The 70,546-nt window shown below is 47.8% G+C and overlaps 1 protein-coding gene across 2 annotated transcripts; it reads right to left on the bottom strand.

Annotated features, from left to right (window-relative positions):
- Positions 1–17,388: 17,388 nt before the first annotated feature.
- LOC142488070 (tyrosinase-like) lies at positions 17,389–63,141 on the bottom strand. 2 transcript variants are annotated; one of them, XM_075588443.1, is made up of 6 exons: positions 62,882–63,141; positions 58,964–59,149; positions 32,097–32,924; positions 19,758–19,971; positions 19,265–19,406; positions 17,389–18,314 (listed from the first exon to the last, which is right to left on the bottom strand). In XM_075588443.1, the coding sequence occupies exons 3-6, from the start codon at positions 32,898–32,900 to the stop codon at positions 18,134–18,136; spliced, it is 1,341 nt and encodes a 446-aa protein (XP_075444558.1). In that variant the 5' UTR covers positions 32,901–32,924; positions 58,964–59,149; positions 62,882–63,141; the 3' UTR covers positions 17,389–18,133. The 2 variants fall into 2 exon arrangements, with proteins under 2 accessions (XP_075444558.1, XP_075444559.1); XM_075588444.1 differs by lacking the exons at positions 58,964–59,149; positions 62,882–63,141 and adding an exon at positions 33,771–33,864.
- Between the last annotated feature and the right edge of the window lie 7,405 nt (positions 63,142–70,546).

Genomic DNA, 70,546 nt, shown 5'->3' with positions numbered 1-70,546 from the left:
GCAGTGGCTACCCTTCCTGTCCTGTGGCCTGCCGCTATTCTCCTGTAGTGGCCTATCCTGGACGCCTGTGCTGAAGCATTGATGCCAGCACTGGTAACTGCTGCATTCCCTCCTAGCAGTGGCTACCCTTCCTGTCCTGCGGCCTGCTGCTATTCTCCTGCAGTGGCCTATCCTGGACGCCTGTGCTGAAGCGTTGATGCCAGCACTGGTAACTGCTGCATTCCCTCCTAGCAGTGGCTACCCTTCCTTTCCTGCGGCCTGCTGCGATCCTCTTGCAGTGGCCTGCCTTGGACTTCTGCGCTGAAGCGTTGGTTCTTCCCGACGCTGCCGTGCGGTGAACTTCGGCCAGCCTGCTGTCTCCTCCTGCTGAGATCGGCGTCATGGGCCGAGGTCGCTCCTCGCGCAGAAGCCACCCCCGCGCTCACGCTCCTAAGCTGAAGCGGGGCACTCCTGACTTCCTGTTGCCGAACTCCTGCTTCATTAACGACGATGCTGCCTACTCCAATCCTGACCCTGCGATGTACGACTACGAACTTCGCACTCCGGATCAGTCTGCGTGGACTCAGGTCGGTGATTATATAACCCCACCTCAGCCCCGCGGTCCGGTCCCGGTTTGTGGCGAGCATCAGCTTAACAGGGGTATATATCATATAGTGGTTATCCTCAATACGTTTAACACACTTATTATTGTCACATTATTTTATATTTTATTATTATTTATATTTCACTTGTTGTATATACTAATTCACTATACACACAATTCACAATAGGTTGAGCGCTTGGTTGTAGTTTAGTTTCTCTTTTCACTGCAGTATATATATTTTGTATATTTATTTTTATATTACAACAGTATATATATTTTGTATATTAGAATTTATATTACAACAGTATATATATTTTGTATATTTATATTACAACAGTATATATATTTTGTATATTTATATTTATATTACAACAGTATATATATTTTGTATATTCATATTATGGATAATGAAAAAAGGATTGCAATAGAAAGTAAGGTCAACCCTAAAAAGTTCTTTAAGTACCTTAATAACAAAAAAATGAGAAAAGAAAATATAGGACCCTTTCAGTGTGAGATGTGTAGGCAGATTATTGGAGATAAGGAAAAAGCAGAGGTATTAAACAAATTCTTTGCCTCTGTGTTTACCAGGGAAGAATCAGGTTCAATAGTAGTGCCACAGGAGGAAGCCACAACCTCCATATTAATGACCAATTGGTTAACTGAGGAAGAAGTTCATAAGCGACTTGAAAATATTAAAGTAAATAAGGCACCTGGCCCCGATGGCATACATCCAAGAGTTCTCAAGGAGTTAAGCTCAGTAATAGCAAAACCATTATATTTAATATTCAAGGACTCCATTTCCACAGTCTCAGTACCACAAGATTGGCGTAAAGCAGATGTGGTGCCTATATTTAAAAAGGGAGCTAGATCACACCCAGGGAATTACAGACCTGTAAGCCTGACTTCAATAGTAGGGAAACTACTTAAAGGTTTAATACGGGATAATATTCAGGAATACCTAATGGCAAACAAAATTATTAGTAATAGTCAGCATGGATTTATGAAGGATAGATCTTGCCAAACTAACCTTATTTGTTTCTTTGAGGAGGTAAGTAGGAATTTAGACCAGGGTAATGCAGTTGATGTGGTCTACTTAGATTTTGCAAAGGCTTTTGATACGGTTTCACACAAGAGGTTGGTGTACAAAATAAAGAAAATTGGACTCAGTAATAATATATGCACCTGGATTGAAAACTGGTTAAAGGACAGACAACAGAGGGTTGTCATAAATGGAACTTTTTCATGTTGGGCTAAAGTCGTGAGTGGAGTACCTCAAGGATCGGTACTGGGACCCCTGCTTTTTAACTTGTTTATTAATGACCTTGAGGTTGGGATCGAGAGCAAAGTCTCCATCTTTGCTGATGATACTAAATTGTGTAAGGTAATAGAATAAGAGCAGGATGAAATTTCTCTTCAGAAGGAATTGGAGAGACTGGAAACATGGGCAGGTAAAGGGCAAATGAGGTTTAATACAGATAAATGTAAGGTTATGCATTTGGGATGCAAGAATTAAAAGGCGACTTACAAATTAAATGGAGATTTATTGGGGGAATCCTTGATGGAGAAGTATTTAGGAGTGCTTGTAGACAGCAGGCTTAGCAATAGTGCCCAATGTCATGCAGTAGCTGCAAAGGCAAACAAGATCTTATCTTGCATCAAACGGGCAATGGATGGAAGGGAAGTAGACATAATTATGCCCCTTGACAAAGCATTAGTAAGACCACACCTTGAATATGGAGTACAATTTTGGGCACCAATCCTAAGAAAAGACATTATGGAACTAGAGAGAGTGCAGAGAAGAGCCACCAAATTAATAAAGGGGATGGACATTCTAACTTATGAGGAGAGGCTAGCTATATTGGATTTATTTACATTAGAAAAGAGGCGTCAAAGAGGGGATATGATAACTATATACAAATATATTCAGGGACAATACAAGGAGCTTTCAAAAGAACTATTCATCCCACGGGCAGTACAAAGGACTCGGGGCCATCCCTTAAGGTTGGAGGAAAGGAAATTTCACCAGCAACAAAGGAAAGGGTTCTTTACAGTAAGGGCAGTTAAAATGTGGAATTCATTACCCATGGAGACTGTGATGGCAGATACAATAGATTTGTTCAAAAAAAGGTTGGACATCTTTTTAGATGGGAAAGGAATACAGGGATATACCAAATAAGTATACATGGGAAGGATGTTGATCCAGGGATTAATCCGATTGCCAATTCTTGGAGTCAGGAAGGAATTAATTTTTCCCCTTAATGGGGTTTTTTGTTTGCCTTCCTCTGGATCAATAAGTAAGTATAGATATAGAATAAAGTATCTGTTGTCTGAATTTAGCATAGGTTGAACTTGATGGACGTACGTCTTTTTTCAACCTCATCTACTATGTAACTATGTAACTATATTACAACAATATATATATTTTGTATAATCATATTTATATTACAACAATATATATATTTTGTATATTTATATTACAATAGTATATATATTTTGTATATTTATATTTATATTACAACAGTATATATATTTTGTATATTTATATTTATATTACAACAGTATATATATTTTGTATATTTATATTTATATTACAACAGTATATATATTTTGTATATTTATATTTATATTACAACAGCATATATATTTTGTATATTTATATTTATATTACAACAGTATATATATTTTGTATACGTAGTTTGTTTGTGAATGGTGCTCTAAAAGTGCTAAGACTGTGTATAATGGAAGGGAGCATAAACTGGGTATAATAATATAAACAGTACTAAACCTTAGGTGGGCATAGGATACCCGGAAGGTTGGGGTTGGTTGTCCAAAGACACCCCCCCTTCCTCATTGGGTTAGCCCCAGGTAATGTACTCACGTATTGTCCTTCCCAGGGTCTCCCTTCCAAAGCGTGCAGCTGTATGGTAAAACGTTCCAAAGGCCAGGGTGTGCAGCGCACAGCAAAGATGAAAGAGCAGGTCTTGCAATAAAAATCCTTTAATATTCAAACATCTGGTTGTGGGACAGCAGCAAACTTCAACGCGTTTCGTTCAAAGAACTTTTTCAAGAAGTGCTGTATACAGTAAAATAGTCAGTTTAAATGCAGCTGTTCGCCCCGTTTTCGCGCCAAAAATGACGTCATAATGCGTCATCCGACCAATAGGAATCCATCAGGCCGCGCATGCGCCGCGCGCCAGAGTGTCCCTGGATCCCCTACGAGCCTCAGCCGAGCTCAATCAGGATCGGCACGCCTCTCAGGGCGGCCTCTGCTGAGAGCACGCCTCTGACAGCCGCATAGGATCCTCCCTCACTCCCCACTTTCGGCGCATGCGCAGATGAAGCCTCTGAATCCCCTAGCTTTGAAACCTGGATGACGGTCCACAGCTAGCCAGGGGAAAATATATGAAAATAATTCAAGCTATGTGGAGGGCATCTATACCATTAGGCCACTAAAATACTGGGCGGGCAGCTTGCAACACCAACACACATAAACACAATAGTGTAACTATACATAAATTGAAGATAATATACAAAGAGTTTATAAATGATGAAATAATGTTTACCAACTAATACATTAAAAAAATCAACTAAGGGAAAAATTTACACATATATATTTACAAGGCTGAAAACATTATTTCATCATTTATAAACTCTTTGTATATTATCTTCAATTTATGTATAGTTACACTATTGTGTTTATGTATGTTGGTGTTGCAAGCTGCCCGCCCAGTATTTTAGTGGCCTAATGGTATAGATGCCCTCCACATAGCTTGAATTATTTTCATATATTTTCCCCTGGCTAGCTGTGGACCGTCATCCAAGTTTCAAAGCTAGGGGATTCAGAGGCTTCATCTGCGCATGCGCCGAAAGCGGGGAGTGAGGGAGGATCCTATGCGGCTGTCAGAGGCGTGCTCTCAGCAGAGGCCGCCCTGAGAGGCGTGCCGATCCTGATTGAGCTCGGCTGAGGCTCGTAGGGGATCCAGGGACACTCTGGCGCGCGGCGCATGCGCGGCCTGATGGATTCCTATTGGTCGGATGACGCATTATGACGTCATTTTTGGCGCGAAAACGGGGCGAACAGCTGCATTTAAACTGACTATTTTACTGTATACAGCACTTCTTGAAAAAGTTCTTTGAACGAAACGCGTTGAAGTTTGCTGCTGTCCCACAACCAGATGTTTGAATATTAAAGGATTTTTATTGCAAGACCTGCTCTTTCATCTTTGCTGTGCGCTGCACACCCTGGCCTTTATATATTTTGTATATTTATATTTATATTCATATTTATATTACAACAGTATATATATTTTGTATATTTATATTACAACAGTACAGGTAAACCCCGTTATAATGCGGTCCTCGGGGTCCACCCCGAGACCACCGCGTTAATAACGAAGTCGCGCTAATTTTAAAAAAAAATGGCCACCGCGCGCCTGTTCGGGAGGGGGTGAGGAGGGAAGGAAGGAAGAGGTGTCCGGAAGCCCTACATGCGGGCCACATGCCTCCTCCCTCTCCCTCCCAGCCCCCTCCCTCTCCCTCCCAGCCCCTTCCCGCGAGAGGGAGGCCCGGGGAACAGAAGAAAAAAAAACTGCCGGAAGTCATCAGCTCAAGCGTGAGAGGGAGGCCCGGGGAACAGGTGATCAGCCTCCTGGACCCCCGCAGCACCAATCCCCCCAGCACCGTCACCACCCTCCCCCTCGCAGGACCGGGCCCCCTCGCCCCGCCGTAGCGCAGGGTCGTCCTGCCACTCCACCGCAGCGCAGGGCCCTGCCACCCCCCCACCCCCAATGACGTCCCACCCCCCGCCCCGGGCCGTACCGCCAACCTACCCCCACCTACCTGCCCCCCCGCGCTGCACCGGGCCATCCCACCAGCCCCCGCATCATCGGGGGCCCCCGCAGCCATCACCCCCCTCCACCGCAGCACCACCCCCAGCGGCACGCAGCGCCCCCCCCCCTGCAGCCACATGCCTCACCAATCATCCCCAAGGTAAGGCTGATTTATGTGTGTGTGTGTGTGTGTGTGTGTGTGTGTGTGTGTGTGTGTGTGTGTGTGTGTGTGTGTGTGTGTGTGTGTGTGTGTGTGTGTGCGGTGTGAGCAATGAGCAGTGTGTCAGTGTGTGCAATGAGCAGTGTGTGTCAGTGAGCAGTGTGTGTGCAGTGTGCAGTGTGTGCAGTGTGAGCAATGAGCAGTGTTTCAGTGTGTGCAATGAGCAGTGTGTGTCAGTGTGAGCAGTGTGTGTGCAGTGTGTGCAGTGTGTGCAGTGTGAGCAATGAGCAGTGTGTGTGCAGTGTGCAGTCTGTGTCAGTGTGAGCAATGAGCAGTGTGTGTGCAGTGTGCAGTGTGCAGTGTGCAGTGTGTGTCAGTGTGAGCAATGAGCAGTGAGTGTGCAGTGTGTGTCAGTGTAAGCAATGAGCAGTGTGTGTGCAGTGTGCAGTGTGCAGTGTGTGTCAGTGTGAGCAATGAGCAGTGTATGTCAGTGTGAGCAATGAGCAGTGTGTGTGCAGTGTGTGTCAGTGTGAGCAATGAGCAGTGTGTGTGCAGTGTGCAGTGTGTGTCAGTGTGAGCAATGAGCAGTGTGTGTGGAGTGTGTGTCAGTGTGTGCAGTGTCAGTGTGTGCAGTGTGTCAGTGTGAGCAGTGTGTGTGCAGTGTGTGCAGTGAGTGTGTGCAGTGTGCAGTGTGCAGTGTGTGTCAGTGTGAGCAATGAGCAGTGAGTGTGCAGTGTGTGTCAGTGTGAGCAATGAGCAGTGTGTGTGCAGTGTGTGTCAGTGTGAGCAATGAGCAGTGTGTGTGCAGTGTGCAGTGTGTGTCAGTGTGAGCAATCAGCAGTGTGTGTGCAGTGTGCAGTGTGTGTCAGTGTGTGCAATGAGCAGTGTGTGTGCAGTGTGCAGTGTGCAGTGTGTGTCAGTGTGAGCAATGAGCAGTGAGTGTGCAGTGTGTGTCAGTGTAAGCAATGAGCAGTGTGTGTGCAGTGTGCAGTGTGCAGTGTGCAGTGTGTGTCAGTGTGAGCAATGAGCAGTGTATGTCAGTGTGAGCAATGAGCAGTGTGTGTGCAGTGTGTGTCAGTGTGAGCAATGAGCAGTGTGTGTGCAGTGTGCAGTGTGTGTCAGTGTGAGCAATGAGCAGTGTGTGTGCAGTGTGCAGTGTGTGTCAGTGTGTGCAGTGTCAGCGTGTGCAGTGTGTCAGTGTGAGCAGTGTGTGTGCAGTGAGCAGTGTGTGTGCAGTGTGTGCAGTGAGTGTGTGCAGTGTGTGTCAGTGTAAGCAATGAGCAGTGAGTGTGCAGTGTGTGTCAGTGTGAGCAATGAGCAGTATGTGTGCATTGTGCAGTGTGTGTCAGTGTGAGCAATGAGCAGTGTGTGTGCAGTGTGCAGTGTTTGTCAGTGTGAGCAATGAGCAGTGTGTGTGCAGTGTGTGTCAGTGTGAGCAAAGTGTAGTGTGTGTGCAGTGTGCAGTGTGTGTCAGTGTGTGCAGTGTCAGTGTGTGCAGTGTTTCAGTGTGAGCAATGAGCAGTGTGTGTGCAGTGAGCAGTGTGTGTGCAGTGTGTGCAGTGAGTGTGTGCAGTGTACAAAAAAAAATTTAATTACATTTTTTTTTTTTTAAACGGGAGCCACGGGAAAACTGCGTTATAACCGAATCGCGGTATAACGAGGCGCGTTATAACGGGGTTTACCTGTATATATATTTTCTATATTTATATTATTTCAACAGTTTTATATAGCTGCATATTAATAGAACAATATATTGTATCCTGTTGATCTACTGTCTCTAATATTTTTACATACCGGAATGTTTTTCTTTACATTGTAGGGAGACAACTCTTCTGGTGGACAAAATAAGTGAGGAGAATGATGAGAAGAGTGCATTAAGGGTCAAATACACTCTGCAGGAAAATCACAATCTCACTGTATCCGAGACCAGCATAAAGAAGATGAGACACAGCATTGGATGGAAATATGGACGTGTGAGGTTAGTACTGGACAGTGGAGGTAAAAGTGTTGTTTAGGAAACTGTTCTGTACCGCTAAAATTAATTATTCCTTGTCATTACAGAGCGTACCCCATGATAAGGGACGCAAACAAAATCAAAAGAGTGGTCCAGGCCCAGGCATGGATCGACAGTGGGGAAACTTTCCAGTATTGCATCTTCACTGATGAGTCTACTGTGTCGTTGGAGAGATTTGCAAGCTTTGCATTCTACAAAACAGGCATATCTTTGAAGCCGCGGCCAAAACACCACGTGAAGCTGTATGTGTGGGGTGCCATCTCTAGGCGTGGACCAGGATGCATTGTCATCTTTGAAGGTAAAATATATCAAATATAATGTAGCCTTATGCACTATAATTTACTAGTGTAGCCTTACTGTATGCACTGTACTATTGTGCAGTTTTTTGAGCACTTTTCTTTTCTTGCTATAGGAATCATGAATAAAGCTTTCTTCCAAGACAACATTGTCCCTGAGATAGTGCAATACATCACACGCGAGTTCCCGAATGGTCACAGCTTCTACCAGGACAACGATCCGAAGCACACCGCGTCAACAGCGCATATCCTTGAGCGTGGTATCAACTGGGTGAAGACGCCAGCGGAGTAAGTGCGGTAACCGTGTCTCATTTTTCCCCCACTGTTTTTACTGTGTACTGTACTGTATCTCTTAAACTAATTGTCCTTTTTTTCCAATGACAGATCGCCAGACTTCAATCCGATCGAAATGGTCTGGCATCAGCTGAAGGACCATATCCGGAAAGTGGCGAAACACTCCAAAAAGGACAAGTTTTTGAAAGGCATAATGAGTTTTTGGAACGATGTACTCACCGTGGAATGCTGCAATAAATATATAGACCATAATGCCAATGTGTTGCTCATTGTGATCGCGCGTAATGGGCAAGCATCAGGAATGTAGTACTGTGCTGTAGTATTGTAAGTACAGTATAATACAGGTAAGTATGGCACATATTTTTTCTTTCCCAATAGTCAGAGTATACAGTAGTTACAGTTCTTTCTTTACAGAGAGAGCAGCACCAGGTTACAGTAAATAGTATTTTACAGTAGTCAGAGTATACAGTAGTTCCAGTATAGACTAGTTTGACAGCACTACAGTAACTGCCTACTAACTGCTCAATTTTTTTCTTTCCAGAGAAAGCAGCACCAGCCATGTACAGTAGTACTACACATCACAATGTCATAATACAGTACGCACATAACTGCACTAATTTTTTGTTTTCTTGTCGTTTCAGGAAAAAGGGTGGCCTGGGGGAAGGTGGGGTGTTGTGTCCAGTCTAATCTGTTTTTACGGTAAAATGTACAGTATATAAACAGCAGTAATGATTTACACAAAACCTCTCCTCTCTCAATGAACTACTGTACTGTACAAAGAATGAGGAACAAGATAAAGACGGATAAAATAATATTAATATATATATATATATATATATATTATACGTTACAGTATATATTATTAAATAATATTCTTATAAATGTGCATTATTCATGTTTCCCCATGTTTTACAAATGTTTTCTAAATGTTTATCCAATTTCAATCTGCCAAAAGAACTTAATAAAAACTGCATTATGTATTATTCATGATTATTTTTATATTTGTGTTTTTTGGTTCCTGATAAAATAAAATAAATATTTATTCACATTCCTGCTAATCATAATCATTGACAACAACCACAACCCCTCCCCCCCACCCCTACAGTACACCAATGAATAAGAATGAATGACAAAACAACATGAATCAGTTAATGGTTTTTTTAACTCTCAATTCTCACAATGCTGTGTAAATCGGATTTACATTTCAAAATAGAGAAGGGATTTTCCAAAGCGTTACCATAAACAAAGCCTCAAAGTGTTGGGGGGGTGGGGTGATTATACGCAGGCGCACTGAGGCTTTGTAGCTCGGCTATGGATGGATTAAGAACAAAACGGCAATATTCAGAAAATTAACGACTCTGTTGAGAGAGGGGGTTGAGTGACTCATGCGCAGTAAGCAGCAAGCTCCCATCTCTAAAAGGATTAGAGTACACGCAGGCGCAGTGAGGCGATTGACGCTCAGCTAGGGATGGATTAAAAACACAATGACTAACTTCAGAAAATTAATGACTCTGTGGAGGTGTCTGTCGATAAGAGTTTGTGTGTGCGTGGGGGAGGGATGAAGGATTAGTTGTGCAGCAGTTCAAAGAAATAACATACGGTACTGTAGAGTACAGTAATTTCAAAAGGCAGTTCATCATAATACTGTAATTTGATCCCTACACCCCCCAAATACAGTACATAAAAAGCACACACATCAACCATGTGCAGGCAAACGCACAGATTTAATATCGTAATATCAAGATTGTTTTTGCAGGCTTGTGGATAAAATAACAGTTAAAAAATCATAATTAATTTTTTTTGGGGGGGGCACTCAAGCAAGCAGTGGTGGGTGAAGTTACAGGTGCATGAGCAGGAATAAACTAGCTCCCATCCGAAAGAGTATTACACACAGGCGCATAGAGAGGTGATGCTCTGTGCAAATCAAATTCGAGATGAGATTTTCCAAAGCGTTGCCGTAAACAAAGCCTCAAAATTCCCATCTCAAAGAGAATTACACGCAGGTGCAGTGAGGCTTTGTAGCTCGGCTATGGACGGATTCAAAACACAATGGCAAGATTCAGTAAATTAACGACTCTGTGGAGAGGGGGGGTTGGGTGACTCATGCACAGTAAGCAGCTCCCCTCTCAAAAAGGATTACACGCAGGCACACTGAGGCTTTGTAGCTCGGCTATGGACGGATTAATAACACAATGGCAAGATTCAGTAAATTAATGACTCTGTGGAGAGGGGGGGTTGAGTGACTCATGCGCAGTAAGCAGCTCCCATCTCAAAAAGGATTACAGGCAGGCGCAGTGAGGCTTTGTAGCTCGGCTATGGACAGATTAAGAGAACAATGGCAAGATTCAGAAAATTAATGACTCCGTGGAATTTCAAATCCTTGAGCTAGCGTTCGTGGGGGAGGGGGCTACAGGGTACAGCTGCATGAAGTTCAAATCTAAAGACATACTTTAATTTCAAAAGGCAGTTCATCATAATAATACACCCCCAAATACAGTACATAAAAAGCACACAATCAACCATGTGCAGTCAAATGCACAGGGTCGCAGTCAAAAGCTACAGCACAGATTGAATATCGTAATACAGTAAGATGGTTTTTGCAGGCTTGTGGAGAAAAAAAAATTACAATAAAAAAAAAATTTAATTTTTTTTTGGTCACTCACTCAGGCAAGCAAGCAGTGGTGGGCGAAGTTACAGGTGCATGCACAGTAAATTCCTGCTGTCAAGCAGGAATGTGATTGAAACCAGACACACGTTCAAAGGAATGGTGTGGGAGAGATGTACTGCATTGCACAGAAGATAAGAAGTTGAAATATCCTGCAGTGCAGTTAGTTATCCTGAGCGAGGGGAGAGTGCTGTATATGCAGAAATGTGACACTGTTACAGTACTGTACACGCCTATGCGTTTCAACAATTTTCCAATGAGACATACTGTACAGCAGCACAGCACTGCAAATGCATGTATACTTTAAATATGCAAATTTACAATTACTGCGCGCGCACACACAGACTGTGTACTGACGTAGGTTGAACTGCGAAGGTATTAGACTTCCAAGACAACAGCTCGCAAACGCCCCCCTGAGTTTTTACATAGCATTGCAGTATTGCAGACAGCGAGAATAAAATGCTAATATCACGAGCGTGAAAATAACGCAGTTCACTCCGGGCGAAAACGACAAAAAATCGCATCTAACCGGGATATTCTGAGAGCCGTAGATCTAGCCGATTTAGACTCAGATCGGCCGCCACTGTACATGTTTCTGGGTAACCCGCAACCTGGCCCCCTTCTACCCAAACACACCCTGACAACATTTTACCATAAAATCACCCCTGAAACTCACGCCCTGCATATCTCCACTGGTTGGCACTCCTGGACCAGCAAGAATACACATACATGTTTGTTATACATGCAGTTACATGCCATGATTGGGTTGAAGAGCTGACACTTGCAATTCCCCAATATGACTTGGGGGCACCCAGCCAGACCAAATACCTTTATTAATGGCCTTGGTACCCCTTCACCATCACAGGTGGTAGCTAAGAGTGACTGTTGCGGGCAGGACCTGCCATGTACTGTGCTGCACAGAGGAAGACAATAAACCGTGCCTGTTATTATACCTCCTGCCTGGCGTGTGATCTTACTGGGGGGAGAGGAAACCGGTTCTACCGTGGGAGATCATCTTCACTTCCCTGGAGCCTACGGCAGATGGAGGCGCTGCACTGCTAAGGAGATATGTGGGGTATGAACCCCAGAAGCCTAGTCCTGTGTCCCCACAACCATTGGCAGACAACTCAGCCCACCTGTTACCAGCAGGACTCATGCACCACACGATCAGTAATGGCCAAATCATCCACGGGGTGGGGGAAACATCGTTACTCAGGGATAAGTCCCTGTTACAGTGGTGCTATTGTGGGGACGGGGGTATAGTGTGTATGTGTGTATTGTGGGCAAAGAGGGTATTGGATGTGCATGTGTGTGTGTGTTTGTGTGTGTATTGTGGGGCAGGGGGTTATTGTGTGTGTATATTGTGGGGGAGGGGGCATTGTGTGTGTATGTATGTATTGTGAGGAAGTAGGGGTATTGTGTCTGTGTGTGTGTGTTTGTTGTGGGATGGGGGGTATTGTGTGTGTTTGTGTGTGTATTGTGGGGCAGGGGGTTATTGTGTGTGTGTATTGTGGGGGACGGGGGAATTGTGTGTGTATGTATGTATTGTGAGGAAGTAGGGGTATTGTGTGTGTGTGTGTGTGTGTGTGTGTGTGTGTGTGTGTGTGTGTGTGTGTGTGTGTGTGTGTGTGTGTGTGTCTGATTGTTGTGGGATGGGGGGTATTGTGTGCTAACATGGATATACCAAATAAGTAAACATGGGAAGGATGTTGATCCAGGGAGTAATCTGATTTCCAATTATTGGAGTCAGGAAGGAATGTATTTTTCCCCTTATGAGATATCATTGGATGATATTTCATTGGATTTTTTTGTTTGCCTTCCCTGGATTAATATACTGTAAGTACGTATATAGGATACAGTATCTATCGTCTAAATATAATATAGGTTGAACTTGATGGACAAAAGACAAAAGCGCAAACGCACATAGTGAAGTTTGTAAAAATGGGTGGATATAATTTTAGGGTATAATATCTGCATACATCAAGTTAGTGGGTATAAAGCATTTCATGTACAATACATGAGTTTACCAACGCTGCACTGCCGCCTCCAGACTTAAGGAATTCTCTCTCACAGCATCCAGGACACGCTGTCTCGGTTATAGTAGGAAACCTCCTCTGTGGTGTTGTGTCTCGGTCAGTCTCCTTCCCCGATCGCTGCCGTTATAGCTGCTCTTTCTCGGGTCTTTTTCCAGCTACCACTGCGTCCCAGCTCACTTCGGCAGTAGGTCACGTGTCCCGCGGGGTTTTCGACCGGCCGCAAAGGGAGGTGATGCCGTAAAGCACGATCTTAGCTTTACTACAGTTTGCCGAATGCAGTTTTTTTGTGAGAAATCAGTCCAATGCAGGAAAAATCACACAGAGTGTGGGGATACAGTCCTAGGACTTATTAAAATCTTTATCCAACGCGTTTCGAAGCATAAGCTTCTTCTTCAGGGATAAATTGAACTGAATTAAGAGCATATTTATACCTATAGTCCGCTACTGATTGGTCACAATCAGAGGTGTCTACACCAATCTGATCCTCACTTTGCACCATCCCACAAGTGTGGGTATTTGAAGTAATGACTTCTTAAAATGCTCTGGAGGGTTGACCTGTTCAGTGCTGGTCTAGGTGTATAATAAAATCACATTACATTTATTCATTTATTAATACATATTAGCAACTTAAAAAACACTTAAATAAAATGCCAGTGATTAAGAGTATTTCAAAGGCTCTGAAATAAAACAAACAAGTGTTAATTACACGTATAAAAAATGATATTACTTATTATTTGCTATGAATGGGTATCACCGATGTTGTTCAAATTATATATATAAATAATTATTCCTGAAAAATATAGTGATATGGCGTCGCTATATAGATGACATTCTCTGTGTGTGGGAGGGTGACGAAGAATCAGTAGATGGATTTATGAACTACATCAATCACAATGACCATAACCTGGTATTCACCCATGTAACACACGCAGAGAATGTCAGCTATCTAGATCTGGATTTAACAGCCTCAGTGGCAGAAGGGGTAACAACCAAAACCTTCTTTAAAAAGATAGACACGAATAATCTCTTACTGGCCTCCAGCAACCATAAAAAAACTTGGATTAGCAACATACCTGGAGGTCAGTTCATGAGAATAAAGAGAAACTGCAGCAATGAGGCAGATTTTGAATTACAGGCCCAACTTTTGTTCTTAAGATTTTTAGAAAGAGGATATAATTATAAACAACTCAGACTTGAATTAGATAAGGTTAGAAAATAGATCGAAATAAACTGTTAATACAAAAAAAGAAAAACTCTTTAGTTGCGGATGAGGACCGAATAGAAGTTCCATTCATTACAAACTATAACTCTATGCATAGAGAAATAGAAGGAGTCATAAAAAAACACTGGGGTATTATCTCTACAGACCCCATCCTAAGTGGACACATAAACACATCTCCCAAGTTTATATACAGGAAGGCTCGCAGTTTAAAAGACACATTAGTGCCGAGTGATATTGGGAAAACTGTAACAAATAGAGGTGCCCAATCCTGGTTGAGTAACAATTTAGTAGGGAACTTTCCCTGTGGAAGATGCTGTATATGTAAACTCTTACATACTGAACGCAAAACATTTAGATCAAATATAGATAATAAAGTATACAACATTACTGAATTTATCAATTGCAATACAAGATTCTTAGTGTACTTACTAGAATGCCCCTGCGGCCTGCAATATGTAGGCCGCACAAAACGATGTCTGAAAACACGTATACAAGAGCACGTGAGAAATATCAAACATGCACTACAGACTCATAGTGTAAGCCGTCACTTCGCAACCCATCATAATAAAGACCCCACAACCCTGACTTTCAAAGGGATTAAAACCATCCCCCAAAACAGACGTGGTGGAGACAGAATAAAAGATATATCAATCCAAGAAATTTACTGGATCCACCAATTGAAGTCTTTAGGTCCTAAAGGTCTAAACGAAAATATAGACCTTTGGTGTCTTTACTGAATAATAGGTACAAACAAGCCCCGTACAGGTATATATGTCTCAGAGTAACTGAGTGCTTGGTTTTATTTATATATATAATTTGAACAACATCGGTGATACCCATTCATAGCAAATAATAAGTAATATCATTTTTTATACGTGTAATTAACACTTGTTTGTTTTATTTCAGAGCCTTTGAAATACTCTTAATCACTGGCATTTTATTTAAGTGTTTTTTAAGTTGCTAATATGTATTAATAAATGAATAAATGTAATGTGATTTTATTATACACCTAGACCAGCACTGAACAGGTCAACCCTCCAGAGCATTTTAAGAAGTCATTACTTCAAATACCCACACTTGTGGGATGGTGCAAAGTGAGGATCAGATTGGTGTAGACACCTCTGATTGTGACCAATCAGTAGCGGACTATGGGTATAAATATGCTCTTAATTCAGTTCAATTTATCCCTGAAGAAGAAGCTTATGCTTCGAAACGCGTTGGATAAAGATTTTAATAAGTCCTAGGACTGTATCCCCACACTCTGTGTGATTTTTCCTGCATTGGACTGATTTCTCACAAAAAAACTGCATTCGGCAAACTGTAGTAAAGCTAAGATCGTGCTTTACGGCATCACCTCCCTTTGCGGCCGGTCGAAAACCCCGCGGGGCACGTGACCTACTGCCGAAGTGAGCTGGGACGCAGTGGTAGCTGGAAAAAGACCCGAGAAAGAGCAGCTATAACGGCAGCGATCGGGGAAGGAGACTGACCGAGACACAGCACCACAGAGGAGGTTTCCTACTATAACCGAGACAGCGTGTCCTGGATGCTGTGAGAGAGAATTCCTTAAGTCTGGAGGCGGCAGTGCGGCGTTGGTAAACTCATGTATTGTACATGAAATGCTTTATACCCACTAACTTGATGTATGCAGATATTATACCCTAAAAATATATCCACCCATTTTTACAAACTTCACTATGTGCGTTTGCGCTTTTGTCTTTTGTGTTTCAGTTGCCTAGGGGTTTACCCCTGATCATATAGCTGCAGATCACCTATCGAAATAGAGGTTGTATTTTGTTTTATTTAACACACGGTGGTTAAGGGTTTACTCAATAGAATTATTAATTTGCGCACTTTATCTGTCTTTTGTTGAACTTGATGGACGCATGTCTTTTTTCCACCTTATCTACAATACAACTATATAACCTGTGTTCATTAGCAATTCCTGTGCACAGGATTCTCATATTTAGGGGATCATCAATTAAAATTGGGGTTTGCTCCAGATGGACCCAGATCTTAGGGGGAACCTGCTGGATAAACCCCAAGTGATCTTTAGGAAAACCCATACCCTTAAGAATATGTAGTCCCCTAGTGCCCGTAAAATGTCTAGAACCCAAAATCAGCTGATTGGATTTCTTTCAAGACCAGTGGGGAATTGTACATGTGGGATTGCGCCATGTGTAAATATATGGCGCATGATAAGGTAGTGACAGCACCCACCACAGGTAAAGATTACAACATTTCTAGTGTCATTAATTGCAGATCTAGCTATGTCGTTTATGTTATTAACTGCCCATGCGGGTTACAATATATTGAAAACGTCACGGGCTAGTACAACACGTTGTTATAAACATGATGGGATTCCTGATCGTTTATGCTTTAGGGGTCTGGAATTGGTGTCTGAAGTCCCTAGAGGTGGTAATCGTGACCTTAAATTATAACAAAGGGAATAATTTGGGATTTTTACTTATCAGAGTAAAGCGCCTTTGGGTTTAAATGAAATGGTCAAGCTAGGTCTCTTTCTTAAATAATATGTGCTCTATTTTTATTCAGTATTTTGGTTTTATGTTTTTCACTTTTCATACTGTTGTATGCTTTGCATGTTTTTTTTATATTTTTTTGTTTTGAGGGTTGTTGTTTATAATTAATAGTTGTTTTTAATTATGTGTTTCTTTATTATATGTTTGATGTATTTATATGTCATTGCTTGATTGTTATTAGTTTGGTTGCCTTTATCTGGCTGCCTGATGGGTTTTATGAACTTCCCTCTGACAAAGCGTATGATGCGAAACGCGTAGAGGCCGTTTCACCCTCCCACTGCTACGTCACCACTGTTGCCTTCATTCGGCTGCCGATCGGCTGCCCTGCTAGGAGCCGGCGTCTGCGGGACTTTCCTGGTTAGGAGGTTGGAAGATTACCTGCCAGGCACTGCGTTTTGTTATGATGTTAAAGCGGCTGTGCCGATGTACCTTATACTTGATGTGAGTTTTATATATTTTGCTAGTTCGCTATATAAATGACGTATATACTTACCCGTCCCTTCATTGTGCTACTTCTTGTTTTCATTTTCCAAGTATTGCCCCGTTGATCGCGGGAGGATTTGGAGCAGCAGGAGGGACCCTCACTAAAGTTATCTATCGTATGCCTGGACGCAGCGCGTGTGATTCTATGTGCGCTTGTAAATAAGTCCCAGAACGTTTTACTGAAAACACATCTCATGTCCTTGTTTGTGTACCATTAAACATTCAGGAGATATATATATATTTAGTCACAAATGCAGACATAACATAAGTCAGAGTGAGATAATTTATTGTTCTGAGCGTCCAGAAAGACAATTCTATAGAAAACCGATATGAAAAGGAATATTTGCAGCTTTATTAAATGCAGAGCGGGATCAAAGCTTTTTGTAGGGTAAATGTCCTGCTAACGCCTCCCCTCTTTAGGACAATGCATGTTTAGCAGCACTGTCAGTCACCGCTGAGAAGAACAAAGTCGCACCCAGAATGCATAGCCTGCCGAGACCGGAGCCTGCGTGTCGCTGCTATCTTCCCAGCACAGGATTAAGTGGGAACAGGAGGCAGGTGAGAACCAAAAGTTAAAGGAGATAGAAGTAAATGAAACGTCGCTACAGGTTGGGGCAATAGCTGTAATCTCCATGGCAGACCAATTTTTATGCTTTAAACTCTACTATCCCTGCTGTACTTCCTCTGGCTGCTGTACTTCCTCTGGCTGCTGTACTTCCTCTGGCTGCTGTACTTCCTCTGGCTGCTGTACTTCCTCTGGCTGCTGTACTTTCTCTGGCTGCTGTACTTCCTCTGGCTGCTGTACTTTCTCTGGCTGCTGTACTTCCTCTGGCTGCTGTACTTTCTCTGGCTGCTGTACTTCCTCTGGCTGCTGTACTTTCTCTGGCTGCTGTACTTCCTCTGGCTGCTGTACTTCCTCTGGCTGCTGTACTTTCTCTGGCTGCTGTACTTCCTCTGGCTGCTGTACTTCCTCTGCCTGCTGTACTTCCTCTGGCTGCTGAACTTGTCGCTCTTTTAACTTCCCTGATATGTTGAATATTTGTATCCAAGATCTGTTGACTTTCGTAGGAGATCTTTGTTCCAATAACATGGGAAGTACGGGGTGCAGCACTCTTCGGGGCCTTGTCCCGGCTCATCGTTTTCAGGATATGAATTAGGATTTCCATCATATTTGGTTATCCATAACTCAAAGATCCTGTAACAGAAAGGCAAAGATAACAGATCTGTCTTGCTATATGTGCCAAATAAATACAATATTCTCTACTAACCAACTCTCCACCAACCCTCTCTCCATCAACCTATTCTCCACAAACCTATCAACCATTATCCCACGTTCCATCTCCCTGCTCTCCACCAATTTACCCTCCAATAACCCGCTCTTTACCAGTCTGTTTTCTACCAACTCTCTCTCCACTTACCGTCTCTACCAACCTGCTCTCCAACCAACACTCTATACTTTAACCAGACACATGCCCTCTCTTACTCTACTCTTTTACCTAATGTAAACTCTTGAAACTTCAAATAACCGGCTGTCCACTCGAACTGTCTCTATTCTCATCTAAACCTCTGTTTGCAATCTACAATCTTCCTGCCTTTCATCCTCACTTGCTCCTAATCCTGACCTTCACTCATACAGCTACACAAACATAGAATTCGACAGCAGAATAGAACCATGTGACCCACCTAATTTGCCCATTTTCCTGCCTGGTATAAAACCTCAGACCTCCGTCCTTTGTCTTCCTTTCATACTTAGAATATCTTTATATCTATCCCAATACGTTTATCAGTCCCTGGCTGAATTTGCCTCAACCTCCTCTGTTAGAAGGTTATTCCACATATCCACCGCCCTTTCTGTACCTCATCACATTTCCCCTAACTCTGTCACCCTCCCGCTTCAGCGCAGTGACCTCTTGTTCTGGCAGTTCTCTTTATGAAACATACTTTCCTCCAATACTTTGTTAAACCCCTTTCTCTTCTCCTCATCTCTCCTCCTCTCTAATATTTACCCTGTTCCTGCCCTCATGGCAGAAATTGTACCTCCCACAGGCAAATCTGGCTGAGGAACATTTCTATACGTGCAGCTACAGCCGGGGAAAGTATCTACAAAGGGTTTAAACAGCAGAGTTGATTTGTGCAGAAACTTACTTGTCAATGTAGCAATGGTGCAGGACAAACATTGGGTCATTGCTGGATATTGGGACTTGGCCCATGGTCCCTCCCATGTACACGTGGACTTGATTATGCATGGTTGTGTCTAATGTCATCCCATCTGATGGCATAATGAACCCTGAGCAAAGAGAGAACACAGGCACATCAAGAGCCAGTTTATATCATGTCCCTCTCTTACTGATCCCATCCCCGTCACTGGATCCCAGCTCTCCCTATTACTGTCAGTAGGTTTATAAAAGAAGGTAATATAGGGACAGGATTACAACGGATAAACTGATTGATCAATATACAGTACGAACTTGTAGAAACATTAGAAGAAAAAATCCATGACACATCCAGACATTTTTAGCATTAATTGAAATTGGTTAGTTTCCACATATTCCAAAATGTTCAAGAGAAAATATCTGCATAATTTACATAAACATCGTTTAATCCTAACACATAAAAAGATTCAAAATCAGTTTTTCACCTTCCAGGGCATTACGGAAGCTTTGTGTTGCTCTGCTGTTATATGGGGATCTGTCAAAGTCTCTCAAATTGAGTGTGTCCTCCACATCTTGGAACGAGGGCAGTCTGTCATACTGAGGGTCGGTACCAGGTTGCCTCTGCAGCTTTTCCATCTGAGATTCATCATCAACCACCGGACAGTAAGCTTCCACCCTGTGAAACCCGCTGCAGATGGACTGAGGAACAGGAGAAGACACAGAGATGATAATTCTCCCATTGCCTATTTGCTTTTGCTATAATTCTGAATACTGCAGACCATGGCCCTTCCTATTCCACAGGGCCAGCATAGGAAGAAGTCACAGGGCCAGCATAGGAAGAAGTCACAGGGCCAGCATAGGAAGAAGTCACAGGGCCAGCATAGGAAGAAGTCACAGGACCAACATAGGAAGAAGTCACAGGGCCAGCATAAGAAGAAGTCACAGGGCCAGCATAGGAAGAAGTCACAGGGCCAGCATAGGAAGAAGTCACAGGGTCAGCATAGGAAGAAGTCACAGGGCCAGCATAGGAAGAAGTCACAGGGCCAGCATAGGAAGAAGTCACAGGGACAGCATAGGAAGAAGTCACAGGGCCAGCATGGGAAGAAGTCACAGGGCAAACATAGGAAGAAGTCACAGGGCCAGCATAGGAAGAAGTCACAGGGCCAACATAGGAAGAAGTCACAGGGCCAGCATGGGAAGAAGTCACAGGGCCAGCATAGGAAGAAGTCACAGGGCCAGCATAGGAAGAAGTCACAGGGCCAGCATAGGAAGAAGTCACAGGGCCAGCATACTGTAGGAAGAAGTCACAAGGCCAGCATAGGAAGAAGTCACAGGGCCAGCATAGGAAGAAGTCACAGGGCCAGCATAGGAAGTAGTCACAGGGCCAGCATAGGAAGAAGTCACAGGGCAAGCATAGGAAGAAGTCAGAGGGCCAGCATAGGAAGAAGTCACAGGGCCAACATAGGAAGAAGTCACAGGGCCAGCAAAGGAAGAAGTCACAGGGCCAGCATAGGAAGTAGTCACAGGGCCAGCATAGGAAGAAGTCACAGGGCCAGCATAGGAAGAAGTCACAGGGCCAGCATAGGAAGAAGTCACAGGGCCAGCATAGGAAAAAGTCACAGGGACAGAATAGGAAGAAGTCACAGGGCCAGCATAGGAAGAAGTTACAGGGCCAGCATAGGAAGTAGTCACAGGGCCAGCACAGGAAGAAGTCACAGGGACAGCATAGGAAGCAGTCACAGGGACAGCATAGGAAGTAGTCACAGGGCCAGCATAGGAAGTAGTCACAGGGCCAGCACAGGAAGAAGTCACAGGGACAGCATAGGAAGCAGTCACAGGGACAGCATAGGAAGTGGTCACAGGGACAGCATAGGAAGATGTTACAGGGCCAGCATAGGAAGAAGTCACAGGGCCAGCATAGGAAGTAGTCACAGGGCCAGCACAGGAAGAAGTCACAGGGACAGCATAGGAAGCAGTCACAGGGACAGCATAGGAAGTAGTCACAGGGCCAGCATAGGAAGAAGTCACAGGGCCAGCATAGGAAGGAGTCACATGGCCAGCATAGGAAGAAGTCAAAGGGCAGCATAGGAAGAAGTTACAGGGCCAGCATAGGAAGACGTCACAGGGCCAACATAGGAAGAAGTCACATCGCCAGCATAGGAAGAAGTCACAGGGCCAGCATAGGAAGAAGTCACAAGCCAGCATAGGAAGAAGTCACAGGGCCAGCATAGGAAGTAGTCACAGGGCCAGCATAGGAAGAAGTCACAGGGCCAGCATAGGAAGAAGTCACAGGGCCAGCATAGGAAGAAGTCACAGGGCCAGCATAGAAAGAAGTCAGAGGGCCAGCATAGGAAGAAGTCACAGGGCTAGCATAGGAAGAAGTCACAGGGCCAGCATAGGAAGAAGTCACAGGGCCAGCATAGGAAGAAGTCACAGGGCCAGCATAGGAAAAAGTCACAGGGCCAGCATAGAAAGAAGTCAGAGGGCCAGCATAGGAAGAAGTCACAAGGCTAGCATAGGAAGAAGTCACAGGGCCAGCATAGGAAGAAGTCACAGGGCCAGCACAGGAAGTAGTCACAGGGCCAGCATAGGAAGTAGTCACAGGGCCAGCATAGGAAGTAGTCACAGGGCCAGCATAGGAAGAAGTCACAGGGCCAGCATAGGAAGAAATCACAGGGCCAGCATAGGAAGAAATCACAGGGCCAGCATAGGAAGAAATCACAGGGCCAGCATAGGAAGAAATCACAGGGCCAGCATAGGAAGAAATCACAGGGCCAGCACAGGAAGAAGTCACAGGGCCAGCATAGGAAGAAGTCACAGGGCCAGCATAGGAAGAAGTCACAGGGCCAGCATAGGAAGAAGTCACAGGGCCAGCATAGGAAGAAGTCACAGGGCCAGCATAGGAAGAAGTCACAGGGCCAGCATAGGAAGAAGTCACAGGGCCAGCATAGGAAGAAGTCACAGGGCCAGCATAGGAAGAAGTCACAGGGCCAGCATAGGAAGAAGTCACAGGAACATGCCAGGCATTGATTGTCAGTAAATGTAATTACATCTTTATAGAGAGAGAACAAACCCTTCCTCAGGATTTGGGAGATAGAGACACTGTCAGACTGTAATCTCAGTTTTCTTACAGTGAAGATATAATGTTGCTGCTAATCTGCCTGCCTGGTACAGTAAGTCCCTGACATTGGACCCTTCTGTTAATGCGGCTATTGTGTCTGACAATCTCAATCTTATCTCAGTGAAGCAGTTTCACACAAGAACTCTCCCGCTCACTTACATATATATGTAAGTCACCGCTTACGCAGGCACACAAGCTTGGTGCTTATAAAATAGAAAAAAACTGACTTTCCAGCGTGCTCAGCTAGCCCACAATGCCATCCGTCCCGCGCGCGCACGCAGATTCCAGGACACCTGGCGATCATGCTTTAAGCGTTAGCGCGCTCAGTGCCAGCGGGGACGCAGCCTTAAGGAGACAGCGAGTCCCTCTTTGTACAACTCCCTACATTTCTATGGGCTGTTCTATAGAGGGTGAGGGAGCGCGGCCGCGAGCGCCTGTGTGAACAGCCCGACCGGTACTCTGTGTGTGTCTGTATATGTGTGCGTATATGTGTGTATATGTTTGTATATATATATGTGTGTATGTGTGTGTGTATATGTGTGTGCGTATATGTGTGTATATGTTTGTATATATATATGTGTGTATGTGTGTGTGTATATGTGTGTGTGTATATGTGTGCGTGTGTGTATGTGTGTGTGTGTGTGTACGCGAAGTACGCTTTTTGTGTCTATAAAACAGCCCGACAGGTACTCTGTGTGTGTGTGAGTGTGTATGTGAGTGTGTGTGTGTGTGTGCGTGTGTGTGTGCGTGTGTGTGTGCGTGTGAATAATATTTCTTAAATAAGATTTTTAAAAGAAAAAAGAAAGTTGAATAAAAAAAAAAAATTATTGTGCATTTATTGACACATACTGTACACACACACATAAACACACACACATACATACATACTTACATACATACACATAAACACACACACATACATACATACATACATACATACATACATTTCAGCTGCGGTAGCGGCGCAAATTCTTTATTTTCCAGTCTTCTCCCTCGCCGGTCGGCTCCCCGCTCCCTGCCGCGTGCGGCCCTTGTATAGAAGGGCTGACAAACCTCAGCCATCTATATCTGCCGCGCGCACGCAAAGCGCAGCAAGCGCGCCCTCTATAGAACAGCCCTTACGGAGAAACAGAGATAAGGATACAGGATCCATCTGGTTCCTGACCTATGAGATTGAAGGTGATGTAACTGGCTGAGTGCACCTCAGCAGCAGAGAACAAATTAGGTTGTTTGTCAAAATGAGACAAACTAAGATGTTCCCGGACTCTCCATCCATACAGTATAACTATAGCATTACATAGGTATGTAACCCGGTTCCCCTTCCTTTGCGGACCCCCCCCTCGAGCACTCACTGCGGCCGGTTGCTGGGATGCGTGCGGGCGGTTGCCGGGGACGCGATCGCGTTGCGAGGCTCCCGGCGGCTCCCGAAGCAGGGCGCCGCCATTGCGCATTGCCTTGCGCATGCCCGGTAAGACCCACACGACGGGAGGCATACAGACAGCTCGCGCATGCGCAGAAGAAGCGCGAGAGACACTAGCCTACCAGGAGAGGGCTCTAGAGATGGGACTACATATCCCATGAGCCTCCATCGCCCCACATGACCCCAGGGAGCCAATAGGGCTACAGTATCTCCCTGCTCAGGGATAGATACATTTCGCGGGCTTGCAGCACGTTTGGCAGTTGGTGACCGGAGCAGCTAGGGGAAGGAGGTAGGGTGCAGGAGTCAGTGACTCTCTGCACTTGGCCAGCAGCCCCCTAGGCCCCAGATAGCCCTGAGCCACCCAGTAGCTGAGTGTTGTAGGGACAGGCCCCAGGTTAGGGACCCTGCTCCTTATCAGTATCCAGAATCAGTTAGGGACACAGTGGACGCTGCGTTTCCAGTCAGAGGTTTGGGCTCAGACCTCTGCTGCGGCTGCAGCAGCCATCCGGGTGGGATCACCCCGGACGGTAGTTCCTGTGTTCGTCAGCCTCCGGATCCTTTGTGAAGCTCCTTGGCAGGCCCGGGCACAGGAGTGCTCGGTGGGTAACCATCATCAAGTGCACCAACGATCCTATATTATTAATATCAGACATAGTGGCTGCGCAGTCACACATATTCATCTCACGTGAGGGTGGAGGACAATTGTGTGGGGTTACTGGACATGGGGTGGGATCACCCGGTGTAAGTGGAGGCGCTGCACCGAGTACGAGGTTACTCCTTATTACTAATATACGTGCCCCAGGTTCCCAGTGGTGGAGGCCTAGGCCCCCTGTGAGCCTAAAAGGTAAAGCACCACACCTGGTAACACTAAGTTCCCCGCACACACACATTATACGCGACTGTATGGGGGAATACCCGTTACATTTGGAGGCGCTGCTGAGATTCTACCTGGGGTGCCCTATTCCATATCAAATTGTCCGATTTAAACGCCATCATGTCCGTGCCGTCAAAGCAAGATGTCAATGACTGGGCCCTAGCGCAACAAGTATCCCCAAGACGCGCGGTTGCAGTGGCGGGAGTAGCAAATGACACAGACTTATCCACAGTGCGCACACAAGTAAGAAATTGCCCGAGATTGACCACCGCCCGGGTGGTAGACTATAAACTAGATGCTGACGGCCGGGGGTTTACCTATCTCCTGGTCACCATGCGTGACATATGCTTAGAGACTGTTCCCCATGTATTAAACCTACCCGAGACCTCCGCAGAGGACTGTCTCATGATCTATCCTGACACCCAGGCTTCCGAAGAAGTGTCCACCAGTACTGGACCAAACACGAGCCACCGGGTGACCAGTACTTCTCACAGGGTAGATCCCCCTAAGGTCTCTTTCACCCCGAGCGGGTTAGGAGGTGTCGCCAGCTAGGCGATGAGCCCACCCACCTCGCCTACTCCTGATAGACGGCCAGGCGGCATCCCAACCATGCCTAGCATAGGAGCAGGAACCAGTAGTCAGCCCCTTAGTGGAGATCTTTCCTTGAATATGATAGCCTCCCAACTAGTAAAAGCTGTCACCATCGCGACCCAAGCACAGAGCTTCCGGAAACTAAAGGCCTTTTCTGGGATTCTGCCGACGCCTGCAGGAGAAGAAGGGATCGAGGCATGGAGGGACCATACACTCCAAGCAATAGCGGAGTGGTCGTGCTCCGAAGCCAGCAAAAGACAGAGGCTGGTCGAGTGCCTCCGAGGCCCAGCCGCCCAGCTGGTACGGATGCAGCGTGACGTGGAAGGAGAAGTTACGGCACTGGAACTAGTGGAAATGCTCACTCAGTCCTATACCCGAGAACACGACGAGTTCAAAGCTCTTCGCCAAAAAGAAGGAGAGGATTTATCTGCCTTCGTTTGCGATCTACAGCTGTCACTGGGGACCCTCCTGTCCAAAAATATCATTTCCGCCGCCGAAGCGGACCGATACCGACTCAAACAGCTACTCAAGGGGTCGTTGCCTGATCATAACATAGCTATAATGATGCGGGCCGCCTCGATCACTGTAGTACCACCCAGCTACATGGAATTATTGGGTTACATCAGAGGACATGAGGTGCAGCGACATTTCCATGAATCCAAAAAGACCAAAGCTATCATCAAGGGTGACACCTTGGTTCCCTCTGCCCCAAAGGGTAAGAAATCTTCCACCCCGGAGGAGGAAGTGACCCACCAGTCGCCTGCCAGGGTAGGTCGTGTTCCTGAGAGGTCATCTTCCATGTAAAAGAGTCGTCCTGAACGCCGCGAGGTAGTTTGCTATAACTGCGGGAAGAAGGGCCACTTCTCCAACGATTGTCCGGAGAGGGAGGACCCTCCGGAGGAAAAACCTCCCGATAGAAGAAACCCAGCCCGGTCAATGGTATGCCGAGTACAAACGGCCGAGTCTGACTCAGAACACCCTCCTGGAACCACAGATGCTTCTTCTGATGCCGCCCTCGGTGATGACGCCTCCCCAAGGGAAGCTTACAGTCAAGTAGGCCCTGCGGCCATCGTGCCTGTTGTACTGGAAGGGATCTACGCATCGGCCCTACTGGACACGGGATCACAAGTGACCATCATATACCACAAGTTCTATGACCAGCACCTCAGACACTGCCCCCTGAGGGCGGCCAAGCATATGAAAGTTAGGGGGTTAAGTAATGAAGACTACCCCATCGATGGGATTGTAAGGGTTCAACTGGAAATACTCTAACTGAACACCGGCAAGAGACACCCCATGCATGTAGCGGCAATGGTATGCCCGGAGCCAAAAGACCAGTGCAAGTATCCGATCATCTTGGGAACCAAAACTGATATAGTAAAAGCAGTGATCCGAGCGTACCTGAAAGAGACCAACGAGTTGCCGCTGGCCAATTCGCTCCTAGATCCCGTCCTACGAGAGGAGTGCAACCAGGTATATGCCCTGGAGCGTCACGGGGATCTCTACAATCGTCAACGCGGACTGACGACCATATTACCAGGGGGAGTGCAACATATGGCCGTCTGGTGCTGTTATCCCGAATGAGATGAGAGCAATCAGCTTTTCTCTCTGGAATGTACCCCTGAGGAAGAAGTTCAGAGAGGGTATAGGGTACTACCCGAGGTGAGGGAGTGGACGACTAAAATCCCTCTACAAACCTACGTGTATGTGCAGAACATCTCCACCTTCCCGATGGAACTCGATGCCGAACAGAGTCTGGGTTGCATATATCCGGTCAGCACTGTGAAAACAACACCCGAGGTGAATGCGGCAGCAGTGAATGAGCGGTTAGTCGATCTGGACTTCAACTTCGGCGAGTCGACGTTGCCCACTGAGTGGAAGGAACGGCTGACAACCCAGTTGAATAAACGACGGACTAGGTTCTCCACGAGTGAGATGGATGTGGGGTGCAGTCGCAGCGCCCAACATGCCATTCGACTGAGTGATGCCACCCCATTCCATGAACGTTCTCGGCGTATTGCCCCGCGGGATGTGGACGATGTGAGGAATGTCATACAGGAAATGGAGACCGCTGGGATTTTGACGGAGTCTCTGGGCCCCTACGCATTACCCATAGTTGTGGTGAGGAAAAAGAACGGATCCATACGACTGTGTGTCGACTATCGAACCCTGAACAATCGTACAATACCGGATCAGTACAACCTTCCTCGCATTGAAGAGATCCTGAATGCTCTGAACGGAAGCCAATGGTTCAGCGTGCTCGATCTACGATCCGGGTACTATCAGGTACCTCTGAATGCAGAGGATCAGGAGAAAACAGCCTTCGTCTGTCCCCTGGGGTTCTACCAATTCACACGTATGCCCCAAGGTATATGTGGGGCCCCTGCTACCTTCCAACGACTGATGGAGAAGACTATCGGGGACATGAACCATTGGGAGTGTCTCGTCTACCTGGACGACATCATTGTCTTCAGAAGAACTCTGGAAGAGCATGAAGAAAGGCTGCTTAAAGTGATAGACCGTCTTGGGAAGGAAGGGTTGAAATTGTCCCTAGACAAGTGCCGGTTTTGTCACACCTCGGTGACCTACGTGGGGCACATCGTGTCTGCTCAAGGGATCGCCACCGACCCAGCCAAAGTAGAAGCGGTCGTGAACTGGCTGCGTCCCGAGAACGTCACAGAACTACGATCCTTCCTGGGGTTCTGTGGGTATTACCGTCGCTTCGTGGAAGGGTACTCTAGTAGAGCTAAACCCCTGAACAATCTGCTGAAGATATACCCTGAAGAGACCGGAAGGAAGGCCATATCGGCCCACCAACCGTTTGGTGATAAATGGACGTCTGAGTGTGAACAGGCCTTCCAGAAATTGAAGAAATGTCTGACCGAAGCGCCAGTGCTTGCATATGCTGATCCCGAACAACCATACGTTCTGCATGTGGATGCCAGTCTCAGTGGACTGGGTGCCGTCCTGCTCCAGAAGCACCCCGAGGGCCTTCGCCTGTGGCCTACATCAGCCGCAGTCTGACACCCAGTGAACAGAGATACCCAGTCCACAAGTTGGAGTTCCTGGCTCTCAAGTGGGCGATCACCGAGAAGCTCCACGATTACCTTTACGGGGTGCCATTTGAGGTAAGGACGGATAACAATCCCCTCACGTACATCAATACCTCGGCCAAATTGGATGCAGCAGGACACCGATGGCTGGCCGCTCTGAACAATTACCGCTTCTCCCTGAAGTATAAGCCGGGACCCTTGAATGTCGGGGCTGACGCCCTCTCCCGATGGCCAGGGCTAATTGCTACTCAAGATGATGAGGAATGGGAAGAACTTCCAGGACCTGGAGTGCGAGCTATGTGTAGCACTGCCGCAATCGTCAATGACCAAGTGGCCTTCTCGGAATTGAGGGTGGCAGATTCATTGGGATGCCAGTCGCAGGCTGTCCCAGCCGCCTACTGTGATCCAAAAGGGATGAACATAACGCATGACAAAGTGCTACGGTGGAAAGATCTGGTAGACTACAAAATACGAGATCCTGTCGTTAGTATCATTAGGCAAGCCATTGAAAAGAAGAACCCAGCCCTTCTGAAGCATGCTCCCAACGACTTGGTGGCCCCGCTCACGCGGGAAATGGACAAATTCGAAATAGACAACTGCTTACTCTATCGGGTGGTGCAATACCACAACCACCCGGATAGGCGACAACTAGTCCTCCCTAAGAACTTGAAATACATGGTGTTGAAGTCCCTACATGATGAGCATGGACATCTCGGTGTAGAGAAGACCTTTGGGTTGGTCAGAGATCGCTTTTTCTGGCCCAAGATGCGAGAGGCCAAGAACGCCACTGTCGCCGTTGTACTAGGTGTTTACAGTGCAAGACCCTGCCCACCAGAGCAGCACCCATGGGCCATCTGAAGAGTTCTGGCCCAATGGACCTTGTGTGTATGGACTTTCTGTGCATTGAGCCCGATAGCCGGGGAATATGCAACGTGCTGGTCATCACGGACCATTACACCCGGTATGCCCAGGCCTTCCCCACGAAGGATCAGAAAGCCATCACAGTGGCAAAAATATTATGGGAGAAGTACTTCGTGCACTACGGTCTTCCCAACCACCTTCACTCAGACCAAGGTCGGGACTTCGAGAGCACGCTGATCCGAGAACTGCTCAAAATGTTGAACATCGCCAAATCACGAACGACCCCGTATCACCCCGAAGGAGATGCACTGCCAGAACGATTTAATCGAACCTTACTGGACATGCTCGGAACACTACAGAGTGCTCAGAAAACTGAATGGAGTCGACACGTGGAAGCCCTGGTGCATGCGTACAATTGCACCCGACACGAGTCAACTGGATTCTCCCCATACTTCCTCATGTTTGGGCGAGAGGCGAGACTGCCAGTGGATGTACGTCTTAGAGTCTCGATGGATGGGATACACAATGATACCCATTTCAAATACGTGCAAAGACTTAAAGACAGTTTACAGCAGGCCTATCAACAAGCTGAGAAGTCTACAGTTAAGCTGAACGCTGGAAATAAAAGGCGATACGATCATAAGGTCAAATATTGGGAACTTCGTCCTGGGGACGCTGTGTTGCATCGGAATCTGGGAGTCCCGGGAAAACACAAATTGGCCGACCGATGGAGAGACGGGGTATATGAAATAGAATCTCAGATGCCTGGCCTCCCGGTCTATCGCATCAAAGACACTGAAAGCCGGGAAAAGGTATGGCACCGAAATCATCTTCTCCCCATTCCACAAGTGGGAGATGAGGAAGTAGAGATACCGGCCACACCGCTCAACGGTGAGTCCGACTTATCAGAGATGGGTCAAGAGACTGTCAATAACGAGACCCACTCTGAAACTCCTGAAGATCCTATGGAATAACCCTCTCAAAGGGACTATTCCACAGAAGGGGCATCTCCTGGAGGAGCTACGGGTAAAGGGCCCCGTAGGCCAACGCCTACTAAGGTGGCACCAACAGGCCAGCCTTTGGATCCACAGAGCCCGTGCTTTGTGCCTCACAGAGACTGTTCAGAGACATTTCTCCCCTCAAGGGAAGAGGCTGAGCCTCAGGACTGTGTTTATTACTCCCCCGAGGGAGTTGCAGAAGAACAGTTCCTAAGGAGCCAAAGAGTCAGGTACCCTCCAACTCGGGTAACCTATGATCAAATTGGGGCACCCCATTATGAGGCTCAGCAGTGGTCTCGGAGCAAGATCCAATCTGTGATTGTGATGCTCACAGAATTGTGCAATATCGTTTAGAGTCATGCATGTGCTAAGTTATATGATCAAACTGCATTTTTATTATATAATTTCTGTGCAGGGTTGAGTTATGTATCCCAAGCGAGGACGTTGGGGTTTTTACCAAGGGGGAGGATGTAACCCGGTTCCCCTTCCTTTGCGGACCCCCCCCCTCGAGCACTCACTGCGGCCGGTTGCTGGGATGCGTGCGGGTGGTTGCTGGGGACGCGATCACGTTGCGAGGCTCCTGGCAGCTCCCGAAGCAGGGCGCCACCATTGCGCATTGCCTCGCGCATGCGCGGTAAGACCCACACGACGGGAGGCATACAGACAGCTCGCGCATGTGCAGAAGAAGCGCGAGAGACACTAGCCAACCAGGAGAGGGCTCTAGAGATGGGACTACATATCCCATGAGCCTCCATCGCCCCACATGATCTCAGGGAGCCAATAGGGCTACAGTATCTCCCTGCTCAGGGATAGATACATTTCGCATGCTTGCAGCACGTTTGGTAGTTGGTGACCGGAGCAGCTAGGGGAAGGAGGTAGGGTGCAGGAGTCAGTGACTCCCTGCACTTGGCCAGCAGCCCCCTAGGCCCCAGATAGCCCTGAGTCATAGTAGCTGAGTATTGTAGGGACAGGCCCCAGGTTAGGGACCCTGCTCCTTATCAGTATCCAGAATCAGTTAGGGACACAGCGGACGCTGCGTTTCCAGTCAGAGGTTTGGGCTCAGACCTCTGCTGCGGCTGCAGCAGCCATCCGGGTGGGATCGCCCTGGACGGTAGTTCCTGTGTTCGTCAGCCTCCGGATCCTTTGTGAAGCTCCTTGGCAGGCCCGGGCACAGGAGTGCTCGGCAGGTAACATCATCAAGTGCACCAACGATCCTATATTATTAATATCAGACATAGTGGCTGCGCAGTCACACATATTCATTTCACGTGAGGGTGGAGGACAATTGTGTGGGGTTACTGGACACGGGGTGGGATCACCCGGTGTAAGGGGGATAGCATCCTGCAAGACGCCGTACTTAGTGTCTCCTCTAGGGAGGGACACCGGTTGGTATATATGCAAGTACGTTCTATGCCCACAAGTAAAGTTATTGGTTGTTTTACATGCGGTTGTGTGATCTCTATATATATATTGTCCTGCGAGGATCACTCCCCCTCTGGTGGGATCCATCGCAAGTGGAGGCGCTGCACCGAGTACGAGGTTACTCCTATTACTAATATACGTGCCCCAGGCTCCCCGCACACCTGGTAATACTAAGTTCCCCGCACACACGCATTATACGCAACTGTATGGGGGAATACCCGTTACAGGTACATGACTAATGTTTGGTGTTCATGGACACGTAGGTAAAACATTGGTTTAATATCTCTGCTTTCACCTTATCACTAATAATATTCTAGCCGATTAAACCCTGAAAGGGGCCTCTGTTCTAATCCTTTCAGTATTCATGTACTTGGGACTGATTTCACTTTAAATTGCAATCTCTTTATTTCTAATGTTTGCCGTTCTGATGGCCCTTTTGACATTTCTGTTTGAAGTTGGGAATTAGAAATAAAATATCACTCACCCTCCAGGAACCAAAGTAGGAAGATGGATCAAGGTTCCCCTCCACATCGTTATCTCCCATGAAGTCGTTAGAACAGATTGAGCAGTTCTCCTCTCCGCGCCAATCATAATATGGAAGAGCAAAGTCTTCATCACTGTTCAAGAGCTGGATTTGTCTCTCTAAAAAGAGGAGACCCAGACGGTGCCAGCCAGGAAAAGCAGGGCCTTGATGGGCATAGGTATGTCTGTAATCAAAGGAGCTATGTGTCATGATTGGCTTCGTAGAGTAGTAATGAATCCAGGCGAAGACATTATAGATTGTAGCATCCACAAAGCGATACGTGTTTCGGTCATGTCTGTCTTCAGTGGTCAGGACAACAAAGTCTTTGCTCTTTGTGGTCTTCGCTAGTGTCAAATAACGAAAGACTTGTTCCCTCTCCGGTAAGGACAGCTCCCGGATCTCTCTCCGAACCACAGTCTTTTTCAGATCACATTCCTCTCCATGGAAGCCGTATCTGCAGTCACCGCAGTTGAAACCACTGTAGTTTCTGAAGCATTCACATGTTTTGTTAAAATAGTCTAGGGGCCAGTTCAGACGGTCATCATCATACTGGGGAACGCTAGCTTCAAAGAGATTTGGAAATGGGACATGTGTCACCCAGTTCCGACATATACCCCTCCCTGAGTTGGAACCACAGGGACTTCCATCCTTTCCGGCCGGGCAGCAGCTCTTGTCCCTTAAAGCTTCATCTGTGGTGCAGACTCTGGGGAACTGGCTGTGCACTGCGCTGAGGCAGAGGGTGAGGAAGGTACAGAGGAGAAGCATGGCTTCCTACAGCCACCAGCGATCCTATGTGTGGAGAGAGAGAGAGAGAGTGCTGTAGGTTCATGGCCAGTGCAACAACTAGCGGACCTAGGTGGTTGCCTAGGATGTCCCATTTTGGGGTTGTGTGGGAGGCCAGGAGCAGAGCAGGCTGGTTTCCCAAGCTGCTGTCACACTCCACTGCAGAGTACCTATAACCTGCTCACCCTGCTGCACATCACTATTCAGGATAAGGGGGGGGGGTGCAACAATGTGGGGTGTGGGGGCTAAAAAAATGGGGATTGGGGGGTGAAAGAGAGGTGAGTAAGTGAGAGGGGAACGGGTGACAGAGAGAAGGGAGGGGTGAGAGAGGGGAGGGGAATTGAGAGAAAGGGATGAGAAGGGTGTGAAATAAAGGGGAGTGGGTGAGAGGGGAGTGAGAGAGGGCTAGGGTGAGAGAGAAGGTTTGGGGTGAGAGAGAGGGTAGGGGGGAGAGGGGAGGGTCTGTGAGATAAGAGGAGGAGAAGGGGGAGAGATAGGGAAAGGGGGATAGAGGGGTGGGGGTGGGAGAGAGAGGGATGAGGGGTGAGAAGGATGGGGTTGAGAGAGAGGGGGAGTGAGAGAGGGGTAAGGGGGAGGGAGAGGTGTGTGGGGGGAGAAAAAGGGATGTGTGAGAGAGAGGGAGGAGGAGAGCGAGAGGAGGGTGGGAGAAAGAGAGATGGTTGGGAGGCAAAAATAAAGAGGAGTGGGAAGGAGTGAGTGAGGGGTGAGGAGGGGAGCACATGGGGAGAAGTTGGTGAGGAGGCAGGGCCAGTGCAAGCACTTGGCAGCCTAAGGTGGCACATTTTGTGGGGGGCAGAGGATGAGGCGGGTAATGGCGGTGGTGTGACTCACGGGAGCAGAACAGTCACAGAGCGGAGGAGGAAATGTGCACTGCAGAGGAGAAGGGCGGTGCAATCTGTGGCATAGGACACCCCACCACTCCAACCTCGGAGACCTGGAAGAAAGTGAGAAATTCCAGTGCCAGGGAGGACCTCTTCAGCTAGGTTAGGAATTTAAACTAGGGGGGTGTGAGAGAGGATGAATGGGGTGAGAGAGGATGATGGTGGTGAGAGAGGATGAAGAGGGGATTAACAGGCATGAGAGTATGAAAAGGGGTGAGGGAATGAGAATGATGGGGGTGATAGAGAGGATTGTATCAGGCTGGAGCAAGTCAAGCCAACATAGACATTTTGGGGGAAAAGAGGGGGGAGGGGATGGCAGGCACACGGCTGAAGGTTAGCCTAGGGTGACAAATACTCTAGCGCTGGCCTTGAGTAGGTTATATAGATGACTCCATGAGACCTCTCCTGCCCCAGGAGACAGAGGACATGTCTGATGCCAGTTCCATAATGTCCTTTGGTTGGAGCTCTTACGGTGCCATTGTATATGTGCCCATAGGAGCATGACAAACAAAATCCAGGAGGATCAGTATCTAGCATAAATCACAAACGTGTAGGCACTCACACTGTCTTGTAATTTATAAAAATATTAATGTTTAACACAAAAGAATGCCTTTTTGGTTATTGATTGATATTTTTATACATTATAAGACACTCTGAGTGGTTACACTTTTGTGAAGCCAGCGTCAGAGAATAGGGCAATCATGGGAGGAAGGAAGGGCCGGCAGTGTGGAGTTTACCTTACCCTAACTGTCCTGGAACCTTCTCTGCATGTTTAGCCCTCTGACGCTACCCAGCTATACCCCATGCCCTAAAACATACCCCAACAAATCAGTCTCACACTTTCTCTTTCTCTCCGTGCTTCTCCTCCTTGCTTCTGGGGATATCTCACCCAATCCTGGTCCCTGCCTTATTTCTACATTCTCTCGTCCTTGCAGCAAATAGAGCGGCAGTAGATGTGTAATTAGTGTTTATATATATTTTAGCACTGGGTTGTCTGCACATTATATTGCACTATTCATCAAAATTGCGCCATGAACACCATTATATTTAGTTCAGTAGTAAATGTGGTTTAGGGAGGAAACCACAGGTGTTTAGGCAGCATTTGATTTACATATTTATATGTTTCATCAATCTATCTGTTGCGCTTTTTGATGGTTTCTCTTGTTTCTCACTGTATGACCTTTCCTCTGTTTCTCGACTGCTAAAACTCTGACACAATCACCCATCTCGATAACTGTAACCTCCTGCTGTCCGGCCTTCCTGCCTCTCACCTGTCTCCCCTACAATCTATCCTAAACGCTGCTGCCAGAATCACTCTACTCTTTCCGAAATCTGTCTCAGCGCCTCCCCTGCTGAAATCCCTCTCCTGGCTTCCGATCAAATCCCGCATCTCACACTCAATTCACCTCCTCACTTTTAAAGCTTTACACTCTTCTGCCCCTCCTTACATCTCAGTCCTAATTTCTCGCTATGCACCATCCGAGCTCTTGCGTTCTGCTCAAGGATGTCTTATCTCTACCCCCTTTGTATCTAAAACCATCTCCTGCCTTAAACTGTTCTCACTGACTGCCCCACACCTCTGGAATGCCCTTCCCCTCAATACCCGACTAGCACCCTCTCTATCCACCATTAGGACCCATGTGTATGTATAGGTGCTTTGTATGTAGGGGTGCTATGTATGTAGCTATTATGTGTAAGTAGAGCCTCACTGTGTATATAGAGGTGCTGTGTGTGTATATAGAGGTGCACTGTGTATGTAGAGGTGCTGTGTATGTAGAGGCGCTGTGTATGTAGAGGCGCTGTGTGTGTAGAGGTGCTGTGTATGTAGAGGTGCTGTGTGTATGTAGAGGTGCTGTGTTTAAGTAGAGGCACTGTGTATGTAGAGGAGCTTTGTGTGTGTAGAAATGCTGTGTATGTAGAGGTGCTGTGTATGTAGATGCACTGTGTGGAGAGGCGCTGTGTGTATGTAGTGGTGCTGTGTGTATGTAGAGGTGCTGTGTGTATGTAGAGGCACTGTGTGTATGTAGAGGCACTGTGTGTATGTAGAGGCGCTGTGTGTATGTAGAGGTGCTGTGTATGTAGAGGCGCTGTGTATGTAGAGATGCTGTGTGTATGTAGAGGTGCTGTGTGAATGTAGAGATGCGCTATGTGTATGTAGAGGCGCTGTGTATGTAGAGGTGCTGTGTATGTTGAGGTGCTGTGTATGTTGAGGTGCTGTGAGTATGTAGAGGCGCTGTTTGTGTAGAGGTGCTGTGTGTATGGAGAGGTGCTGTGTATGTAGATACGCTGTGTGTGTAGAGGCGCTGTGTGAATGTAGAGGCGCTGTGTGTGTGTATGTAGAGGCGCTGTGTGTATGTAGAGGCGCTGTGTGTATGTAGAGGCGCTTTGTGTATGTAGAGGCGCTGTGTGTATGTAGAGGTGCTGTGTGTATGTAGAGGCGCTGTGTGTGTGTAGAGGTGCTGTGTGTATGTAGAGGTGCTGTGTGTATGTAGAGGCGCTGTGTGTATGTAGAGGCGCGCTGTGTATGTAGAGGTGCTGTGTGTATGTAGAGGTGCTGTGTGTATGGAGAGGTGCTGTGTGTATGTAGAGGTGCTGTGTATGTAGATACGCTTTGTGTGTATGTAGGTGTATGTAGAGGCGCTGTGTGTATGTAGAGGCGCTGTGTGTATGTAGAGGTGCTGTTTGTGTAGAGGCGCTGTGTGTGTAGAGGTGCTGTGTGTATGTAGAGGCGCTGTGTGTATGTAGAGGCGCTGTGTGTATGTAGAGGCGCTGTGTGTATGTAGAGGTGCTGTGTGTATGTAAAGGCGCTGTGTCTATGTAGAGGCGCTGTGTGTATGTAGAGGCGCTGTGTGTATGTAGAGGTGCTGTGTATGTAGAGGTGCTGTGTGTATGTAGAGGCGCTGTGTGTATGTAGAGGCGCTGTGTGTATGTAGAGGTGCTGTGTGTATGTAGAGGCGCTGTGTGTATGTAGAGGTGCTGTGTGTATGTAGAGATGCTGTGTGTATGTAGAGGCGCTGTGTGTATGTAGAGGCGCTGTGTGTATGTAGAGGCGCTGTGTGTATGTAGAGGTGCTGTGTGTATGTAGAGGTGCTGTGTGTATGTAGAGGTGCTGTGTGTATGTAGAGGTGCTGTGTGTATGTAGAGGCACTGTGTATGTAGAGGTGCTGTGTGTATGTAGAGGCGTAGTGTCTATGTACAGGCGCTGTGTGCATGTAGAGGCGCTGTGTATGTTGAGACGCTGTGTGTATGTAGAGATGCGCTGTGTGTATGTAGAGGCGCTGTGTGTATGTAGAGATGCGCTGTGTGTATGTGTAGAGGCGCTGTGTGTATGTAGAGGTGCTGTGCGTATGTAGAGGTGCTGTGTATGTAGAGGTGCTGTGTGTATGTAGAGGTGCTGTGTGTATGTAGAGGCGCTGTGTGTATGTAGAGGTGCTGTGTGTATGTAGAGGCGCTGTGTGTATGTAGAGGTGCTGTGTGTGTGTAGAGGTGCTGTGTGTATGTAGAGGTGCTGTGTGTGTGTACAGGTGCTGTGTGTATGTAGAGGTGCTGTGTGTATGTAGAGGTGCTGTGTGTATGTAGAGGCGCTGTGTGTGTGTGTATGTAGAGGCGCTGTGTGTATGTAGAGGCGCTGTGTGAATGTAGAGGCGCTGTATGTGATTGTATGTAGAGGCGCTGTGTGTATGTAGAGGCGCTGTGTGTGTATGTAGAGGCGCTGTGTGTATGTAGAGGTGCTGTGTGTATGTAGAGGCGCTGTGTGTATGTAGAGGCGCTGTGTGTGTATGTAGAGGCGCTGTGTGTATGTAGAGGCGCTGTGTGTATGTAGAGGTGCTGTGTATGTAGAGGCGCTGTGTGTATGTAGAGGTGCTGTGTATGTAGAGGTGCTGTGTGTGTAGAGGTGCTGTGTATGTAGAGGTGCTGTGTGTGTGTAGAGGCGCTGTGTGTGTATGTAGAGGTGCTGTGTGTATGGAGAGGTGCTGTGTATGTAGATACGCTGTGTGTGTAGAGGCGCTGTGTGAATGTAGAGGCGCTGTGTGTGTGTATGTAGAGGCGCTGTGTGTATGTAGAGGCGCTGTGTGTATGTAGAGGCGCGCTGTGTATGTAGAGGTGCTGTGTGTATGTAGAGGTGCTGTGTGTATGGAGAGGTGCTGTGTGTATGTAGAGGTGCTGTGTATGTAGATACGCTTTGTGTGTATGTAGGTGTATGTAGAGGCGCTGTGTGTATGTAGAGGTGCTGTTTGTGTAGAGGCGCTGTGTGTGTAGAGGTGCTGTGTGTATGTAGAGGCACTGTGTATGTAGAGGTGCTGTGTGTATGTAAAGGCGCTGTGTCTATGTAGAGGCGCTGTGTGTATGTAGAGGCGCTGTGTGTATGTAGAGGTGCTGTGTGTATGTAGAGATGCTGTGTGTATGTAGAGGCGCTGTGTGTATGTAGAGGCGCTGTGTGTATGTAGAGGCGCTGTGTGTATGTAGAGGTGCTGTGTGTATGTAGAGGTGCTGTGTGTATGTAGAGGTGCTGTGTGTATGTAGAGGTGCTGTGTGTATGTAGAGGCGCTGTGTGTATGTAGAGGCGAAGTGTCTATGTACAGGCGCTGTGTGCATGTAGAGGCGCTGTGTATGTTGAGACGCTGTGTGTTTGTAGAGATGCGCTGTGTGTATGTAGAGGCGCTGTGTGTATGTAGAGATGCGCTGTGTGTATGTGTAGAGGCACTGTGTGTATGTAGAGGTGCTGTGCGTATGTAGAGGTGCTGTGTATGTAGAGGTGCTGTGTGTATGTAGAGGTGCTGTGTGTATGTAGAGGTGCTGTGTGTATGTAGAGGTGCTGTGTGTGTGTAGAGGTGCTGTGTGTATGTAGAGGTGCTGTGTGTATGTAGAGGTGCTGTGTGTGTGTAGAGGTGCTGTGTGTATGTAGAGGTGCTGTGTGTGTGTACAGGTGCTGTGTGTATGTAGAGGTGCTGTGTGTATGTAGAGGCGCTGTGCGTATGTAGAGGTGCTGTGTGTATGTAGAGGTGCTGTGTGTGTGTAGAGGTGCTGTGTGTATGTAGAGGTGCTGTGTGTGTGTACAGGTGCTGTGTGTATGTAGAGGTGCTGTGTGTATGTAGAGGCGCTGTGTGTATGTAGAGGCGCTGTGTGTGTGTGTATGTAGAGGCGCTGTGTGTATGTAGAGGCGCTGTGTGTATGTAGAGGCGCTGTATGTGTTTGTATGTAGAGGCGCTGTGTGTATGTAAAGGCGCTGTGTGTGTATGTAGAGGCGCTGTGTGTATGTAGAGGTGCTGTGTGTATGTAGAGGCGCTGTGTGTATGTAAAGGCGCTGTGTGTGTATGTAGAGGCGCTGTGTGTATGTAGAGGTGCTGTGTGAATGTAGAGGTGCTGTATGTGTTTGTATGTAGAGGCGCTGTGTGTATGTAAAGGCGCTGTGTGTGTATGTAAAGGCGCTGTGTGTGTATGTAGAGGCGCTGTGTGTATGTAGAGGTGCTGTGTGTATGTAGAGGCGCTGTGTGTATGTAGAGGCGCTTTGTGTATGTAGAGGCACTGTGTGTATGTAGAGGTGCTGTGTATGTAGAGGCGCTGTGTGTATGTAGAGGTGCTGTGTATGTAGAGGTGCTGTGTGTGTAGAGGTGCTGTGTATGTAGAGGTGCTGTGTGTGTGTAGAGGCGCTGTGTGTGTATGTAGAGGTGCTGTGTGTATGGAGAGGTGCTGTGTATGTAGATACGCTGTGTGTGTAGAGGCGCTGTGTGAATGTAGAGGCGCTGTGTGTGTGTATGTAGAGGCGCTGTGTGTATGTAGAGGCGCTGTGTGTATGTAGAGGCGCGCTGTGTATGTAGAGGTGCTGTGTGTATGTAGAGGTGCTGTGTGTATGGAGAGGTGCTGTGTGTATGTAGAGGTGCTGTGTATGTAGATACGCTTTGTGTGTATGTATAGGTGCTGTGTGTATGTAGAGGCGCTGTGTGTATGTAGAGGCACTGTGTGTATGTAGAGGCGCTGTGTGTATGTAGAGGTGCTGTTTGTGTAGAGGCGCTGTGTGTGTAGAGGTGCTGTGTGTATGTAGAGGCACTGTGTATGTAGAGGTGCTGTGTGTATGTAAAGGCGCTGTGTCTATGTAGAGGCGCTGTGTGTATGTAGAGGTGCTGTGTGTATGTAGAGGCGCTGTGTGTATGTAGAGGTGCTGTGTGTATGTAGAGGCGCTGTGTGTATGTAGAGGTGCTGTGTGTATGTAGAGGTGCTGTGTGTATGTAGAGGTGCTGTGTGTATGTAGAGGCGCTGTGTGTATGTAGAGGCGCTGTGTGTATGTAGAGGTGCTGTGTGTATGTAGAGGCGCTGTGTGTGTGTAGAGGTGCTGTGTGTATGTAGAGGTGCTGTGTGTATGTAGAGGCGCTGTGTGTATGTAGAGGTGCTGTGTGTATGTAGAGGCGCTGTGTGTGTGTGGATGTAGAGGCGCTGTGTGTATGTAGAGGTGCTGTGTGTATGTAGAGGCGCTGTGTGTATGTAGAGGTGCTGTGTGTATGTAGAGGTGCTGTGTGTATGTAGAGTTGCTGTGTGTATGTAGAGGTGCTGTGTGTATGTAGAGGCACTGTGTATGTAGAGGTGCTGTGTGTATGTAGAGGCGAAGTGTCTATGTACAGGCGCTGTGTGCATGTAGAGGCGCTGTGTATGTTGAGACGCTGTGTGTATGTAGAGATGCGCTGTGTGTATGTAGAGGCGCTGTGTGTATGTAGAGATGCGCTGTGTGTATGTGTAGAGGCGCTGTGTGTATGTAGAGGTGCTGTGCGTATGTAGAGGTGCTGTGTGTATGTAGAGGTGCTGTGTGTATGTAGAGGTGCTGTGTATGTAGAGGCGCTGTGTGTATGTAGAGGTGCTGTGCGTATGTAGAGGTGCTGTGTATGTAGAGGCGCTGTGTGTATGTAGAGGTGCTGTGCGTATGTAGAGGTGCTGTGTATGTAGAGGTGCTGTGTGTATGTAGAGGCGCTGTGTGTACTGTATGTAGAGGCGCTGTGTGTATGTAGAGGTGCTGTGTATGTAGAGGTGCTGTGTGTATGTAGAGGCGCTGTGTGTATGTAGAGGTGCTGTGTGTATGTAGAGGCGCTGTGTGTATGTAGAGGTGCTGTGTGTATGTAGAGGCACTGTGTATGTAGAGGTGCTGTGTGTATGTAAAGGCGCTGTGTCTATGTAGAGGCGCTGTGTGTATGTAGAGGTGCTGTGTGTATGTAGAGATGCTGTGTGTATGTAGAGGCGCTGTGTGTATGTAGAGGCGCTGTGTGTATGTAGAGGTGCTGTGTGTATGTAGAGGCGCTGTGTGTATGTAGAGGTGCTGTGTGTATGTAGAGGCGCTGTGTGTATGTAGAGGCGCTGTGTGTATGTAGAGGTGCTGTGTGTATGTAGAGGTGCTGTGTGTATGTAGAGGCGCTGTGTGTATGTAGAGGCGCTGTTTGTGTAGAGGCGCTGTGTGTGTAGAGGTGCTGTGTGTATGTAGAGGCACTGTGTATGTAGAGGTGCTGTGTGTATGTAAAGGCGCTGTGTCTATGTAGAGGCGCTGTGTGTATGTAGAGGTGCTGTGTGTATGTAGAGATGCTGTGTGTATGTAGAGGCGCTGTGTGTATGTAGAGGCGCTGTGTGTATGTAGAGGTGCTGTGTGTATGTAGAGGCGCTGTGTGTATGTAGAGGTGCTGTGTGTATGTAGAGGTGCTGTGTGTATGTAGAGGTGCTGTGTGTATGTAGAGGCGCTGTGTGTATGTAGAGGCGCTGTGTGTATGTAGAGGTGCTGTGTGTATGTAGAGGCGCTGTGTGTGTGTAGAGGTGCTGTGTGTATGTAGAGGTGCTGTGTGTATGTAGAGGCGCTGTGTGTGGATGTAGAGGCGCTGTGTGTATGTAGAGGTGCTGTGTGTATGTAGAGGCGCTGTGTGTATGTAGAGGTGCTGTGTGTATGTAGAGGTGCTGTGTGTATGTAGAGGTGCTGTGTGTATGTAGAGGTGCTGTGTGTATGTAGAGGCACTGTGTATGTAGAGGTGCTGTGTGTATGTAGAGGCGAAGTGTCTATGTACAGGCGCTGTGTGCATGTAGAGGCGCTGTGTATGTTGAGACGCTGTGTGTATGTAGAGATGCGCTGTGTGTATGTAGAGGCGCTGTGTGTATGTAGAGATGCGCTGTGTGTATGTGTAGAGGCGCTGTGTGTATGTAGAGGTGCTGTGCGTATGTAGAGGTGCTGTGTATGTAGAGGTGCTGTGTGTATGTAGAGGTGCTGTGTGTATGTAGAGGTGCTGTGTATGTAGAGGCGCTGTGTGTATGTAGAGGTGCTGTGCGTATGTAGAGGTGCTGTGTGTATGTAGAGGTGCTGTGTGTATGTAGAGGCGCTGTGTGTATGTAGAGGTGCTGTGCGTATGTAGAGGTGCTGTGTATGTAGATGCGCTGTGTGTATGTAGAGGCGCTGTGTGTATGTAGAGATGCGCTGTGTGTATGTGTAGAGGCACTGTGTGTATGTAGAGGTGCTGTGCGTATGTAGAGGTGCTGTGTATGTAGAGGTGCTGTGTGTATGTAGAGGTGCTGTGTGTATGTAGAGGTGCTGTGTGTATGTAGAGGTGCTGTGTGTGTGTAGAGGTGCTGTGTGTATGTAGAGGTGCTGTGTGTATGTAGAGGTGCTGTGTGTGTGTAGAGGTGCTGTGTGTATGTAGAGGTGCTGTGTGTGTGTACAGGTGCTGTGTGTATGTAGAGGTGCTGTGTGTATGTAGAGGCGCTGTGCGTATGTAGAGGTGCTGTGTGTATGTAGAGGTGCTGTGTGTGTGTAGAGGTGCTGTGTGTATGTAGAGGTGCTGTGTGTGTGTACAGGTGCTGTGTGTATGTAGAGGTGCTGTGTGTATGTAGAGGCGCTGTGTGTATGTAGAGGCGCTGTGTGTGTGTGTATGTAGAGGCGCTGTGTGTATGTAGAGGCGCTGTGTGTATGTAGAGGCGCTGTATGTGTTTGTATGTAGAGGCGCTGTGTGTATGTAAAGGCGCTGTGTGTGTATGTAGAGGCGCTGTGTGTATGTAGAGGTGCTGTGTGTATGTAGAGGCGCTGTGTGTATGTAAAGGCGCTGTGTGTGTATGTAGAGGCGCTGTGTGTATGTAGAGGTGCTGTGTGAATGTAGAGGTGCTGTATGTGTTTGTATGTAGAGGCGCTGTGTGTATGTAAAGGCGCTGTGTGTGTATGTAGAGGCGCTGTGTGTATGTAGAGGTGCTGTGTGTATGTAGAGGCGCTGTGTGTATGTAGAGGCGCTGTGTGTGTATGTAGAGGCGCTTTGTGTATGTAGAGGCACTGTGTGTATGTAGAGGTGCTGTGTATGTAGAGGCGCTGTGTGTATGTAGAGGTGCTGTGTATGTAGAGGTGCTGTGTGTGTAGAGGTGCTGTGTATGTAGAGGTGCTGTGTGTGTGTAGAGGCGCTGTGTGTGTATGTAGAGGTGCTGTGTGTATGGAGAGGTGCTGTGTATGTAGATACGCTGTGTGTGTAGAGGCGCTGTGTGAATGTAGAGGCGCTGTGTGTGTGTATGTAGAGGCGCTGTGTGTATGTAGAGGCGCTGTGTGTATGTAGAGGCGCGCTGTGTATGTAGAGGTGCTGTGTGTATGTAGAGGTGCTGTGTGTATGGAGAGGTGCTGTGTGTATGTAGAGGTGCTGTGTATGTAGATACGCTTTGTGTGTATGTATAGGTGCTGTGTGTATGTAGAGGCGCTGTGTGTATGTAGAGGCGCTGTGTGTATGTAGAGGCGCTGTGTGTATGTAGAGGTGCTGTTTGTGTAGAGGCGCTGTGTGTGTAGAGGTGCTGTGTGTATGTAGAGGCACTGTGTATGTAGAGGTGCTGTGTGTATGTAAAGGCGCTGTGTCTATGTAGAGGCGCTGTGTGTATGTAGAGGTGCTGTGTGTATGTAGAGATGCTGTGTGTATGTAGAGGCGCTGTGTGTATGTAGAGGCGCTGTGTGTATGTAGAGGTGCTGTGTGTATGTAGAGGCGCTGTGTGTATGTAGAGGTGCTGTGTGTATGTAGAGGTGCTGTGTGTATGTAGAGGTGCTGTGTGTATGTAGAGGCGCTGTGTGTATGTAGAGGCGCTGTGTGTATGTAGAGGTGCTGTGTGTATGTAGAGGCGCTGTGTGTGTGTAGAGGTGCTGTGTGTATGTAGAGGTGCTGTGTGTATGTAGAGGCGCTGTGTGTGGATGTAGAGGCGCTGTGTGTATGTAGAGGTGCTGTGTGTATGTAGAGGCGCTGTGTGTATGTAGAGGTGCTGTGTGTATGTAGAGGTGCTGTGTGTATGTAGAGGTGCTGTGTGTATGTAGAGGTGCTGTGTGTATGTAGAGGCACTGTGTATGTAGAGGTGCTGTGTGTATGTAGAGGCGAAGTGTCTATGTACAGGCGCTGTGTGCATGTAGAGGCGCTGTGTATGTTGAGACGCTGTGTGTATGTAGAGATGCGCTGTGTGTATGTAGAGGCGCTGTGTGTATGTAGAGATGCGCTGTGTGTATGTGTAGAGGCGCTGTGTGTATGTAGAGGTGCTGTGCGTATATGTAGAGGTGCTGTGTATGTAGAGGTGCTGTGTGTATGTAGAGGTGCTGTGTGTATGTAGAGGTGCTGTGTATGTAGAGGCGCTGTGTGTATGTAGAGGTGCTGTGCGTATGTAGAGGTGCTGTGTATGTAGAGGCGCTGTGTGTATGTAGAGGTGCTGTGCGTATGTAGAGGTGCTGTGTATGTAGAGGTGCTGTGTGTATGTAGAGGCGCTCTGTGTACTGTATGTAGAGGCGCTGTGTGTATGTAGAGGTGCTGTGTATGTAGAGGTGCTGTGTGTATGTAGAGGCGCTGTGTGTATGTAGAGGTGCTGTGTGTGTGTAGAGGTGCTGTGTGTATGTAGAGGTGCTGTGTGTGTGTACAGGTGCTGTGTGTATGTAGAGGTGCTGTGTGTATGTAGAGGTGCTGTGCGTATGTAGAGGTGCTGTGTATGTAGAGGCGCTGTGTGTATGTAGAGGTGCTGTGCGTATGTAGAGGTGCTGTGTATGTAGAGGCGCTGTGTGTATGTAGAGGTGCTGTGCGTATGTAGAGGTGCTGTGTATGTAGAGGTGCTGTGTGTATGTAGAGGCGCTGTGAGTATGTAGAGGTGCTGTGTATGTAGAGGTGCTGTGTGTATGTAGAGGCGCTGTGTGTATGTAAAGGTGCTGTGTGTATGTAGAGGTGCTGTGCGTATGTAGAGGTGCTGTGTATGTAGAGGTGCTGTGTGTATGTAGAGGTGCTGTGTATGTAGAGGTGCTGTGTGTATGTAGAGGCGCTGTGTGTATGTAGAGGTGCTGTGTGTATGTAGAGGTGCTGTGTGTGTGTACAGGTGCTGTGTGTATGTAGAGGTGCTGTGTGTATGTAGAGGCGCTGTGTGTATGTAGAGGCGCTGTGTGTGTGTGTGTATGTAGAGGCGCTGTGTGTATGTAGAGGCGCTGTGTGAATGTAGAGGCGCTGTATGTGTGTGTGTGTAGAGGCGCTGTGTGTATGTAAAGGCGCTGTGTGTGTATGTAGAGGCGCTGTGTGTATGTAGAGGTGCTGTGTGTATGTAGAGGCGCTGTGTGTGTATGTAGAGGCGCTGTGTGTATGTAGAGGCGCTGTGTGTATGTAGAGGTGCTGTGTATGTAGAGGCGCTGTGTGTTTGTAGAGGTGCTGTGTATGTAGAGGTGCTTTGTGTGTAGAGTTGCTGTGTATGTAGAGGTGCTGTGTGTGTGTAGAGGCGCTGTGTGTGTATGTAGAGGTGCTGTGTGTATGTAGAGGTGCTGTGTATGTAGAGGTGCTGTGTGTGTAGAGGTGCTGTGTATGTAGAGGTGCTGTGTGTATGTAGAGGTGCTGTGTGTATGTAGAGGTGCTGTGTGTGGATGTAGAGGCGCTGTGTGTATGTAGAGGTGCTGGGTGTATGTAGAGGTGCTGTGTATGTAGAGGTGCTGTGTGTATGTAGAGGCGCTGTGTGTATGTAGAGGCGCTGTGTGTATGTAGAGGCGCTGTGTGTATGTAGAGGCGCTGTGTGTATGTAGAGGTGCTGTGTATGTAGAGGTGCTGTGTGTATGTAGAGGTGCTGTGTGTATGAAGAGGTGCTGTGTGTATGTAGAGGCGCTGTGTGTATGTAGAGGTGCTGTGTGTATGTAGAGGCGCTGTGTGTATGTAGAGGTGCTGTGTGTATGTAGAGGCACTGTGTGAATGTAGAGGTGCTGTGTGTGTGTAGAGGTGCTGTGTGTGTAGAGGCGCTGTGTGTATGTAGAGGCGCTGTGTGTATGTAGAGGCGCTGTGTGTATGTAGAGGTGCTGTGTATGTAGAGGCGCTGTGTGTATGTAGAGGTGCTGTGTATATGTAGAGGTGCTGTGTGTATGTAGAGGCGCTGTGTGTATGTAGAGGCGCTGTGTGTATGTAGAGGTGCTGTGTGTATGTAGAGGCGCTGTGTGTATGTAGAGGCGCTGTGTGTATGTAGAGGCGCTGTGTGTGTATGTAGAGGTGCTGTGTGTGTACAGGTGCTGTGTACAGTATGTTGAGGTGCTGCGTATGTAGAGGTGCTGTGTGTGTATGTAGAGGCGCTGTGTGTATGTAGAGGCGCTGTGTGTATGTAGAGGCGCTGTGTGTATGTAGAGGCGCTGTGTGTATGTAGAGGTGCTGTGTGTATGTAGAGGTGCTGTGTGTATGTAGAGATGCTGTGTGTATGTAGAGGTGCTGTGTGTGTGTAGAGGTGCTGTGTGAGTAGAGGCGCTGTGTGTATGTAGAGGCACTGTGTGTATGTAGAGGCGCTGTGTGTGTATGTAGAGGTGCTGTGTGTATGTAGAGGTGCTGTGTGTATGTAGAGATGCTGTGTGTATGTAGAGGTGCTGTGTGTGTGTAGAGGTGCTGTGTGTATGTAGAGGCGCTGTGTGAATGTAGAGGCGCTGTGTGTGTGTGTGTGTATGTAGAGGCGCTGTGTGTATGTAGAGGCGCTGTGTGTGTATGTAGAGGTGCAGTGTATGTAGAGGCGCTGTGTGTATGTAGAGGCGCTGTGTGAATGTAGAGGCGCTGTGTGTGTGTGTGTGTATGTAGAGGCGCTGTGTGTATGTAGAGGCGCTGTGAGTGTATATAGAGGTGCTGTGTGTATGTAGAGGCGCTGTGTGTATGTAGAGGTGCTGTGTGTGTATGTAGAGGTGTTGTGTGTATGTAGAGGTGCTGTGTGTATGTAGAGGTGCAGTGTATGTAGAGGCGCTGTGTGTATGTAGAGGCGCTGTGTGTATGTAGAGGCGCTGTGTGTATGTAGAGTCGCTGTGTGTATGTAGAGGCGCTGTTTATGTAGAGGCGCTGTGTGTATGTAGAGGCGCTGTGTGAATGTAGAGGCGCTGTGTATGTGTGTATGTAGAAGCGCTGTGTGTGTGTGTATGTAGAGGCGCTGTGTGTATGTAGAGGCGCTGTGTGTGTATGTAGAGGCGCTGTGTGTATGTAGAGGTGCTGTGTGTATGTAGAGGCGCTGTGTGTATGTAGAGGCGCTGTGTGTATGTAGAGGCGCTGTGTGTATGTAGAGGCGCTGTGTGTATGTAGAGGCGCTGTGTGTATGTAGAGGTGCTGTGTGTGTATGTAGAGGCGCTGTGTGTATGTAGAGGCGCTGTGTGTATGTAGAGGTGCTGTGTGTGTACAGGTGCTGTGTGTATTGAGAGGTGCTGTGTGTGTGTACAGGTGCTGTGTGTATGTAAAGGTGCTGTGTGTATGTAGAGACGCTGTGTGTATGTAGAGGCGCTGTGTGTATGTAGAGGTGCTGTGTGTATGTAGAGGCGCTGTGTGTATGTAGAGGTGCTGTGTGTATGTAGAGGTGCTGTGTGTATGTAGAGGTGCTGTGTGTATGTAGAGGCGCTGTGTGTATGTAGAGGCGCTGTGTGTATGTAGAGGTGCTGTGTGTATGTAGAGGCACTGTGTGTGTGTAGAGGTGCTGTGTGTATGTAGAGGTGCTGTGTGTATGTAGAGGCGCTGTGTGTGGATGTAGAGGCGCTGTGTGTATGTAGAGGTGCTGTGTGTATGTAGAGGCGCTGTGTGTATGTAGAGGTGCTGTGTGTATGTAGAGGTGCTGTGTGTATGTAGAGGTGCTGTGTGTATGTAGAGGTGCTGTGTGTATGTAGAGGCACTGTGTATGTAGAGGTGCTGTGTGTATGTAGAGGCGAAGTGTCTATGTACAGGCGCTGTGTGCATGTAGAGGCGCTGTGTATGTTGAGACGCTGTGTGTATGTAGAGATGCGCTGTGTGTATGTAGAGGCGCTGTGTGTATGTAGAGATGCGCTGTGTGTATGTGTAGAGGCGCTGTGTGTATGTAGAGGTGCTGTGCGTATGTAGAGGTGCTGTGTATGTAGAGGTGCTGTGTGTATGTAGAGGTGCTGTGTGTATGTAGAGGTGCTGTGTATGTAGAGGCGCTGTGTGTATGTAGAGGTGCTGTGCGTATGTAGAGGTGCTGTGTATGTAGAGGCGCTGTGTGTATGTAGAGGTGCTGTGCGTATGTAGAGGTGCTGTGTATGTAGAGGTGCTGTGTGTATGTAGAGGCGCTGTGTGTATGTAGAGGCGCTGTGTGTATGTAGAGGTGCTGTGTATGTAGAGGTGCTGTGTGTATGTAGAGGCGCTGTGTGTATGTAGAGGTGCTGTGTGTGTGTAGAGGTGCTGTGTGTATGTAGAGGTGCTGTGTGTGTGTACAGGTGCTGTGTGTATGTAGAGGTGCTGTGTGTATGTAGAGGTGCTGTGCGTATGTAGAGGTGCTGTGTATGTAGAGGCGCTGTGTGTATGTAGAGGTGCTGTGCGTATGTAGAGGTGCTGTGTATGTAGAGGTGCTGTGTGTATGTAGAGGCGCTGTGTGTATGTAGAGGCGCTGTGTGTATGTAGAGGTGCTGTGTATGTAGAGGTGCTGTGTGTATGTAGAGGCGCTGTGTGTATGTAGAGGTGCTGTGTGTGTGTAGAGGTGCTGTGTGTATGTAGAGGTGCTGTGTGTGTGTACAGGTGCTGTGTGTATGTAGAGGTGCTGTGTGTATGAAGAGGCGCTGTGTGTATGTAGAGGCGCTGTGTGTGTGTGTATGTAGAGGCGCTGTGTGTATGTAGAGGCGCTGTGTGAATGTAGAGGCGCTGTATGTGTGTGTGTGTAGAGGCGCTGTGTGTATGTAAAGGCGCTGTGTGTGTATGTAGAGGCGCTGTGTGTATGTAGAGGTGCTGTGTGTATGTAGAGGCGCTGTGTGTGTATGTAGAGGCGCTGTGTGTATGTAGAGGCGCTGTGTGTATGTAGAGGTGCTGTGTATGTAGAGGCGCTGTGTGTTTGTAGAGGTGCTGTGTATGTAGAGGTGCTTTGTGTGTAGAGGTGCTGTGTATGTAGAGGTGCTGTGTGTGTGTAGAGGCGCTGTGTGTGTATGTAGAGGTGCTGTGTGTATGTAGAGGTGCTGTGTATGTAGAGGTGCTGTGTGTGTAGAGGTGCTGTGTATGTAGAGGTGCTGTGTGTATGTAGAGGTGCTGTGTGTATGTAGAGGTGCTGTGTGTGGATGTAGAGGCGCTGTGTGTATGTAGAGGTGCTGTGTGTATGTAGAGGTGCTGTGTATGTAGAGGTGCTGTGTGTATGTAGAGGCGCTGTGTGTATGTAGAGGCGCTGTGTGTATGTAGAGGCGCTGTGTGTATGTAGAGGCGCTGTGTGTATGTAGAGGTGCTGTGTATGTAGAGGTGCTGTGTGTATGTAGAGGTGATGTGTGTATGTAGAGGTGCTGTGTGTATGTAGAGGCGCTGTGTGTATGTAGAGGTGCTGTGTGTATGTAGAGGCGCTGTGTGTATGTAGAGGTGCTGTGTGTATGTAGAGGCACTGTGTGAATGTAGAGGTGCTGTGTGTGTGTAGAGGTGCTGTGTGTGTAGAGGCGCTGTGTGTATGTAGAGGCGCTGTGTGTATGTAGAGGTGCTGTGTATGTAGCGGCGCTGTGTGTATGTAGAGGTGCTGTGTATATGTAGAGGTGCTGTGTGTATGTAGAGGCGCTGTGTGTATGTAGAGGCGCTGTGTGTATGTAGAGGTGCTGTGTGTATGTAGAGGCGCTGTGTGTATGCAGAGGCGCTGTGTGTATGTAGAGGCGCTGTGTGTGTATGTAGAGGTGCTGTGTGTGTACAGGTGCTGTGTACAGTATGTTGAGGTGCTGCGTATGTAGAGGTGCTGTGTGTGTATGTAGAGGCGCTGTGTGTATGTAGAGGTGCTGTGTGTATGTAGAGGTGCTGTGTGTATGTAGAGATGCTGTGTGTGTGTAGAGGTGCTGTGTGTATGTAGAGGCGCTGTGTGAATGTAGAGGCGCTGTGTGTGTGTGTGTGTATGTAGAGGCGCTGTGTGTATGTAGAGGCGCTGTGTGTGTATGTAGAGGTGCAGTGTATGTAGAGGCGCTGTGTGTATGTAGAGGCGCTGTGTGAATGTAGAGGCGCTGTGTGTGTGTGTGTGTATGTAGAGGCGCTGTGTGTATGTAGAGGCGCTGTGTGTGTATGTAGAGGTGCTGTGTGTATGTAGAGGCGCTGTGTGTATGTAGAGGTGCTGTGTGTGTATGTAGAGGTGTTGTGTGTATGTAGAGGTGCTGTGTGTATGTAGAGGTGCAGTGTATGTAGAGGCGCTGTGTGTATGTAGAGGCGCTGTGTGTATGTAGAGGCGCTGTGTGTATGTAGAGTCGCTGTGTGTATGTAGAGGCGCTGTTTATGTAGAGGCGCTGTGTGTATGTAGAGGCGCTGTGTGAATGTAGAGGCGCTGTGTATGTGTGTATGTAGAGGCGCTGTGTGTGTGTGTATGTAGAGGCGCTGTGTGTATGTAGAGGCGCTGTGTGTGTATGTAGAGGCGCTGTGTGTATGTAGAGGTGCTGTGTGTATGTAGAGGCGCTGTGTGTATGTAGAGGCGCTGTGTGTATGTAGAGGCGCTGTGTGTATGTAGAGGCGCTGTGTGTATGTAGAGGCGCTGTGTGTATGTAGAGGTGCTGTGTGTGTATGTAGAGGCGCTGTGTGTATGTAGAGGCGCTGTGTGTGTGTGTATGTAGAGGCGCTGTGTGTATGTAGAGGCGCTGTGTGTATGTAGAGGCGCTGTATGTGTTTGTATGTAGAGGCGCTGTGTGTATGTAAAGGCGCTGTGTGTGTATGTAGAGGCGCTGTGTGTATGTAGAGGTGCTGTGTGTATGTAGAGGCGCTGTGTGTATGTAGAGGCGCTGTGTGTGTATGTAGAGGCGCTGTGTGTATGTAGAGGTGCTGTGTGAATGTAGAGGCGCTGTATGTGTTTGTATGTAGAGGCGCTGTGTGTATGTAAAGGCGCTGTGTGTGTATGTAGAGGCGCTGTGTGTATGTAGAGGTGCTGTGTGTATGTAGAGGCGCTGTGTGTATGTAGAGGCGCTGTGTGTGTATGTAGAGGCGCTTTGTGTATGTAGAGGCGCTGTGTGTATGTAGAGGTGCTGTGTATGTAGAGGCGCTGTGTGTATGTAGAGGTGCTGTGTATGTAGAGGTGCTGTGTGTGTAGAGGTGCTGTGTATGTAGAGGTGCTGTGTGTGTGTAGAGGCGCTGTGTGTGTATGTAGAGGTGCTGTGTGTATGGAGAGGTGCTGTGTATGTAGATACGCTGTGTGTGTAGAGGCGCTGTGTGAATGTAGAGGCGCTGTGTGTGTGTATGTAGAGGCGCTGTGTGTATGTAGAGGCGCTGTGTGTATGTAGAGGCGCGCTGTGTATGTAGAGGTGCTGTGTGTATGTAGAGGTGCTGTGTGTATGGAGAGGTGCTGTGTGTATGTAGAGGTGCTGTGTATGTAGATACGCTTTGTGTGTATGTAGGTGTATGTAGAGGCGCTGTGTGTATGTAGAGGCGCTGTGTGTATGTAGAGGTGCTGTTTGTGTAGAGGCGCTGTGTGTGTAGAGGTGCTGTGTGTATGTAGAGGCACTGTGTATGTAGAGGTGCTGTGTGTATGTAGAGGCGCTGTGTGTATGTAGAGGCGCTGTGTGTATGTAGAGGCGCTGTGTGTATGTAGAGGCGCTGTGTGTATGTAGAGGTGCTGTGTGTATGTAGAGATGCTGTGTGTATGTAGAGGCGCTGTGTGTATGTAGAGGCGCTGTGTGTATGTAGAGGTGCTGTGTGTATGTAGAGGCGCTGTGTGTATGTAGAGGTGCTGTGTGTATGTAGAGGTGCTGTGTGTATGTAGAGGTGCTGTGTGTATGTAGAGGCGCTGTGTGTATGTAGAGGCGCTGTGTGTACAGTATGTAGAGGTGCTGTGTGTATGTAGAGGCGCTGTGTGTGTGTAGAGGTGCTGTGTGTATGTAGAGGTGCTGTGTGTATGTAGAGGCGCTGTGTGTATGTAGAGGTGCTGTGTGTATGTAGAGGTGCTGTGTGTATGTAGAGGCGCTGTGTGTGGATGTAGAGGCGCTGTGTGTATGTAGAGGTGCTGTGTGTATGTAGAGGCGCTGTGTGTATGTAGAGGTGCTGTGTGTATGTAGAGGTGCTGTGTGTATGTAGAGGTGCTGTGTGTATGTAGAGGTGCTGTGTGTATGTAGAGGCACTGTGTATGTACAGGCGCTGTGTGCATGTAGAGGCGCTGTGTATGTTGAGACGCTGTGTGTATGTAGAGATGCGCTGTGTGTATGTAGAGGCGCTGTGTGTATGTAGAGATGCGCTGTGTGTATGTGTAGAGGCGCTGTGTGTATGTAGAGGTGCTGTGCGTATGTAGAGGTGCTGTGTATGTAGAGGTGCTGTGTGTATGTAGAGGTGCTGTGTGTATGTAGAGGTGCTGTGTATGTAGAGGCGCTGTGTGTATGTAGAGGTGCTGTGCGTATGTAGAGGTGCTGTGTATGTAGAGGCGCTGTGTGTATGTAGAGGTGCTGTGTGTATGTAGAGGTGCTGTGTATGTAGAGGTGCTGTGTGTATGTAGAGGCGCTGTGTGTATGTAGAGGCACTGTGTGTATGTAGAGGTGCTGTGTATGTAGAGGTGCTGTGTGTATGTAGAGGCGCTGTGTGTATGTAGAGGTGCTGTGTGTGTGTAGAGGTGCTGTGTGTATGTAGAGGTGCTGTGTGTGTGTACAGGTGCTGTGTGTATGTAGAGGTGCTGTGTGTATGTAGAGGTGCTGTGCGTATGTAGAGGTGCTGTGTATGTAGAGGCGCTGTGTGTATGTAGAGGTGCTGTGCGTATGTAGAGGTGCTGTGTATGTAGAGGCGCTGTGTGTATGTAGAGGTGCTGTGCGTATGTAGAGGTGCTGTGTATGTAGAGGTGCTGTGTGTATGTAGAGGCGCTGTGTGTATGTAGAGGCGCTGTGTGTATGTAGAGGTGCTGTGTATGTAGAGGTGCTGTGTGTATGTAGAGGCGCTGTGTGTATGTAGAGGTGCTGTGTGTGTGTAGAGGTGCTGTGTGTATGTAGAGGTGCTGTGTGTGTGTACAGGTGCTGTGTGTATGTAGAGGTGCTGTGTGTATGTAGAGGCGCTGTGTGTATGTAGAGGCGCTGTGTGTGTGTGTATGTAGAGGCGCTGTGTGTATGTAGAGGCGCTGTGTGAATGTAGAGGCGCTGTATGTGTGTGTGTGTAGAGGCGCTGTGTGTATGTAAAGGCGCTGTGTGTGTATGTAGAGGCGCTGTGTGTATGTAGAGGTGCTGTGTGTATGTAGAGGCGCTGTGTGTGTATGTAGAGGCGCTGTGTGTATGTAGAGGCGCTGTGTGTATGTAGAGGTGCTGTGTATGTAGAGGCGCTGTGTGTTTGTAGAGGTGCTGTGTATGTAGAGGTGCTTTGTGTGTAGAGGTGCTGTGTATGTAGAGGTGCTGTGTGTGTGTAGAGGCGCTGTGTGTGTATGTAGAGGTGCTGTGTGTATGTAGAGGTGCTGTGTATGTAGAGGTGCTGTGTGTGTAGAGGTGCTGTGTATGTAGAGGTGCTGTGTGTATGTAGAGGTGCTGTGTGTATGTAGAGGTGCTGTGTGTGGATGTAGAGGCGCTGTGTGTATGTAGAGGTGCTGTGTGTATGTAGAGGTGCTGTGTATGTAGAGGTGCTGTGTGTATGTAGAGGCGCTGTGTGTATGTAGAGGCGCTGTGTGTATGTAGAGGCGCTGTGTGTATGTAGAGGCGCTGTGTGTATGTAGAGGTGCTGTGTATGTAGAGGTGCTGTGTGTATGTAGAGGTGCTGTGTGTATGTAGAGGTGCTGTGTGTATGTAGAGGCGCTGTGTGTATGTAGAGGTGCTGTGTGTATGTAGAGGCGCTGTGTGTATGTAGAGGTGCTGTGTGTATGTAGAGGCACTGTGTGAATGTAGAGGTGCTGTGTGTGTGTAGAGGTGCTGTGTGTGTAGAGGCGCTGTGTGTATGTAGAGGCGCTGTGTGTATGTAGAGGTGCTGTGTGTATGTAGAGGTGCTGTGTGTATGTAGAGGTGCTGTGTGGATGTAGAGGTGCTGTGTATGTAGAGGCGCTGTGTGTATGTAGAGGCGCTATGTGTGTATGTAGAGGCGCTGTGTGTATGTAGAGGTGCTGTGTATATGTAGAGGTGCTGTGTGTATGTAGAGGCGCTGTGTGTATGTAGAGGCGCTGTGTGTATGTAGAGGTGCTGTGTGTATGTAGAGGCGCTGTGTGTATGTAGAGGCGCTGTGTGTATGTAGAGGCGCTGTGTGTGTATGTAGAGGTGCTGTGTGTGTACAGGTGCTGTGTACAGTATGTTGAGGTGCTGCGTATGTAGAGGTGCTGTGTGTATGTAGAGGCGCTGTGTGTATGTAGAGGTGCTGTGTGTATGTAGAGGTGCTGTGTGTATGTAGAGATGCTGTGTGTATGTAGAGGTGCTGTGTGTGTGTAGAGGTGCTGTGTGAGTAGAGGCGCTGTGTGTATGTAGAGGTGCTGTGTGTATGTAGAGGTGCTGTGTGTATGTAGAGGTGCTGTGTGTATGTAGAGGTGCTGTGTGTATGTAGAGATGCTGTGTGTATGTAGAGGTGCTGTGTGTGTGTAGAGGTGCTGTGTGTATGTAGAGGCGCTGTGTGAATGTAGAGGCGCTGTGTGTGTGTGTGTGTATGTAGAGGCGCTGTGTGTATGTAGAGGCGCTGTGTGTGTATGTAGAGGTGCAGTGTATGTAGAGGCGCTGTGTGTATGTAGAGGCGCTGTGTGAATGTAGAGGCGCTGTGTGTGTGTGTATGTAGAGGCGCTGTGTGTATGTAGAGGCGCTGTGTGTGTATGTAGAGGTGCTGTGTGTATGTAGAGGCGCTGTGTGTATGTAGAGGTGCTGTGTGTGTATGTAGAGGTGCTGTGTGTATGTAGAGGTGCTGTGTGTATGTAGAGGTGCAGTGTATGTAGAGGCGCTGTGTGTATGTAGAGGCGCTGTGTGTATGTAGAGGCGCTGTGTGTATGTAGAGTCGCTGTGTGTATGTAGAGGCGCTGTTTATGTAGAGGCGCTGTGTGTATGTAGAGGCGCTGTGTGAATGTAGAGGCGCTGTGTATGTGTGTATGTAGAGGCGCTGTGTGTGTGTGTATGTAGAGGCGCTGTGTGTATGTAGAGGCGCTGTGTGTGTATGTAGAGGCGCTGTGTGTATGTAGAGGTGCTGTGTGTATGTAGAGGCGCTGTGTGTATGTAGAGGCGCTGTGTGTATGTAGAGGCGCTGTGTGTATGTAGAGGCGCTGTGTGTATGTAGAGGCGCTGTGTGTATGTAGAGGTGCTGTGTGTGTATGTAGAGGCGCTGTGTGTATGTAGAGGCGCTGTGTGTATGTAGAGGTGCTGTGTGTGTACAGGTGCTGTGTGTATTGAGAGGTGCTGTGTGTGTGTACAGGTGCTGTGTGTATGTAGAGGTGCTGTGTGTATGTAGAGACGCTGTGTGTATGTAGAGGCGCTGTGTGTATGTAGAGGCGCTGTGTGTATGTAGAGGTGCTGTGTGTATGTAGTGGTGCTGTGTGTATGTAGAGGTGCTGTGTGTATGTAGAGGTGCTGTGTGTATGTAGAGGCACTGTGTGTGTGTAGAGGTGCTGTGTGTGTACAGGTGCTGTGTGTATGTAGAGGTGCTGTGTGTATGTAGAGGCGCTGTGTGTATGTAGAGGCGCTGTGTGTGTATGTAGACGCGCTGTGTGTATGTAGAGGTGCTGTGTGTGTATGTAGAGGCGCTGTGTTTATGTAGAGGCGCTGTGTGTATGTAGAGGCGCTGTGTGAATGTAGAGGCGCTGTGTGTATGTAGAGGCGCTGTGTGAATGTAGAGGCGCTGTGTGTGAATGTAGAGGCGCTGTGTGTATGTAGAGGCGCTGTGTGTGAATGTAGAGGCGCTGTGTGTGTGTGTGTGTGTATGTAGAGGCGCTGTGTATGTAGAGGCGCTGTGTGTGTATGTAGAGGCGCTGTGTTTATGTAGAGGCGCTGTGTGTATGTAGAGGCGCTGTGTGAATGTAGAGGCGCTGTGTGTGAATGTAGAGGCGCTGTGTGTATGTAGAGGCGCTGTGTGTGAATGTAGAGGCGCTGTGTGTGTGTGTGTATGTAGAGGCGCTGTGTGTATGTAGAGGCGCTGTGTGTGTATGTAGAGGCGCTGTGTGTGTATGTAAAGGTGCTGTGTGTATGTAGAGGTGCTGTGTGTATGTAGAGGCGCTGTGTGTGTGTATGTAGAGGCGCTGTGTGTATGTAGAGCCACTGTGTGTGTATGTAGAGGCGCTTTGTGTATGTAGAGGTGCTGTGTGTATGTAGAGGCGCTGTGTGTATGTAGAGGCGCTGTGTGTGTAAGTAGAGGCGCTGTGTGTATGTAAAGGTGCTGTGTGTATGTAGAGGTGCTGTGTGTATGTAGAGGCGCTGTGTGTGTGTTTATGTAGAGGCGCTGTGTGTATGTAGAGCCACTGTGTGTGTATGTAGAGGCGCTGTGTGTATGTAGAGGTGCTGTGTGTATGTAGAGGTGCTGTGTGTATGTAGAGGCGCTGTGTGAATGTAGAGGTGCTGTGTGTGTGTACAGGTGCTGTGTATGTAGAGGTGCTGTGTGTATGTAGAGGTGCTGTGTGTATGTAGAGGTGCTGTGTGTATGTAGAGGTGCTGTGTATGTAGAGGTTCTGTGTATGTAGAGGTGCTGTGTGTATGTAGAGGTGCTGTGTGTATGTAGAGGCGCTGTGTGTATGTAGAGGTGCTGTGTGTATATAGAGGCGCTGTGTGTATGTAGAGGTGCTGTGTGTATGTAGAGGCGCTGTGTGTGTGTAGAGGCGCTGTGTGTATGTAGAGGTGCTGTGTGTATGTAGAGGTGCTGTGTGTGTGTAGAGGCGCTGTGTGTATGTAGAGGCGCTGTGTGTATGTAGAGGTGCTGTGTGTATGTAGAGGTGCTGTGTGTATGTAGAGGTGCTGTGTGTATGTAGAGGTGCTGTGTGTATGTAGAGGTTCTGTGTATGTAGAGGTGCTGTGTGTATGTAGAGGCGCTGTGTGTGTGTAGAGGCGCTGTGTGTATGTAGAGGCGCTGTGTGTATGTAGAGGTGCTGTGTGTATGTAGAGGTGCTGTGTGTATGTAGAGGCGCTGTGTGTGTATGTAGAGGTGCAGTGTATGTAGAGGCGCTGTGTGTATGTAGAGGCGCTGTGTGAATGTAGAGGCGCTGTGTGTGTGTGTGTGTATGTAGAGGTGCTGTGTGTATGTAGAGGCGCTGTGTGTGTATGTAGAGGTGCTGTGTGTATGTAGAGGCGCTGTGTGTATGTAGAGGTGCTGTGTGTGTATGTAGAGGTGCTGTGTGTATGTAGAGGTGCTGTGTGTATGTAGAGGTGCAGTGTATGTAGAGGCGCTGTGTGTATGTAGAGGCGCTGTGTGTATGTAGAGGCGCTGTGTGTATGTAGAGTCGCTGTGTGTATGTAGAGGCGCTGTTTATGTAGAGGCGCTGTGTGTATGTAGAGGCGCTGTGTGAATGTAGAGGCGCTGTGTATGTGTGTATGTAGAGGCGCTGTGTGTGTGTGTATGTAGAGGCGCTGTGTGTATGTAGAGGCGCTGTGTGTGTATGTAGAGGCGCTGTGTGTATGTAGAGGTGCTGTGTGTATGTAGAGGCGCTGTGTGTATGTAGAGGCGCTGTGTGTATGTAGAGGCGCTGTTTGTATGTAGAGGCGCTGTGTGTATGTAGAGGCGCTGTGTGTATGTAGAGGTGCTGTGTGTGTATGTAGAGGCGCTGTGTGTATGTAGAGGTGCTGTGTGTGTACAGGTGCTGTGTGTATTGAGAGGTGCTGTGTGTGTGTACAGGTGCTGTGTGTATGTAGAGGTGCTGTGTGTATGTAGAGACGCTGTGTGTATGTAGAGGCGCTGTGTGTATGTAGAGGTGCTGTGTGTATGTAGAGGCGCTGTGTGTATGTAGAGGTGCTGTGTGTATGTAGAGGTGCTGTGTGTATGTAGAGGTTCTGTGTATGTAGAGGTGCTGTGTGTATGTAGAGGCGCTGTGTGTATGTAGAGGCGCTGTGTGTATATAGAGGTGCTGTGTGTGTGTAGAGGCGCTGTGTGTATGTAGAGGCGCTGTGTGTATGTAGAGGTGCTGTGTGTGTATGTAGAGGTGCTGTGTGTGTGTAGAGGTGCTGTGTATGTAGAGGGTGCTGTGTGTATGTACAGGTGCTGTGTATGTAGAGGCGCTGTGTGTGTAGAGGTGCTGTGTGTGTATGTAGAGGCGCTGTGTGTATGTAGAGGCGCTGTGTGTATGTAGAGGTGCTGTGTATGTAGAGGCGCTGTGTGTATGTACAGGTGCTGTGTATGTAGAGGCGCTGTGTGTGTAGAGGTGCTGTGTGTGTATGTAGAGGCGCTGTGTGTATGTAGAGGCGCTGTGTGTATGTAGAGGTGCTGTGTGTATGTAGAGGCGCTGTGTGTGTATGTAGAGGCGCTGTGTGTTTGTAGAGGTGCTGTGTGTATGTAGAGGCGCTGTGTGTATGTAAAGGCGCTGTGTGTATGTCTAGGTGCTGTGTATGTAGAGGTGCTGTGTGTGTATGTAGAGGGGCTGTGTATGTACTGTAAAGGTGCTGTGTGTATGTAGAGGTGCTGTGTGTATGTAGAGGCGCTGTGTGTATGTAGAGGCGCTGTGTGTATGTAGAGGTGCTGTGTATGTAGAGGCGCTGTGTGTATGTACAGGTGCTGTGTATGTAGAGGCGCTGTGTGTGTAGAGGTGCTGTGTGTGTATGTAGAGGCGCTGTGTGTATGTAGAGGCGCTGTGTGTATGTAGAGGTGCTGTGTATGTAGAGGCGCTGTGTGTATGTAGAGGCGCTGTGTGTATGTACAGGTGCTCTCTTACCTATTAGTTTCAGGTGCCTGTCTCCTCTCTGCCACGGTCTCAGGACTGGCTGCTTTTTGCACTGTGGTCCTCACATTTATAAGCTCTCCGGGGAGCGGTGACAGGCGTGTATCGCCCTCAGGAGGAACACATAGGTCTGGGCACATATAGATAATGGCTGATTCCTCCCAAATAGCCCACACGTTGCTGGAATGATTGATTGCGCTGTATTAAAGGTGTTGCAATTAGCAACAAGACTGTAACTACTTACTGTAATACAAGATGAAGCAATTAAGCTCCCACAGAATTCATAAATATGCAAGACATTAATGCCAATAAAATGCAAATGCATCTCCCCTGTGTTACCACACACTGGGCCAGAGCCACAGAAGGTGCTAAGCTTTAGTCCTATTCTCAGTGAACGGGAGGAAAGGCGTTCTAAAGCTTAGCACCCTATTGTGGATTTAGGCCTGTAGGGGATGTGCACAGAGGGTAAAACACCGGAGACATTTGGTGGATCGATCACTCTCAGCAGGGGCAGCATGCAAGGCTGTCAGTATAGCGGCCCTTGTGGGTATCCCTGCTGAGGTGCTGTGTGTATGTAGAGGCGCTGTGTGTATGTAGAGGTGCTGTGTGTATGTAGAGGTGCTGTGTGTATGTAGAGGTTCTGTGTATGTAGAGGTGCTGTGTGTATGTAGAGGTGCTGTGTGTATGTAGAGGTTCTGTGTATGTAGAGGTGCTGTGTGTATGTAGAGGCACTGTGTGTATGTAGAGGCGCTGTGTGTATGTAGAGGCGCTGTGTGTATGTAGAGGCGCTGTGTGTGTGTAGAGGCGCTGTGTGTATGTAGAGGTGCTGTGTGTATGTAGAGGTTCTGTGTATGTAGATGTGCTGTGTATGTAGAGGTACTGTGTGTATGTAGAGGTTCTGTGTATGTAGAGGTGCTGTGTCTATGTTGAGGTGCTGTGTGTATGTAGAGGTTCTGTGTATGTAGAGGTGCTGTGTATGTAGAGGTGCTGTGTGTATGTAGAGGCGCTGTGTGTATGTAGAGGCGCTGTGTGTATGTAGAGGTGCTGTGTGTGTGTAGAGGCGCTGTGTGTATGTAGAGGCGCTGTGTGTATGTAGAGGTGCTGTGTGTGTGTAGAGGCGCTGTGTATGTAGAGGTGCTGTGTGTATGTAGAGGTGCTGTGTGTATGTAGAGGTTCTGTGTATGTAGAGGTGCTGTGTGTATGTTGAGGTGCTGTGTGTGTGTAGAGGCGCTGTGTTTATGTAGAGGCGCTGTGTGTATGTAGAGGCGCTGTGTGTATGTAGAGGTGCTGTGTGTATGTAGAGGCGCTGTGTGTATGTAGAGGCGCTGTGTGTATGTGAGGCGCTGTGTGTATGTAGAGGTGCTGTGTGTATGTAGAGGTGCTGTGTGTATGTAGAGGCGCTGTGTGTATGTAGAGGTGCTGTGTGTATGTAGAGGTGCTGTGTGTGTATGTAGAGGTGCTGTGTGTATGTAGAGGCGCTGTGTGTATGTAGAGGTGCTGTGTGTATGTAGAGGCGCTGTGTGTGTGTAGAGGCGCTGTGTGTATGTAGAGGTGCTGTGTGTATGTAGAGGCGCTGTGTGTATGTAGAGGCGCTGTGTGTGTGTAGAGGCGCTGTGTGTATGTAGAGGTGCTGTGTGTATGTAGAGGTTCTGTGTATGTAGAGGTGCTGTGTGTATGTAGAGGTGCTGTGTGTATGTAGAGGTTCTGTGTATGTAGAGGTGCTGTGTGTATGTAGAGGCGCTGTGTGTATGTAGAGGTGCTGTGTGTATGTAGAGGTGCTGTGTGTATGTAGAGGTTCTGTGTATGTAGAGGTGCTGTGTGTATGTAGAGGCGCTGTGTGTATGTAGAGGCGCTGTGTGTATATAGAGGTGCTGTGTGTGTGTAGAGGCGCTGTGTGTATGTAGAGGCGCTGTGTGTATGTAGAGGTGCTGTGTGTGTATGTAGAGGTGCTGTGTGTGTGTAGAGGTGCTGTGTATGTAGAGGTGCTGTGTGTGTGTAGAAGTGCTGTGTATGTAGAGGTGCTGTGTGTATGTAGGGGTGCTGTATATGTAGAGGCGCTGTGTGTATGTAGAGGCGCTGTGTGTATGTAGAGGTGCTGTGTGTATGTAGAGGTGCTGTGTGTGTATGTAGAGGTTATGTGTGTATGTAGAGGCGCTGTGTGTATGTAGAGGTGCTGTGTGTGTGTAGAGGCGCTCTGTGTATGTACAGGTGCTGTGTGTATGTAGAGGTGCTGTGTATGTAGAGTTGCTGTGTGTGTACATGTGCTGTGTGTATGTAGAGGTGCTGTGTGTGTTTACAGGTGCTGTGTATGTAGAGATGCTGTGTTTATGTAGAGGCGTTCTGTGTGTGTAGAGGTGCTGTGTGTGTACAGTTGCTGTGTGTATGTAGAGGTGCTGTGTGTGTACAGGTGCTGTGTGTATGTAGAGGTGCTGTGTATGTAGAGGTGCTGTGTGTTTGTAGAGGTGCTGTGTATGTAGAGGTGCTGTGTGTATGTAGAGGTGCTGTGTATGTAGAGGTGCTGTGTATGTCTAGGTACTGTGTATGTAGAGGCGCTGTGTGTGTTTGTAGAGGTGCTGTGTGTGTTTGTAGAGGCGCTGTGTGTGTATGTAGAGGCGCTGTGTGTATGTAGAGGTGCTGTGTGTATGTAGAGGCGCTGTGTGTATGTAAAGGCGCTGTGTGTATGTCTAGGTGCTGTGTATGTAGAGGTGCTGTGTGTGTATGTAGAGGGGCTGTGTATGTACTGTAAAGGTGCTGTGTGTATGTAGAGGTGCTGTGTGTATGTAGAGGCGCTGTGTGTATGTAGAGGCGCTGTGTGTATGTAGAGGTGCTGTGTATGTAGAGGCGCTGTGTGTATGTACAGGTGCTGTGTATGTAGAGGCGCTGTGTGTGTAGAGGTGCTGTGTGTGTATGTAGAGGCGCTGTGTGTATGTAGAGGCGCTGTGTGTATGTAGAGGTGCTGTGTGTATGTAGAGGCGCTGTGTGTGTATGTAGAGGCGCTGTGTGTTTGTAGAGGTGCTGTGTGTATGTAGAGGCGCTGTGTGTATGTAAAGGCGCTGTGTGTATGTCTAGGTGCTGTGTATGTAGAGGTGCTGTGTGTGTATGTAGAGGGGCTGTGTATGTACTGTAAAGGTGCTGTGTGTATGTAGAGGTGCTGTGTGTATGTAGAGGCGCTGTGTGTATGTAGAGGCGCTGTGTGTATGTAGAGGTGCTGTGTATGTAGAGGGTGCTGTGTGTATGTACAGGTGCTGTGTATGTAGAGGCGCTGTGTGTGTAGAGGTGCTGTGTGTGTATGTAGAGGCGCTGTGTGTATGTAGAGGCGCTGTGTGTATGTAGAGGTGCTGTGTATGTAGAGGCGCTGTGTGTATGTACAGGTGCTGTGTATGTAGAGGCGCTGTGTGTGTAGAGGTGCTGTGTGTGTATGTAGAGGCGCTGTGTGTATGTAGAGGCGCTGTGTGTATGTAGAGGTGCTGTGTGTATGTAGAGGCGCTGTGTGTGTATGTAGAGGCGCTGTGTGTTTGTAGAGGTGCTGTGTGTATGTAGAGGCGCTGTGTGTATGTAAAGGCGCTGTGTGTATGTCTAGGTGCTGTGTATGTAGAGGTGCTGTGTGTGTATGTAGAGGGGCTGTGTATGTACTGTAAAGGTGCTGTGTGTATGTAGAGGTGCTGTGTGTATGTAGAGGCGCTGTGTGTATGTAGAGGCGCTGTGTGTATGTAGAGGTGCTGTGTATGTAGAGGCGCTGTGTGTATGTACAGGTGCTGTGTATGTAGAGGCGCTGTGTGTGTAGAGGTGCTGTGTGTGTATGTAGAGGCGCTGTGTGTATGTAGAGGCGCTGTGTGTATGTAGAGGTGCTGTGTATGTAGAGGCGCTGTGTGTATGTAGAGGCGCTGTGTGTATGTACAGGTGCTCTCTTACCTATTAGTTTCAGGTGCCTGTCTCCTCTCTGCCACGGTCTCAGGACTGGCTGCTCTTTGCACTGTGGTCCTCACATTTATAAGCTCTCCGGGGAGCGGTGACAGGCGTGTATCGCCCTCAGGAGGAACACATAGGTCTGGGCACATATAGATAATGGCTGATTCCTCCCAAATAGCCCACACGTTGCTGGAATGATTGATTGCGCTGTATTAAAGGTGTTGCAATTAGCAACAAGACTGTAACTACTTACTGTAATACAAGATGAAGCAATTAAGCTCCCACAGAATTCATAAATATGCAAGACATTAATGCCAATAAAATGCAAATGCATCTCCCCTGTGTTACCACACACTGGGCCAGAGCCACAGAAGGTGCTAAGCTTTAGTCCTATTCTCAGTGAACGGGAGGAAAGGCGTTCTAAAGCTTAGCACCCTATTGTGGATTTAGGCCTGTAGGGGATGTGCACAGAGGGTAAAACACCGGAGACATTTGGTGGATCGATCACTCTCAGCAGGGGCAGCATGCAAGGCTGTCAGTATAGCGGCCCTTGTGGGTATCCCTGCGCCTGCGGTTAGGATTTAGATGCTGCCTCCTTCTCTTGGGATACGTCTTGTCTCCCTTGGTCTGAGCATGTCTGATTACAGCAGCAGAGGCTTCTGGGAGTTGCAGGATATATGCTGCTGCTCTGTTATTGCTTAATTCCCAGCAACACACACTGTCCCTTTCTGTATCTCTCCCTGCGGCTGCTGTTGTCCTATCAATGTGCTGAGGACTGTTCACACAGATTCACTCAGGGATGCTACATAGGGGACTGACTAACATTCAGCAGTCCCTATCTGAGGCTGGAAGGCTAGGCTTCTTATCAACCTTTGACACAAGTCCAAAGAGAGGTACCTGTAGGCAGGGTGCTCTCCACGTCAGTCTAGGGTCTGTTATGGTGTCTGTGGGGGGGGATCACTGTGGTGGGTTCCAGGGACTAGTGATGCCTGGAACAGAGAGTCTCTCTTTGTCTGGGATCTCTCTAGCAGCACAGACCCTCTCTGTGCTAGAGCTCCCCAGCTGTTTGTGCAGCAGGCTTTTAAGCATGCCTGATGAGCAAGGTGGAGACTGGTCAATTAACTCCTGCTGAAATTAACCAGCTCCCTGCTGGACTCAGACTTTAATACAGAGTAGTGGCCCTGTTACATACCTCCCCTGTTTGTGAGTAGCTAGGTTTAGCCACGGCTGAAGCCCATCCCTCCACTCACTCTAGAGACGGGACTGCGGCATGGAAGAGAAAGGCTGGAGGGAGAGAGCTCTCAGTCATGATGAGATTGGAGCCCTTCCTCCAGGTGACTTTCACTCCTACCAGTAACCTTGGTTTTCACCTTTGCGCCCTTATCTGGTAGTCAGCAAATAAATAAAGGGTTGCTCTCTTGGTCCATTCATGGCCATGATATGTGACCGTGGTTCAAGAAGACACCAGTTACAAAATTTGTGTGGCTGGTGTAGATAAGCACAGTATGTGCTTGAATTCAGCGCGTTTTAGTTGCTCATGGAGGACTTTTCCCAAGCACAGTCTTTCCATGATGGGATTAGCTTCCTCACCTCCACAGAGGACTCCTCAATCAAGCTCCTTTTTCAGTTTTACCCAGTCTTGTTTTATTCGCTTGGCGACAATGACTCAGTATCATTGATCTCGGGAGGTTCAAACTTGACTGAGTTTTTGTCAACTCTGATTGACAAATCATTTTTGTGGACAGCGGGTTGTAGCACTGAGACTGGTGTGGATGCACTTATAGCAATGCACAGCTTGCTTGGCTATGATGTAGAACCAATATCTAGACTGAATCCCACCAGCAGCTTCCTTCATTATCCTGTAGAATCTTTGCTGTTGACAATTCCTAACATTTGACAAGACCACAATTACCGATTGTTTCATAACTACTGTCAAACCTGTAAATATCAGGGTTTAGTGCCAGCCCATAGGGTAGAATAGTAGCCAGGGGGTACCCTGCTACATATAATACACAATAAAACATATTTTAATACATGGGAGACCTTAGGGAGGCTCATAGCTGTAAGGGAAATAGGACTGAGATATCTGGGCTCGAAAACCAGGAGTCTGGGGGACACTGGGAAGCCCCAGTGTAATTCAACACTCGTATCGGCAAATGATGCCTGCTCGCCGGGGAGAATTAGGGCACTACCTGTAGCTCTGGCATCCGAACTCCTGCAAACAAAAGGATTGCATTTCTTCCAAGATATCCCACCTAAAACTTACACAAAGGAAGTTTCATGAGTCTGGGGTAAAGGGAATATGGAAAGTGGAAAATCAGGGACACTTAAACCTTTATTGTGTAGCCTGGTTACCCCCTACCGTCACACCTCCCCCATCAGGATCAAGGCTCTGGGGCAGACACCTCATCAGGTGGCTCCACAAGACTGGATGTCCTGGAGGTTTTCTGGTCACTGGGGATGTCCTGTCGGGAGAGTCCATCTGCATTGCTGTGCTCACTGCCTTTCTTGTGTTGAATGGTATTGTCAAATTCCTGCAGGGCAAGGCTCTAGCAACAAAACAGAGTAGGGGGAGCGAGGGATGAATAGATGCACAGGTTAAACAAATATGGACAATCAGTTTATCACAGAGTGAACCCAGTAAGGGGGGGGTGGGATGGGGAAGAAACAATAAGTAGATGTGAGCTATATACTAAATGCTTACACGGCCGTGTGTGAACACAATCCCAAGATGGTATCTTTGTGGTGGATGATAACCCTTCTGCAGTTGAGTGCAGGAGGGGTCGTGGTGATTCACAATATAAATAAATACTCACACGGCCCAGTGTGAGTAAAGGCGCAGGGCAGATGTCTGTATGGTATACACCTAGGTTCCCCATCAGAAATATTCCCAGGGGTGCTGTGCACGCTGCTGCTGGCAGGCAGGGGGCTCAATGCGGGTCTCTCTCGCAGTTTCCCCGTTCTGGGCTTCTTCCCCTCCCCGTTTCAGTAAGGGGCGTGGGTGAGGCAAAATAATATATTGGGATCAACAGTGCTCTTAAAAACGTCAAAGTTTAATGCACATAAAATAAAATCCCCAATAAATGCACTCACATATTATAACAATTTGCCGTGCTAACCTCTGTTATAATAACCTCTGTGTCAATAATAACGTCAATAACCTCTGACGCGTCTTCATCTCTATATCTCTGATTTTGAGATATTATAAATGAATATCATGATACTAATTTCCTATGGTTATATGTTTATATATTGTTAATATTATTACAGTTTTCCACTGTTACATGGATGTGAGATAAGATGATATACTACGATTGATTATAATTTATATATATACTGTATATATTGTTATTGGAATTACTTAGAGTAAATATATGTTATTTTTATTTATTTTACTTTATTTTTTCATTATTTTATTATTCAATATTATTTATAGCTGGTTATATCCAGTTATATTTATTATTATTATTTTTTATTTTTTACCTTATTTTCATTCGTTTTTCATTACTGTTATATCATCTTATTCTCAATTACACTTATCTATGTGATTTATTTATTTATCTCTTCATCAATTCGTATCCTTGCTTTTTATCCATGTTGCTTGCTTGTTGGTTTTTAAATATTATTTGTTTGCTACAATTGGTGTTACTATTTACATTATTGTTGCAATAAATTGTGTATTCACTTTTTATGTATCAATCTTGTCATATTTGTTATATATGTTTGTTAATTGTCTATGTATTAGTTACATCTGTGTTGCTTTTTCCTCTATATACTAGTATGTCTGAATGGGTTATTTGGCACCCTCATTCATTAAGACTCAGCTGTGTTAGAGGTGTTGCCATTTAGATCAGTTTCGTATTAGCCTATCACAGTATAGTTAGTACTTTATAGGGGAGCACACAGACGTTTTACCACTCACTCTTTGACAAAGTCCCTTGTGGGATGAAACGCGTCAGAGGTTACCTAGCCATGTGATTTTTGTTCGTTTTTTTCAATAAATAGCCGTTTTTGTTAGAGCTGCGTTTGGTTTCATCTCCTTCCCTCGGTGCACCGCTTCTCCTGTTTTCCTGTTAAGATAAGATATCACACACTGAACGGGACGAGAAGCTGCTGGAGGACTTGGAGTCTTATTTATTAAGCTGCGATCCTGACATTACAGCCAATGGCTGATATGCCACAATCACGCTGCCATCGGACGTATCGCAGCTTACGGCTGCGTCCCCGCTAGCGCTGAGCTCGCTGAGCGGGTGGCACTTGGCGAGGTGACTTGCATATATATTTTTCATACTTACCAGCGCGCTCAGCGTCCCTTGCAGCATCCCCCCCCCGCCCCCACTACCGCGAGTGCTTGAAAACATTTAAAGGCCGCCTGGCGCTCATGCTAGGAGAGCTCTCCAAGCATGAGCGCGCTCAGTGCCAGCATGAACAAAGCCTTATGAACAAAACCCTTATACCATACACTAAAACATGGATTTATATCTTCCCTGCTGGACTGTCAGGATCTGAAAAAGAAATAGAAACAACAAAAAGTAAAGGTTTCCAGAACAAGAAACGAACCAAAAATGTTTGACCATCAAAAGAAACAAGAAAGGTGAAAGGAAGATCCCTCCTACGTCTCACGGCCGACGTTACTCGCTGGGAGGTTTCGTTGCACGTCATGTTCTCCTGGGTCTGTTTTATTTTATCTCTATTTGAGAGATTGTTCCAATCACAGAAAAGAGAAAACGTTCTGAGTCCAGTTGCCAATGAGTCACTGTTTACTGTTTGCTCTCTCTCCCTCTGGCCCAGATACATCAATCAGTGATAAGGAAAACTGCAGATGTTATCTACAGAAAATAGTACATTTTTGGTCAACTTGCTTGCAAGTTACATCTCCAATTTTCCTTACCCTGCTTGATGTATCTGGGTGTCTGAGTAGGTCACTGATTACTTGCTCCCTCTCTGAGTGCTGACTGATACAGTAGGTCACTGATTACTTGCTCCCTCTCTGAGTGCTGACTGATGGGTCACTGATTACTTGCTCCCTCTCTGAGTGCTCACAGATGGGTCACTGATTACTTGCTCCCTCTCTGAGTGCTGACTGAAGGGTCAGTGATTATTTGCTCCCTCTCTGAGTGCTGACTGATGGGTCACTGATTACTTGCTCCCTCTCTGAGTGCTGACTTATGGGTCCGGGATTACTTGCTCCCTCTCTGAGTGCTGACTGATGGGTCAGTGATTACTTGCTCCGTCTATGAGTGCTGACTGGTGGGTCACTGATGACTTGCTCCCTCTCTGAGTGCTGACTGATGGGTCAATGTTTACTTGCTCCCTCTCTGAGTGCTGACTGATGGGTCACTGATTACTTGCTCCCTCTCTGAGTGCTGACTGATGGGTCAGTGATTACTTGCTCCCTCTCTGAGTGCTGACCGATGGGTCACTGATTACTTGCTCCCTCTCTGAGTGCTGACTGATGGGTCACTGTTTACTTGCTCCCTCTCTGTGTGCTTACTTATGGGTCACTGATTACTTGCTCCCTCTCTGATTGCTGACTGATGGGTCACTGATTATTTGCTCCCTTTCTGAGTGCTGACTGATGGGTCACTGATTACTTGCTCCCTCTCTGAGTGCTGACTGATGGGTCACTGATTACTTGCTCCCTCTCTGAGTGCTGACTGATGGTTCACTGATTACTTGCTCCCTCTCTGAGTGCTGACTGATGGGTCACTGAGTACTTGCTCCCTCTCTGAGTGCTGACTGATGGGTCAGTGATTACTTGCTCCCTCTCTGAGTGCTGACTGAAGGGTCACTGATTATTTGCTCCCTCTCTGAGTGCTGACTGATGGGTCACTGATTACTTGCTCCCTCTCTGAGTGCTGACTTATGGGTCAGTGATTACTTGCTCCCTCTCTGAGTGCTGACTGATGGGTCACTGAGTACTTGCTCCCTCTCTGAGTGCTCACAGATGGGTCACTGATTACTTGCTCCCTCTCTGAGTGCTGACTGAAGGGTCAGTGATTATTTGCTCCCTCTCTGAGTGCTGACTGATGGGTCACTGATTACTTGCTCCCTCTCTGAGTGCTGACTTATGGGTCCAGGATTACTTGCTCCCTCTCTGAGTGCTGACTGATGGGTCAGTGATTACTTGCTCCGTCTATGAGTGCTGACTGGTGGGTCACTGATGACTTGCTCCCTCTCTGAGTGCTGACTGATGGGTCAATGTTTACTTGCTCCCTCTCTGAGTGCTGACTGATGGGTCAGTGATTACTTGCTCCCTCTCTGAGTGCTGACTGATGGGTCAGTGATTACTTGCTCCCTCTCTGAGTGCTGACTGATGGGTCACTGATTACTTGCTCCCTCTCTGAGTGCTGACTGATGGGTCACTGTTTACTTGCTCCCTCTCTGTGTGCTTACTTATGGGTCACTGATTACTTGCTCCCTCTCTGATTGCTGACTGATGGGTCACTGATTATTTGCTCCCTTTCTGAGTGCTGACTGATGGGTCACTGATTACTTGCTCCCTCTCTGAGTGCTGACTGATGGGTCACTGATTACTTGCTCCCTCTCTGAGTGCTGACTGATGGTTCACTGATTACTTGCTCCCTCTCTGAGTGCTGACTGATGGGTCACTGAGTACTTGCTCCCTCTCTGAGTGCTGACTGATGGGTCAGTGATTACTTGCTCCCTCTCTGAGTGCTGACTGAAGGGTCACTGATTATTTGCTCCCTCTCTGAGTGCTGACTGATGGGTCACTGATTACTTGCTCCCTCTCTGAGTGCTGACTTATGGGTCAGTGATTACTTGCTCCCTCTCTGAGTGCTGACTGATGGGTCACTGATTACTTGCTCCCTCTCTGAGTGCTGACTGATGGGTCTATGTTTACTTGCTCCCTCTCTGAGTGCTGACTGATGGGTCAGTGTTTACTTGCTCCCTCTCTGAGTGCTGACTGATGGGTCACTGATTACTTGCTCCCTCTCTGAGTGCTGACTGATGGGTCACTGATTACTTGCTCCCTCTCTGAGTGCTGACTGATGGATCACTGTTTACTTGCTCCCTCTCTGTGTGCTGACTTATGGGTCACTGATTACTTGCTCCCTCTCTGATTGCTGACTGATGGTTCACTGATTACTTGCTCCCTCTCTGAGTGCTGACTGATGGGTCACTGAGTACTTGCTCCTTCTCTGAGTGCTGACTGATGGATCAGTGATTACTTGCTCCCTCTCTGAGTGCTGACTGAAGGGTCACTGATTATTTGCTCCCTCTCTGAGTGCTGACTGATGGGTCAGTGATTACTTGCTCCATCTATGAGTGCTGACTGATGGGTCACTGATGACTTGCTCCCTCTCTGAGTGCTGACTGATGGGTCAATGTTTACTTGCTCCCTCTCTGAGTGCTGACTGATGGGTCACTGATTACTTGCTCCCTCTCTTAGTGCTGACTGATGGGTCAGTGATTACATGCTCCCTCTCTGAGTGCTGACTGATGGGTCACTGATTACTTGCTCCCTCTCTGAGTGCTGACTGATGGGTCACTGTTTACTTGCTCCCTCTCTGTGTGCTGACTTATGGGTCACTGATTACTTGCTCCCTCTCTGATTGCTGACTGATGGGTCACTGATTATTTGCTCCCTTTCTGAGTGCTGACTGATGGGTCACTGATTACTTGCTCCCTCTCTGAGTGCTGACT

The sequence above is a fragment of the Ascaphus truei genome, chromosome 2, assembly GCF_040206685.1.
Source record: "Ascaphus truei isolate aAscTru1 chromosome 2, aAscTru1.hap1, whole genome shotgun sequence".
NCBI classification, from domain to species: domain Eukaryota; kingdom Metazoa; phylum Chordata; class Amphibia; order Anura; family Ascaphidae; genus Ascaphus; species Ascaphus truei.
This window is presented reverse-complemented; position numbering and strand designations above follow the sequence as displayed.

Excerpts from the sequence above, each read along its gene's own strand:
- LOC142488070 (XM_075588443.1), bottom strand. The coding sequence starts at position 32,900 with ATGCTTCTCCTCTGTACCTTCCTCACCCTCTGCCTCAGCGCAGTGCAC. Across the intron at positions 19,972-32,096 it reads CCTACTTTGGTTCCTGGAGG|TCCATCTGCAGCGGGTTTCA; the intron begins GTGAGTGATATT and ends CCTGTTCCTCAG. Across the intron at positions 18,315-19,264 it reads CACCATTGCTACATTGACAA|GATCTTTGAGTTATGGATAA; the intron begins GTAAGTTTCTGC and ends TTTCTGTTACAG.